This window comes from Nomascus leucogenys, chromosome 12 (assembly GCF_006542625.1).
Source record: "Nomascus leucogenys isolate Asia chromosome 12, Asia_NLE_v1, whole genome shotgun sequence".
NCBI classification, from domain to species: domain Eukaryota; kingdom Metazoa; phylum Chordata; class Mammalia; order Primates; family Hylobatidae; genus Nomascus; species Nomascus leucogenys.
The window spans coordinates 2,242,389-2,308,987 of record NC_044392.1 but is presented as its reverse complement, the minus strand read 5'-3'; the positions used below and the strand labels follow the sequence as shown (position 1 = coordinate 2,308,987).

General features: G+C 47.2%; 1 protein-coding gene across 6 annotated transcripts; it reads right to left on the bottom strand.

Moving 5' to 3' along the window:
* Positions 1-19,267: 19,267 nt before the first annotated feature.
* On the bottom strand, positions 19,268-60,476 carry AZIN2 (antizyme inhibitor 2). 6 transcript variants are annotated; one of them, XM_030823350.1, is made up of 11 exons: positions 60,340-60,476; positions 60,126-60,246; positions 59,273-59,449; positions 57,187-57,360; positions 48,781-48,953; positions 47,438-47,572; positions 46,067-46,232; positions 43,914-44,076; positions 42,605-42,717; positions 21,671-21,885; positions 19,268-19,755 (listed from the first exon to the last, which is right to left on the bottom strand). In XM_030823350.1, the coding sequence occupies exons 3-11, from the start codon at positions 59,375-59,377 to the stop codon at positions 19,617-19,619; spliced, it is 1,383 nt and encodes a 460-aa protein (XP_030679210.1). In that variant the 5' UTR covers positions 59,378-59,449; positions 60,126-60,246; positions 60,340-60,476; the 3' UTR covers positions 19,268-19,616. The 6 variants fall into 6 exon arrangements, with proteins under 6 accessions (XP_030679210.1, XP_030679213.1, XP_030679211.1 ...); XM_030823354.1 differs by lacking the exon at positions 19,268-19,755 and adding an exon at positions 38,763-38,832 and having other exon boundaries at positions 21,861-21,885; XM_030823353.1 differs by lacking the exon at positions 59,273-59,449 and having other exon boundaries at positions 60,340-60,462.
* Between the last annotated feature and the right edge of the window lie 6,123 nt (positions 60,477-66,599).

Here is a 66,599-nt window from a genome sequence, read left to right as displayed (position 1 = left end):
GTTAGAATCAGACATGTGGACCTTTATGATCCCAAGTGGAGAATGATAAGCATATTTTTGGCTTTAATGAATCTGCTTTTGGAATACTCTTCCCCCCACCTGATGCCCTCCTTTTCCTTACTGTTGAAATCTTACTCATCCTTCATGTCCCACTCAAGGTAGGCTGTGTCAGTCATCCAGGTCCAGGAGATTCACTGATCCTGGGCTTTCCAAGAAGGACTCTGGGTGTCCCACTGCCACTAGGCATGAGCATCTCAAGTTGGGGATCCTGTCCTATGGTTTTGCATGCTGGGTGCAGAGAGAATGTCGGAAAATGTTTTCTGGCTGAAACTGGCTAATGTCAAGCTGTAATTGTGAAACTACCCCATCTCCAAGATGGGAGGGAACTTACAGACCAGAGATAACCCCTCCCTGATGATGCTGAGCCCCCAGAGCGACCCTCACTGACCACCCCCCAACACCTAGATTTTGTGCAGGGAGGGCCAGGGAAAAGAGGCAGAGACTAGGAAAGTCATTTGTTTGCTTTTTCAACGAATTATAACATAACTTGTGCTCATTTTAAAAAATTAAAATAAACAGAGTAGAAAGTAGAAATTTTCATTCTCCTTCTTCCTCAGTCCCAGAAGTCAGCAGCTATTAACAGTCAGTGCGAGTCCTGCAGGCATTTTTGCTTACACATAAACAAATGTCATTTTCTTTTACAAAAATATGATCATCCTTCACATACTGTTCATCTTTCTATGTGTTCTGTGGTGTAAGGAGAAGCCCACCCCTTTCCCCTGCCACCTCCCTGGATCCTGGGCTCCTCAGGCTCCTCCAAACGAAATGGTCGGTCAAAAGATTTTCTCATTTAAAATGTGTTGCTTTCCTGGGTCATTTTATTTTCTTGTAACATGCTCATTATAGAAAATTTGGAAAATACAGTCAAGACACAAAGTAAAAAATCATCCATCAGCCACTGTCCACAGATAACTGCTGCTAGCATTTTGATGATTTTGATGATAAGGTTTACAGTCTTTCTTTCCTTTTCTTTTTTTTTTTTTTTTTGAGACAGGATCTTGCTCTGTCACCCAGACTGGAGGAGTGCAGTGGCACGATCACAGTGCCTCAGCCTCCCAAGTAGCTAGGACTATTATTGGACGTGCTAATTTAAAAAGAAATTTTGCAGAGACAGGGTCTTGCTATGTTGCCTAGGCTCATCTTGAACTCCCGGTCTCAAGCGACCTCCCCACTCGGCTTCTTAAAGTGTTGGGATCACAGGCATGAACCACTGCACTTAGCCCAGCCTTTTTTCTATGTGATTGTATTCTACATAAATCAAAACACTTTACCTATTGTTCCATAACCTGTTCTTTTCCACCTAATAAAAGATTGTTATTCCATATTAGTCTACAGCATGAGTTTAGTATGCTGTGTGACCTCAGGGCCCCCTTAGAAGCCTACTTTTCCTGACCCCCATTCTGAGTAGGGAACCCACCGCAGCAGATGCCCAGAACGCTCTTGCTCCAGGGTGTAACCTCTGCATACTGGCTCCCTTTCAGGAATAAAATGCCCTGAGAAGTCCCTGAGCACCTGCCTCCTCCACCTCCCCTGAGCTGAAATCCCAGCACCCCACTGATGGTTATGCAGTCCCCCTGCAACTTCTCCAGCGCCGCCTACCGGTGCAGTAAGTAGAAGCCCGCCCCTTTCCCCTGTCACCTCCCTGGACCCTCCGCTCCTCAGCTCTGCTGCCAACCCAAGACCCAGAGTGGGGAGGATGGAGGTGGGGGCCTCGGTGGTCCTGACTGTGAGGCAAGGGAAGGACTCTGGACTCAAGCTGGGCAAGGGACAGTGCCACTTGCCCTTGTACCATGGCCAGCTTTCCCTCAGAATGATGAGACTGAGGAAGGGCAGGGGCAGGTGGATATCAGAGGTGGGCCAAGGAGGGTGCTGAGCCACTTGAAAGTTTTCTGGTTCCCAAAGCAAATACCCAGCTTCCCAGCCCAAGCCCATACTCTGCCCAAGGAATTTACTAGCCAAATAGTGTGGTTAAGTGTGATGTTGGGCAAGATCCCCCCTCTGGGGATCTCAGTCTTCCTACCAATTATACAAGGGGAAATATAGCCAGGTGGTTTCTAAGCCACTTTCCCAGCTCTGAAACTCTAAAACCCAACTGGAATCCATGTTTTCAAATGCTCTGTTTTCTCTCAAAGTCCCTGTACGCCTCATGATTAGTTGAATCCAATTATAGACCAGGTCTGGTTTGAAATACCATTAACATAATAATTATTATGGGCTGTCCTCTCATTTAATCCTCACAACAATCGTAAGAGGAGATACCATTTTTATCCTCTTTTTACTGATAAGAACACAAGGTCCAGAGAGTTAAGATGACTTTCCGCTTATGTGGCAGAGCTCGGATTTGAACCCAGGGCTGCGTGACTCCCAAACCTGTGCTCCTTATTAGCCTCCAGTCCCCATACTACCCTGTGATGGGTGTAAGGATCATTCTTCCCTTGCTACAGTTAAGGAAACTGAGGCCAGACAGAGGAGATGTTTTCCTCAGGGTCACATAGCAAGCTCATGGCACAGCTGGGTGAATCCAGGCTCTGTGTCTCCCGGCCAACCGTCACTCCCCCACTCCCAGTGAGCACTGGCTGATTTTCTTTCTTCTTTTTTTTTTTTTTTTTTTTTTTTTGGAGACTGAGTCTTGCTCTGTCACCCAGGCTGGAGTGCAGTGATGCGATTTCGGCTCACTGCAACCTCTGCCTCCTGGGTTCAAGCAATTATCCTGCCTCAGCCTCCCAAGCAGCTGGGACTACAAGCACACACAACCACGCCCAGCTAATTTTTGTATTTTTAGTAGAGACAGGGTTTCACCATATTGGTCAGGCTGGTTCGGACTCCTGATCTCTGATCCACCTGCCTCGGCCTCCCAAAGTGCTGGGATTACAGGCGTGAGCCACTGTGCCCAGCCTGGCTGATTTTCATAGACAGTTGTTGGGGAACCAGAAACAGCCCCTGGGGCCAGGCGCAGTGGCTCAGGCCTGTAATCCCAGCACTTTGGGAGGCCAAAGCAGGAGGATCACTTGAGGCCAGGAGTTCAAGACCAGCCTGCCCAACATGGCGAAACCCTGTCTCTACTAAAAATACAAAAAATTAGCTAGATGTGGTTGCGTGCACCTATAGTCCCAGCTACTCGGTAGGCTGAGGCATGAGAATTGCTTGAGCCTGGGAGGCAGAGATTGCAGTGAGCCAAGATTGTGCCACTGCACTCCAGCCTGGGTGATGGAGCAAGGCACTAACAAGAAAGAAAGGAAGAAAGAAAGAAAGACAGACAGAGAGAGAGAGAGAGAAAGAAGGAAGGAAGGAAGGAAGGAAGGAAGAAGAAAGAAAGAAAGAAAAGAAAGAAAGAAGGAAAGAAAGAAAGAAAGAGGAGGAAAGACAGGAAAGGAAGAGAGAGAAAGAAAGAGAGAAAGGAAAAGAAAGAGAAAGGAGGGAAGGAAGGGAGAAAGGGAGGATGGAGGGAGGGAGAGAGGGAAGGAAGGAAGGAAGGAAGGAAGGAAGGAAGGAAGGAAGGAAGGGCTGGCCCCTGGGCTGGAGTCAAATACCCAGAACTGAACAGGGATGGGGGTAGTCAGGAAGAGAAGGCCGTGTTTGTTCAGCCAAGCTTGGGTTCACCTTCCCCAGCTCAGTCTAGACAAGTATTGGCTTTGGGCAAGTCCCAAAGAAAGAAATACATTACCTGCAGGGTGGGGAGGGAGGTCTGGGCCTGGGGACCCCTCACTGTGCTCTTCACTCCCTCACTCCCTCATTCAATCGCTTACCCAACAATTCCTACAGCTTGCTAGGCACTGAGATAGGCAACAACAGCCGCATCCCAGGTCTATATCAAAGAGCAGATGGTGACCAGGCAAACACAGCACATAGGTTGAGGACTCAGGAGAACAAGAGGGGCTCTCAGGAACTCAGAGAAGAGGTTCCTCCTGGAGGAGGTTCTGCTGAAGCTGAGCCCTGCATGCTGAGTAAGCGCTGGGCAAAGTGGTCCAGGAAGGAGGAACAGCATGTGTGAGGGACAGGAGGCTGGCAATGAGGCTGTGTGGCTGAGGATCCAATGTCAGACCAAGGGCAGAGCAATGGGGAGGAAAACAGGACCAAGTCCTGCCATGCCGTGGGCCATCCTGAGGGCAACAGAGAAGCCTTGCTGGGTTGCTGGGAGAATGAAATGAGTCGAAATAATAGTAATGCCTAAGGACAGCTAGTATTTCTTGAGGGACTGCCACGTGCCCGGTGGTCTCTTACTGGGGTGGGCCACATGTCTGGCTCATGGTAAGTGTTCAGAGCCTGCTTGTGGGGAAGACCGTGGATAGCGTGAAGGCCTGGCAGCATGCGGACGGACCTCGGTTGTTTTGGTTTGGCTTTTTTGTTGTTGTTTGTTTGTTTTTGAGACAGAGTCTCACTCTGTCACCCAGGCAGGAGTGCAGTGGCACCATCTCAGCTCACTGCAACCTCGCTTCAAGGTTCAAGTGATTCTCCTGTCTCAGCCTCCCAGGTAGCTGGGATTACAGTCACGTGCCACCATGCCTGGCTAAATTTTTTTTGTATTTTTAGTAGAGATGGGGTTTCACCACATTGGCCAGGCTGGTCTTAAACTCCTGACTCAGGTGATCCACCCACACTGGCTCCCAAAGTGCTGGGATTACAGGCATAAGCCACGGCGCCCAGACCCATGAAGAGTTTTAAGCAGGGAAGGAGGGTGGTCATATTTATGTAGAGTGAACACAGCTGGAGGCATGCAGGGAGCCCAGCGAGAAAGCAGCAAGGCTGGGGAGGCTGAGGCCGGGGGTGGGATGGAAGAGGAAGTAGATGGAAGAAATGAGGAGCCAGGGATTTCTCCTGGGAGCACACGGCTGTTTCAGAGCTGACAACTCATCCTCACTCCCCTATTTCGCGGAGCCCCAGAGAGGGCAGGTGCAGCAAGCTGGCAGCTGCTGTAGGCCAAGAACCCAGAGACCCACATGTACTCCTAGCACCAAGAGAAACTAGAGTTTGATTCCTGCAGTCTCCCATGCCACAGCTTCCCTGGGTAAGCATGTCTGGTGCCAGGGAGATCACTCTCTGTGCAGCAGCCCATCCTACTACTGGATTAGGAGGTCTTTCTTTCCATGGGTCCCCTTGTGTCTATGGTGGTCCTAGCTCTATCTTCTGACCCCCTCCTTTCCACAGGATAGTCCTTTAAAGGCCCTCCATTTACTCGTTTTCCAAAGACTCCTTCCCATTCTTCAACTAAATAAACAGAGGCAGTAGTATTGGATTCTTCTGCTACCTAAGCGCCTTAGCTGACATGGGAAAAGAGGAGTCCACCTGCACTTAATTCTTGGCCCTGCCACTTAACCAGCTGTGTGACCTTAGGCCAGACACTTCACCACAATAGCCTCAGATTTCCCATCTGGAAAATAGGAACAAAAATACCTACCCTTGCTGGGTTGCTGTGAGGACCAAATGAGTCGAAATAATAGTAATGCCTAATGACAGCTAGAATTTATTGAGGGACTGCCACGTGCCAGGTGGTGTCTTACGGGGCTGGGCCACATGCCCGGCCCATGGTAAGTGTTCAGAGCATGCTTGTGGGGAAGCACATGGATAGCATGAAGGCCTGGCAACATGCGGACCTGGGTTCAAATCCTGCCTCTGCCCCTTATAAATGTTTCGGCCTCAGAGAAGCCAGCCTCTGCATGACAGCTTCACCAGCTGGTAAGTGGTAACAGCAGAGGCAGCTCGCCAAGTTGAGTAAGATCAGGCATGTAAAGCATCTGGTGGCATTAGGATCACATCTCTCTCTTTGGGTCCACAAGCAGGTACCCAGCACCGTCTAAGTGCCAAACACTAGGGGAAGAATCATTGGCCACTTGCCCAAGGTCACTCAATCTTTGCCTCCCAGCCTGCTTTTGCTCTGCACCATGCCTCCTCCATGTCATGGGAGCCCAATGTTGTGTGGGCCAAGGCTGCTGAGGGCCAGGAACACAGCCTGCCCTGGGGGAGCAGTCCACTGCCCCTGCCCTGACACCCCATCTCTTTGGCCAGACGTGGGTGGCTTACAAGCTGCAGTGCCCTGATGCCCCATCCCTTCGGCCAGGCATGGGTGGCTTGCAAGCTGCCGTGATCATCATCCCGGCCCTGCTCTCCTCATCCACTCTGCTGGTCATCAGCTGTATCATATGGAAAACGTGCCGCCGGTGGTCCCGGGTCACCTGCCCCAGCCCACCATCCCCATGAGGGGCCCAGGTAAGCCATTCAAGGTCCACGATGACACGGAAGATCCACTGCTCTTTTACTCTTGGTCTTGTTGTGCAAAACACCCAGGTAAGGCCCTATCAGGTCTGCATTGCCCCAAGGTGTGACATCTAAGAGTGACATTAAAAGGAGAAACTCTCCTTCCTCTCTTGAGGCAACAGGGACAATGTGCTTAGCTGGATAAAGCCTCGGAGACACCATGAGCGCTGTCTTTGGCCTCACAGCCTCCCTTGCTCTTGTCTAGGATCTGTCGGATGTTACTCACCAAGCCTTTGGGTCAAGGAAGGTCCATTCTGCTGCCCTGTAACTGTAACTGTAAGTGACTATGGGCCAAGGCTGCCCTCGACCCCACAGTGTCTCTCTCTTGACCCACTGGGCCTGATGGGGCCTCCACAGGGAACCTTACCAAGAAGCACAAAGCCTCCTCCAAGGAGTGCACTCCTGGTTTCACCCCAGCTGAGGTGTGGCTTATCACATTATCCAGGGCTTGCAGCCCTTAGAATTTTCCAATTCTCCTATCTTAAAACATTTCCCCATGCTTTCCTGAAGTATTGGAGTTACAGGAGCTGCCTCTCATGCCGCTAATTTTAAAAGCCCAGAATTTTCACCACTACCCAAGATCTCAGGACATCTAGTCTGACTATGTGTCAACCACGACGTTCATGGTTTCTTCCACTCCTCCAATGACACTCAAGTGCGTGCCATGTGCCAGGAGTGCCAGGTGGTGAGTTTATAACAAATGAGACCCAGAACTAGTAAGCCAGTGGTTAGAAAAGAACAGTGACAACAAAGTATGAGAAGTGCCTGGAGGGGATACAGGGGTCTGTGGGAGCATAGAGAAGGAGCAACTAACCAGTCAGGAGAGGAAGGTTAGGGGGAGCCTCCAAGAAGTGGCATCTGAACTGAGACCAGAAGGATGACTAGGCACTTGCTGGAAGGAGTGAAAGGATAGTCCAGGCAGAGGGAACAGCAAGTACAGTTTAGGGGTTGACAAACTATGGCCCACCTCTTGGTTTTGGAAATGAAGTTTCACTGAAACACAGCCATGTCCAATCACTTATGTATTGTCTCTGGCAGCTTTTGCTCTGCAGGGCAGAATGAAGTAGTTGCAAAAGAAACACTAAGAATTACAAAGCAAAAGAAGTATTGACTATCTGGCCCTTGACAGAAAAGGTTTGCTGACCCCTAGAGATTGGAGAGCTCATGCTGCCTTTTAGGGAACATAGTGGCTTGGAGGGTAAGGGTGGGAAAAAAGTAGTAGGCAGCTCACAGTGCGTTCTTCCCGTAGCCATAGTAGCTGGATCCAGGGTAGATACACCTGATTTAAACCGAGCTGATCAGAGTCTGTCTTCTCAGAAATTGGAATCTGGGATGTCAAATTCAAAAATGGAGCCCAGTCACATTAACACCTGTGAAGCTCTGCTGCGGGGCCCCCTCGAGCCTGCTCCTTGCCCAGACTGCTCAGTCAACCATGCCTTTGACTCAGAAGGCCCTTGCAATCAATTCCTCTAACATTTAATTTTCATTTCCCCTCAAAGTTTCTGTTACTTTCAATGAAAAAAAAAAAACCTTTCATTAACTAAAAGTCACTGAGAGAGATAAAGCTGGTAGGGAATACAGATTTAGTCAGTGAGGTCCAACATAAATATAATGTGAGGTATATTTAATATATAATTTTAAATTTTCTAATAGCCATATTTTGGCTGTTAAATTTTCTGATAGCCAAAATAAGTAAAATATATTATTTAAATTAATTTCACTAATTTAAAAAGAAATGTGTGAAATTAATTTAATTATTTTATTTATTTTAAACATACAAAATGTTATCCAGTGATAATACTAAAATCAATATCCAATATTTAAAAATTATTGAAAAGGTTTACAATCTTTTCTTTTGAACTACATCTTTGAAATCTAGGGTGTATTTTACACTTATAACACATTCAGTTTGGACTAGCCACATTTCAAGTGTCTCATAGCCACAGGAGGCCGGTGGCTAACACAGCAGACAGCACAGATTTAGACCCTCAGAGCCCTGCAGGAGTGGCTAAAAAGTCCTAGCCTCAATCTTACTGTTTCTCTGCAACCAAGTTATGAACACTATGAAGGCAGGGACTTGTGTGTTTACTTGTTTGTCCCCAGTGCCTAGCACAGAGAAAGCACTTAGTAAACATTTGTGGAGAGAATGGCTAGATGAAGAGGAGAATGGTATACCATACACTTTGACAAGTAAATCAAACTCAGGAAAGAGAATTCCCTCCAGCTCTTCCTTGATTCTATTTTTCTGCATTATTTCTTCCCCAGCCCACAGTGGCTGTTTTCTTTGACCAACCTTGAGTCTGCTTTGTTGATCTATCTTGTTGTTGCCAGAAATCTCAAGGAGCCACTTTTAAAACTCATCCCCAGTGACCTGCATGCTGGCAGCTCTAGCAAATACCATCCCCCACATTACCAAACACTGGCACTGCTCTCTCCTCTGCCTTCTCCCTCCTTCCCACATTCAACGCCATTGCCAAATGTCTTCTATTCTTTTTCCAGACATATCTCAAATTCATCTTCTGCTCTTCACCCGCACAGCCACTGCACAATTCAGGTTCTCATTATTACAGAGATGGCCTACAACCACCACCCTCTCCTACTTTCTCTACTTCTGTCTTTGCTTCTAATCCCTCTGTATTCGTTATCTATTGCTGCATAACAAATTACCTTAAAATTAGGTAAAACTTAAAACCACAAATATTACTTATCTCCCTTTCTGAGGGTCAAGAATCTGGGTATGGCTTAACTGGGTCCTCTGGCTTAGGGCCACTCACAGGGCTGCAATCAGGTGTTGGCTGGGGCTGCAGTCATTCTAAGGCTTGCTTGGGGGAGGATCTACTTTCAAGCTCACTCACAGCTGTTAAAAGGCCTCAAGTCCTTGCTGGCCATTGATTAGTCATCTGTTCTTTGACACATAGACCTATCCACAGGGCAGTTCACAAGATGGCTGCTGTGTTCCCTAAGAGCGAGTGAGCACGAGAGCAAGAGAAGATGTTCAAAACAGAAGCCACGGTGAGTTTTTCTAATCAAATCTCAGAAATGACAACCCATCACTTCTAACATATTCTATTCATTAGAATGGAATCAATAAATTCCATCCATACGCAAGAGGAGGAAATCACACCAGGGTGTGAATACTGGGATGTGAAATCATTAAGGACAACTCAGAGACTGCCTACCACATCCTCTTCCTTGCCTCCTAGCGCACCATCTAAAGTGCAAAGCTACGGCCAGGTGCAGTGGTTCATACCTATAATCCCAGCACTTTGGGAGGCCAAGGCGGGTGGATCATCTGAGGTCAGGAGTTTGAGACCAGCCTGACCAACATGGTGAAACCCCATCTCTATTAAAAATACAAAATTAGCCAGGCATGGTGGCTCATGCCTGTAATCCCAACTACTCGGGAGGCTGAGACAGGAGAATCGCTTGAACCCGGGAGGCAGAGGCTGCAGTAAGCCGAGATCGCCCCACTGCACTCCAGCCTGGGCAACAAAAGCAAAGCTCCATCTCAAAATAAATAAATAAATAATGTGCAAAGCTGACCTCCTCTCTCCCCTGATCAGAAATTCTGATGACTTGCTGATACTTCGGAACATCACCCTTTATTGTCCAAAAGATCGCCAGAATGGGTAAATAGTAGAAAAGCAGAGCTTTATCGGTGATATTAGTTTGCAAACCAGGAAGAGAGAATCTCCAGTGTGGACCAAATGTGTTTTCTCTTCGAGGAGGGAAGGAACAGGTTGGGTTTTATGCCTCACAAGGTCCATATTTACACAACAGAGTCATACATATTTAGCAGATGGTGGGGGAAAACTATACATATTTATGAGGGGAGCTGAGTGCATGCACAATGCGTAAACATATATGTAACACTCATCCCATGCTCACTTTGGGGCAGAATTTTAGCATTAAAATGAGGTAGAATTTGACTCTTTATATCAAAAGATGAACCACAGGACCCAAAGACAGTTTGTGTACCGCCTCTATCGGCTAGTGAAACTGGCTTAGGGTCTGCAGTTGCTTATCAGAAGAGAATGTTTGTAAGGCCGGTCCTCTGTCCAATCAGAGTTGTAGTGGTCTTGGGTTGTAAATCAGAGTTAGGAGGGATATGATGAACCCCCAACCCATAGGTAACTTTAACTTTTGTTTCCTTAATCTTAGGGTCTGTCTTAGTTGATAAGGGGGCTTTTTAGATCACTTCTTCGTAATATGCCCCCAATCTCCATTCCATTCTTACCTTCCATCCTATACTCCAGTTCCCAGAAAGAGCTCTGAATCATCAAACTACCATTCCCTTGTACACGCCAGTGCCCTGGTCTGGAATGCTCCCCCTCAACTTCCCCAGACTTTTCTACCTGGCCAACTCCTACTCATTGACCAAGACTTTTGCTTTTGCCACGCCTGTCCTAATCCCGGCCGGCAGCTTTATCTATCCCTAATCAGACCTCCCTTGGTGCCCTGTGCTTTCCACTAACACAGCACTTAACCACACCAAATCACGATTATCTCCACTTGGATATCTGAAAAGATCTCAAATTTAACATGTTCAGGAGTTCATTTCTACTGATTTTTCCATAAGTAGGATTTAGTAGGAGGTGGATCTTGAAGCCATCCTTTCTGACTTCTCCCAGGAGCCTTGCCCCTGGTCTGAGAGACAAGTTATAGAACCTCACCAACTTCATTAAAATTACAAAAATGCCCAGAGAGCAGCCACTTGGTAATAGGATGCTACCAAATAAATACATCTGATGCTTTAAAGGCAATTAGGATCATCACAGGCTTCCTGTAGACACAGGAAGAGGGTGGGGCAGGTATAGTGATTGAGATTCAGATTAGGCAGAGACTTTCCCAACCTGCCTCCACTAGTCGCTATCTGTTCTAGACAAGTTACTTCATGTGTAAGCCTCATATCTCAATTTGTAAATGAAAATAACTTACCTGGTTACTGTGGTTACCATGTGTCAGGTGCTGTTCTGAGTGCTTTAAATATGTTAAATTTTTTGTTCTTTTGGAGACGAGGTCTCACTCTGTTGCCCAAACTGGAGTGCAGTGCCGCAGTCACGGCTCACTGAAGCCTCGACCTCCCAGGCTCAAGCAATCCTCCTCCCACCTCAGCCTCCGGAGTAGCTGGGACCGCAGGTGCTTGCCACCACGCCTGGCTCATTTTTTTTTTTTTTTTTTTTTTTTGGAGAGGCGGGGAGTTTCACTATTTTACCCAGGCTGGTCTTGAACTCCTGGGCTCAAACAATCCTTCCACCCTCGGTTTCTCAAAGTGCTGGGATTACAGGTGTGAGCTACCGTGCCCAGCCTAAATATGTTAAATTTATTTATCTTTAGAATAACGGTATAAGGTAGATACTATTATCCTATTTTACAGAGTCAGAAACTGTGGCAGAGAGTAACTTAGGCCAGGATACCCAGCTAATAACTGGCAGAACCAGGATTCCAACACAGGCAGTGAAGGGTAGGAGTCCTTGTCATAAGACGCACTGCACAGGCCTGGGTCGATTAGTTGAATAATGCGAGTGAAGGCGAGAGCAGAGCCTGGCAAGCAGTAGGCACGCCTGATTATTTTAAAATGTAAAACTCCTTGGCCTAGAGATCAAGAATTATTTCAAAGTCCTTTATATTCTGCGTGAACCCAACAGGTCTTTTCCCTCGCATATGAAATGGATGGTTGAGAAGGACATCAGAGACAAGTCTTAGGTTCGTACAGCCTATCGGTTCTTTTACCCAGATCCTCCTTTTTAAGTAGAAGCGGAAGTAGCTGATGAGCAAATGAGCCCACTTCCGGTGTTACCCCGGGCCTTTTTCCAGCTGAGCAGAGACAAGGTCGCCCTCTTCCCACGCCGCCTCAGTCCCGCGTTGACCCCTTTCCCGTGAGAGCCCCGCCCTCGGCGAAGGTTCGGTTTAACACTGGTGGAGGTTGGAAGACGGAGCTGCACCTCTCCGTCTTTCAACCAATGGACTTCCCTGTTCCTTCTCACTGTTTGGTAAAGTCGGTCCCTCCTCCCAGCCGCCAGAGGGCGCGACATCGCGTGGCTCGAAGCCGAGAGGGCTCTTGAATACGGAAGTGACTTTACGCAACCGGAAGACCGTGGCCTCAAGGGACGGGGGCCGTGAGCCGGGGGTTCCGGTGGCTGGAAGCTGAGCAGTCATGGTTCCGCCAGGCAATCGTTTCCACTTCTGAGAGTCTCATATGCTCAGATGAGAAAACGGAGGCTTTTGGAGGAAGGAGCTTGTCGTATTTACACAGCGAAAAACTCCTCAGACAAGCGCGCTTGCCATACGACTCACCAGGACAAAGGGACGATCCTTGAGGGTGTTTGCTCTCGGCCTGAGGAATCCCTGAGGCAAGTCTCACAGAACTGTGCCCATTCCACAGATGGAGAAAGCGAAACCCGGAGAGGGAAATGCAGCGTACAGGGACTTGCCAGAGTAGGGTTACTAGATTTAGCAAATAAAATGCAGGATGCTCGGTCGAAGTTGAATTTCAGGTACACAACGAGTAATGCTTTAGTATAAGACTGTCCCAAATATTGCAATGAGACACGTATGCTAAAAAATTACTTATTGTTTTTCTGAATTCAAATTTGTCTGGATGTCCTGTATTTTATCTGGCGATCCTACCCCAAGGTCACCTAACTGAGTGGAGAAGCAGAAAGCGCTACTGGGGGGTCCTACATGCCTCCCTGCCTGGGGCTCACCAGTGTATGGAGCTGGCTTATTCCCAAGTGTTATTCTGAGGTTATTTTAAAGGCCCCCAGCTCGTTCCAGTCGATGGTCTTCCTACTGCAGGATCTAGACCCATTCAGGAGCTGACAAAGAGCCACATCCTCCACTCCCATTCAGGGGTACCACACCACCACCACCCAGACTAGTTTATTCAAAAGACACTAAGTATCTGTGGTAAGCACAGTCTTAGGTTCCAGATGAACTAGCAAGTAGGAGAAACACTCCCTGTCTTTGTGGAATCGACAGGATTAGATACTCAGGAAGACAAGTATGTAGAGAGGAAAACTACAGTACGTTGTGATCAGTAGTTCTTTAATAGGGATAAATACAGGATGCATGAAAGCCCAGAGATGGAACCCCTGATCAAGGGATAGAAAGTAAGAGAAAGGAGACACCCAAGCTGAGGCCTGAAAGATTCATTCCTTCATTCAGCAATTATTTCTTGAACATCTACATGAAGGGCAGTATTCTAGGCACTGTGGACCCAGCAATGAACAAAATAAACAAATATTTGCCCTCAGAACTTAATTCTAAGTGAAATGTATATGTTAGAGGGTGATCTGCGGAGGAAAAAGTAAGGCTCTGAAGGGGATTATAGAATGCTGGGGCAGGAATGGAAATGTTACAGTTTTTTTTGTTTGTTTGATTTACAGATGGGGTCTCACAATGTTGCCCAGGCTGGCCTCAAACTCCTGGGCTCAAGTGATCCTCCTGCCTCCGACTCCCAAAGTGCTGGGATTACAGGAATGAGCCGTCACTCCCAGCCTGAAGTGGGTAGTCAGTAAGGCCTCACTTAGAACATTACATTTGAGCAAAGACCTGAAGGGATGCGGGAGAGAGATCTATGCAGAGATTTGGGGTTATAAGTGTGTCTGGCATGTTACAGGAAAAGAAAGGAAAGGGGATGTGATGAACAAGATTCCAATATGATAGCTTTCTAAGGGATTTTCAATGATAATTTTGACCATATGTTTCTCACCTTAAATATGGTCTTTAGAACCTAATCCCTGTAAAATATGACCACTTAAGTTGGTGGGGGCTACTTTGAACAGGATGTTTGGAAAAGGCCTTCTTGAGATGGCAACATTCAAGCTGAGGCCTTTAAGATGAGAATGAGCCAATGCTGGAGTAGCTAAGGCAACAGCAAAGGCGAAGACTTGGAGACAAGAAAGAAGTCAGTAAATGTGAGAAACTGAAATGTGAGAAAAGAGTGGCATGAGATGAGGTGGGAGAGGTGGGCAGGCGTCTCGGGCAATTTAGCTTTTATTGGCATTGCAGTGGGAATCAACTGAAGGGCTTTCAGCAGAGGACTGACAATCAGATCATTTTACTGGTTGAATTTACACAGGCTTAGCTCTTTATCCCAAAGGTGCCAGGAAGAGGGTTTAAAATGGAGCAAAGGGATAAGTGGAACCCCCATCCTCTTGCCTCCCCTTTGTTCCCCTTACAGCTGGAATGAGATGGCTTGGGCAGGTGGGTTTCCTGGGTGAGGGATGACTCCCATCCAGAGAGCCACCATCTCCCTCTGAGCCAGGGTGAACAGAGTTGACAACTTGTGTCTCTGACCTCCTCAAAGTTTCCTGGTTGGATCCCATTACTGGGTATATACCCAAAGGACTATAAATCATGCTGTTATAAAGATACCTGCACACGTATGTTTATTGTGGCACTATTCACAATAGCAAGACTTGGAACCAACCCAAATGTCCATCAGTGATAGACTGGATTAAGAAAATGTGGCACATATACACCATGGAATACTATGCGGCCGTAAAAAAGGATGAGTTCATGTCCTTTGTAGGAACATGGATGAAGCTGGAAACCATCATTCTGAGCAAACTATCGCAAGAACAGAAAACCAACACCTCGTGTTCTCACTCATAGGTGGGAATTGAACAATGATAACACTTGGACACAGGGTGGGGAACATCACACACCAGGGCCTGTCGTGGGGTGGGGGGAAGAGGGAGGGACAGCATTAGGAGATATACCTAATGTAAATGATGAGTTAACGAGTGCAGCACACCAACATGGCACATGTATACATATGTAACAAACCTGCACGTTGTGCACATGTACCCTAGAACTTAAATAAAATAAAAAAAAAGTTTCCCGGCTGGGTCTGCCTTTCCGACTGTGGGCAGAGGTGAAGGAAGCACACGCCACTACCAGCCCTGAAGGTCTCCTCCCTCCACCCCTTTTGAATATACTTTTTTTCTTTTGTTTTTTATTTTGAATACACTTTCAATTAATCTTCCCAAAGATCCTGACGTGCTTCTGCTCCAGGAGCATAGAGGGCTCCCTGCTGCCTCCAGAATTAAGTTCGGACTCCTGGCTTTGTAATTCAAGGTCCTCTGTGACCACGCTGCACTGTGAGCTCCCTGAGAATCAGAGGGACTCACCTCTGCATCACCAACATCTACCACGGGCTCTAGCCACAGTAAGTGCTCACTAAATGCTCAGGAAGTACCTTTCAATCTCACTTACTGAGCACCTAATGACATGGTAAGTCCTGGACTAAGTACTTTATACCCATTTTCTTTTTTTTTTTTTTTTTTTGAGATGGAGACTTGCCTTGTTGCCTAGGCCGGAGTGCAGTGGCAGGATCTCGGCTCAATGCAACCTCCGCCTCCCAGGTTCAAGCAAGTCTCCTGTCTCAGCCTCACAAGTAGCTGAGATTACAGGTGTGTGCCAACATGCCCGGCTAATTTTTTGTATCTTTTTTTTTTTTTTGAGACGGAGTCTCGCACTGTCATCCGGGCTGGAGTGCAGTGGTGTGATCTCAGCTCACTACAACCTCCACCTCCCAGTTCAAGCGATTCTCCTGCTTCAGCCTCCCAAGTAGCCAGGATTACAGGTGCCCACCACCACACTCAGCTAATTTTTTGTATTTTTAGTAGAGACAGGGTTTCACTGTTTTGGCCAGGCTGGTCTCAAATTCCTGACCTCGTGATCCACCCGACTTGGCCTCCCAAAGTGCTAGAATTACAGGCGTGAGCCACTGCTCCTGGCCAATTTTTTATATCTTTAGTAGAGATGGGGTTTCACCATGTTGGCCAGGGTGGTCTCAAACTCATGACCTTGTGATCCACCAGCCTCGGCCTCCCAAAGTGCTAGGATTACAGGCATGAGCCACCACACCCGGCCTTATACTCATTTTCTTATTTAATCTTCACAATAACCCTCTGAGGGAAATATAGTTATCAGCCACATTGTACAAATGAGTAAACAGGCTCAGACAGGTTAAGGGCATGTTTATTCAGACAGATTCAGACATGTTTATTCATTTGCCAATCCAGCATATACTTTTTGAACACCTACTCCATTCTAGGTGATAAGGACACAGCAGTGAAAATAAATCAGGTTTATTCCAAGAGCCTGGAGCTCACATTCTCGAAGGGCTGACAGTTGCCCTTGTGTTATGGAACACATTATGGAGTTACGTTATAGAGTATGTTGAGTGGTGGTAGGTGCTTATGAAGAAAAAGAAAACTAGTTAGGAGAAAAGAGAGAGACTGGGACATGCTATTTTCTAAAGGGTGATCCAGAAGGCTTCACCTAAAGAAAACATTTGCACAGAACCTGAATGAAGTGAGTGGGGCCCACAGATAACCCAGGAAGATCATTCTAGAGAGGGGACAGTAAATGCATGCCCAGTAGTGGAGTGTTTGAAGAACAGAGAGGAGGCCAGTGTGGCCAGGACCCAGTGTGTGAGAGGGAAGTGTGGGAGTCAGAGGGCCAGCTGGCCAAGGACTTTAAATTTCGTTCTTGGTGAAGTGGAATCCCAGGAGGTACGGCATCTGGCTGCTGAGTGGAGGATGGACTGGGGAGGGAAAAGGGTAAGAAGGGGCCAGACCTGAATATGAGAAGACGGAAGCTCAGATCTGTTAACTCCTTGAGGGAGAGAATGAGAGAGAGTGTGCGCGCGCATAGGAGGGGCTTCAGGAGGCACAGGTGGGTTGTAGGGAGGCATTGGGAAGAGGATGTTCCTCAGGTGATGCCCCAGGGAAGGATGGGTCTGTGAGTGGCCAAGAGGAACATCTGGCTTCCAAGGCAGCCAGGAGGCATGAGGAGCCACTGCCGGTGGGTTACTCAGCAGGGAGCTTGGAGGAGGCAGTGCCCATGCAGCCAGGGGTCCGGGAGACCCCTGCTTAGATTCGCCTGCACAAGCCTGAAGCCCCTTACCATTCTCCACATTTCAGGCTTTTTTCTTCTCTTTAGAAAAAGATTGAAATAAGAAACAAAAACAAATAACTGGGAAAAAATGACTATTAACTATTATCCTCAGGTAAGCCACATCAAGTTCTGTGTATGTCTTTCTTGGAAAAGTAAATTTCACATCCTTGCTGCAAATGGAACATGAAGCACTAGAAAGGCTCCAGTGAGAAATCTGTTCAAACTTCATGACGGCCACTGTCATTTCCAAAGCCACAGAATGCCCCCTCAGTGGACCTGCTCAGAAGAGGGAATCAGCTCCACCTGGGTCTCACTGCAGCCAGCCATGAGCTCTCCCCAGGATTCCTGTGCTTTTCACAGCAGATGCCTGGTTCCAGCAGAAAACCTATGTCCCTCCCCCCAAAAGAAGTATGAGTGCTTGGAGATCTGGGATGGAAGCAGTCTCAGAGTCTGATAGATGATTACAGGCATGTTAATACCTGTAAATCGTGGCTTTGGTAGATCACGGGATAGTAGAGTAACCCTTTCTGATTGCCCTGAGTCTCTTGATATCCCAAGCTTTCAGCCTATTTATTGTCAAGATGCCAAAAACTAGATCCCACCTGGAAAAGGGAGACACCCCTTGAGAACACCTGGTTCACTCCAAACCCATGCCACATTGGCTCATGAGATGACCTCAAAGCCACGTGCAGGTCTCAGGACAGGCTGAGATACTGAAGCAGGATGGCCCGGCTTACCCAGAGAGAAGCTCAAGTGAAGACAGAAAACCCATCACAATACAATGTCCAGAATAAGCAAATCCATAGAGATGGAAGGTAGATTTGTGTCATCAGGGACTGGGGACTGGGGAAAATGGAGAGTGACTGCTAATGGGTATGGGATTTCTTTCTAGGGTGATAAATATGTTCTAGAATTAACCGTGGTGATGGTTACACAACTCTGAACACATCAGAAACCACTAACTTCTCCACTTTATTTATTTCTTTCTTTATTTGAGATGGGGTCTCGCTCAGTCGCCCAGGCTGGAGTGCAGTGGTGTGATCTCAGCTCACTGCAACCTCGGCTCACTGCAACCTCCACCTCCCTGTTCAAGCGATTCTCCTGCCTCAGCCTCCTGAGTAGCTGGAATTACAGACACATACCACCACACCCGGCTAATTTTTAGTATTTTTAGTACAGACGGGGTTTTGCCATGTTGGCCAGGCTGGTCTCGAACTCCTGACCTCAGGTGATCACCTGCCTCAGCCTCCCAAAGTGCTGGAATTACAGGTGTGAGCCACCGCACCCAGGCTTCTGCATTTAAAAGGGTGAATTTGATGATTGCCTATGAATTATATCTCAAATCTTTTAACTGCAGCAGAAATATATTTAGAGTCCCCCTTGCAGCCACTGAGGGGGACTCTAAAATCTGAACTCCTTTGCTCAACAGCTCACACACCACAGGGGCATAATTTGGGAACCCGGCAGTGTGAAGGAGCCTTTGTCCTGATAAGCACTGCCAGTCTCGGGGGATGCCAGGGCTGTCAGCACTGGACACAGCAATACTCCGTGGCCAGCCCTGTTCTAACAGGCACTGCCCAAAGAAGCGAAAGCGACCACCAGGTGTTTGCTTTACTCTGACTGCCTTGCCAACCTGCAGGGAGAGCAAGGGGGCAGGGTCCACTCAAAACCTCCGGCACACCCATTTCTTGGCTCTGTATCTTCGGTATGAATTTCCACAGCTGTGTTAAATACTCCATTACCCCTACTCTGGGCCAGGCCTTAGGCTGGGTGTTGGGCTGACACAAAGGCCCTTCACCAGTTATGAGCTACATAACTGCCCATCTCAGTCCCTGACAGCAGCCCCTTCCTTATGGCACCAGGCCTGGAGGCCCGTGAGGAGGCAAGACAGGAGTCAGAGAAGGTGAATGCTAGTGGAGGAGGCACACGCTGCAGCCAGGGCTCAGGACCCAGGCAGAGGGTGTGGGCTCATCAGCGCACGGTGGGGAAATCCTGCCCCAGGCCTAGCCCAGGCTGCTTTGTGAATCGAACTGCCAGATTCCGCTGCAGTTTTTAAAAACCTAAATATTTATTTATTTGCATTATATTTACAAAGGTGGAAAGGAGACCAAAGGAGACCCCAAGAACGCCCCCACACCTGGCTGACCAGGCCCCTTGCACTGCAGAGGAGGCAGACACAGCTGGAAGGGACAGGATTTATGTTGCATACTTGAACTACAGCGAGTGTAAGACTGGTCCTATTTACAGGGCAGAAACATTACAGGTGGAGCGCGGGGATGGCAGGGTGGGCACCAGAGTCCTGGCCAAGGGTACCCTTGCCTGCCATCTTCCCCACCTCTCCCAGACGCATCTCTGAGGCCCCGCTGGGGTTCTCCAGGGGGAACGAGGCCTGCTCACATGATGCTCGCCGGGGTGAAGACAGGGCCCACACACAGGGTGTCTGTGATCTCCCAGCCGCAGGACAGAGGCTTGCACACACCCTCCACGTCATCCTCCTGTTCTGCAGCCATCAGCTGCCTTCGCAGCGCTTCCCTAGGGGTGAGAGAGGGGTGCTGCAAGTAGCCAGCATGGGGCTGGCAGGCCCCTGTACCTGGAGACGCAGCCCCATTGGGCAGAGGGCTCTCACCTCAGCCTAAGCTCAGCTGAGGGCAGGGGCAGGGACAGGTGCTGACCCCTCCCCAACTGCTTCCTACTCCCGTGTGGTCCCCACCCCTCAACAAGGGAAAGAAAGCCACATGTATCGAGCATTTACTACGGGTCAGACATGCCAGGCACTTATCTATTTGTCTTCCCAAAAACCCCATGAGGGAGGCATTACCATCCCTAGTGCATTGATGATGTAATCAATCAGTTCCCCAGAGAGAGAAGTGACCTACCTAAGCTCACATCCCTAGTAGGAAGTAGAACTAGGACTGAACCCAGCTCTCACTCCAGAGCCCACATTCATCCACCCCAGGCTTGGGACTTCAAACAAAATCACATCCCATTTTCTCAAACAATCCCACAAACTGCTTCTCCTCCTACATACCCATGTTGATCAATGGCTCCACCATCAGAGTTGGAAACAGTTGGCAATCTTGTTCCCACACCCAATCGAGCCCTGCTGAGCCCAGCTTCTGAACATCCTCATGTGCCCCGTGGTCTCCATCCCCACGGGTAACACCATTTCAGTCTCCCTGATCTGCTCGTGCCCTCTCCAGACAGTTCTCAGCCAGGGCCCAGGTTCATCTTTCCAAAAAGCAAATCCCTGCCCTTGAGCTGCCAGCCGTTTCCCTTTGCTCTCAGGCCCTGCAAGATCCGGCCCTACCCGCCTCTTCCGCCACACTCCTGGCCACACCAGCCCACACACCTGGGCCATCCACTATGGCCATCTTCTCCGCTCTTACACATGTCCTCTCCCCAGCCTGGACCCATCCTTGTCTCTCTGCCTGCATCATCAACCCTCACCTAATTCCTCCTTAGCCTTCAGGTCTCAGCTTTGGTGACAGTCCTGAGACTGGACACAGCAGAGGAATTGAATGTGCCTGGGCAAACTGCTCCTGCTTTCTGTAGCCCTCTCCCTACCCCCAAAGAGGGACCCTTCACCACTGACTAGCTGTGTGACCTCAGAAGAATGACCTCTCTGTGATAATGCTGACCCCACAGAGTTTTGTGTGGGTGAAATAGTCATACAACGCCCAACATAAGGCCTGATGTCAGGGTTCACTGGATGTGACTCCCCCATCTTGCATGCCTCCTGCCTCACTGGATCCCAGCACTAGGCTGGTGGGGCAGGCAGGGCTACTGTCACGCCTGTTTTCTAGATGGAAAGACCAAGGCTTAGCAAGCAGGCAGACCAAGTCTTTCCTGTGTCACACAGCAGCCACCCAACTGGTCAGCTCTTTCTGCATCTGCCCTTGTCCTCGGTCTACACAGGAACTAGGGTGGTCTTTCCAAAGTGCAAATCAGACCGTGTTATGCCCCTGCTTCAAACTGGCCCGTGCCTCCCACTGCTGTCAAAGCGTGTCACTCGGCCTTCAAGCCCTTCCCAGATCTAGCCCTGCCTCCCTCTCCAGTCACAGCCACTCTCCATGAAAGCCTTGAGTGCACCACACTTGCTCTCCGTTCCTTTCTTCTGGGGAGTCCTACCATCCCCTCCTGTAGTTGCCTCCCACTTCCTCAGGGAGGCCCAGAACTCATGGAGGGCTCTGCACTTCCACCAGGCACAGTATTATCACAAGGGCCTGTCTGCTTCTCTGTGCCTCCCTCAGGGCTGTGAGCTCCTCTAGGAAAGCCCAGCCTCACTTACGGCCACAGCCAGGTGCCAAGCACAGGCCTCACGTGGGACCAGCAGCCAACAGCTACTTGTCAAGTTGGATTACACAGAAGCAGAATCTCAGATCTCAGGTTTCCCTCGTTTCTGCCCAGTTCCTCCCCATACCCCCATTTTCCAGCAGGGCCCTCTTACCAGGCCACCCGGGACATGGCATAGGTGATGTGGCGGGCCTGGGTCCCCCCAAAGGGGGAACCCATGCCCACAGTGTAGGCGCCCATGTTGTCAAAGACCAGCCAGTCCCCTACGTGTAGTTGCGGCAGCCACAGGCCCTCAGCCACGCAGTCACAGCCATCGACCGCCGGGCCCCACAGGCTGCTGCTGTACACGGGCTGCTCCGTGGATGGTTTCTGTAGGAAGAGGGGATGGCCATGCCAGCTCTCCTGGGCATACAACAGCCTTGCCACTCCCTCCCTCCAAAGCCTTCTATGGCTCCCATAGCCAACAGGATCAAGTCTAGATGGGCCTCCTAGCTTAGTATTTAAGGCTATTCCCACTTCTCTGCATTCGTTGCCTCTTACACTCTGAAGTCACGAATGCCTGGTCTTAAATCCAGGTTCCAGCAGTTGTTAGCTGTGTGACCTTGGGCCAAATGCTTAATCTCTCCATGTCTCAGTTCGCTCATTTGTAAAATGGGGATAACAACAGTACCTACCTCGTAAGGTTACTGCAGGGATAAATGAGTTAGTGTATGGAGAGCATGTAGAACAGTGGCCGGCACACGGCGAGGGTGCACGGAAAGTCAGCACAATTGTAACTGTTATTGTTGTGATTGTTGTTGTTACCACCTCTGCACTTTGGTCTTCACTGGCCTCTTTCCAGACTTCGGTATGTCCACACCTCCACACCCTTCCCCGACCCTCAAATCTAGCCACACCTCCACAGCCTTCCCCGGCCCTCAAATCTAGCCTGTCTTCTGAGCCCAGCCCTGGGGCTCCCTCGTCTATGAAGCCCTCCCAGATGTCTTCACTCCATGCCAGGCCCAGCAACAGGAGCCAGCAGTATACAAGGCTAGACTCACCCTCCCTCAGGCCCTCAGTCCAATGATGGACTTCCAACAACAGTCACAGGGGGACCTGGCAGAGGTCACAGAGGACCCCACGAAGTAGACACAATTACTCCCATTTCAGAAAAATTGAGGCTCTGACAGCTTAAATGACTTGCCCAAAGACACAACTACCAATGACATAAAATTTCAGATTTTTTCTTAAATGATTTCCAAATCCAGAAATTTGTAACAGACTCTGGACAACCAAGTTATCGATGCCATTTGCCACAGTGTAGGCAGGGATCCTGCCAGGCAGGTCCTAGAGTCACTGCTGAAATGTGGATGATGACTGTGCCCTCTGAGAGGTCTCTTCTCCCATCACTGCACTTGTTGTGCTCCAGTTACTCCAGTTGCTCTGGGCTCCCCCGGTAAACCCTACTTCCCTTCCCCCACCTCCTATCTTCCCCCACCTCCTACCTTCCCGCACCTCCTACCTTCCCCCACCCCCTACCTTCCCCCACCTCCTACCTTCCCGCACCTCCTACCTTCCCCCACCTCCTACCTTCCCCCACCTCCTACCTTCCCCCGTGCTATTCCCTGAGGCCCCAGATTTGCAAATTCCTATTTCTCCTTTAGATCTCAGCTAAAATGGCTTCAGGGAAGCCTTTCCTAAAGCTCCATGCTCCCTCAAGCTTTGCTTTCATAGTATTTACCATAACTCATAAATATTTGTGAAATACCTGCTCAGGCCTGTCTTCCCTGAAGACCATAAATTCCATGAGCCCAAGGGACGTGTAGATCTTGTCATCCCCATCTCCTCAATGCCTAGCAGGCTGGTATCCATTAGATGCTTATTCGAATAATATTTTTTAAATAAATGAATTAAAGATTGGGGAATATATGAGTGATGAGAAAGAGAAAGAATGACAAAGGGGAGAAAAAGGATATGAATAGAAGCCACCCAAAGGGCATAGACAGAAGCAACAGAGAAGACCAGCAAGAAAAAAGGAAAGGCATTTCAATACCTTAGCCAGAGCAGGAATGAGTAAAATTGAGAAAGAAAAGTCGCAGTTTCCATAAGCAGAAATAATGCTCATATATTTGATAAAAAGTTAATTAATAAGCCATTAATCCCATTAATAAAGAAAAATATGTACATTATGTAAGTTAAGAATGATAGCTATCCAATCTTCAGGAATTCATTCATTCAACAAGTACTTATTGAGCACCTACTAATCGCCAGGCTGTAATCTAGGAGCTGGAGATGCAGCAGTAAACACGCACACAAAATAAAATTCCTGTGGTCATGAAGCTCGCATTCTAAGAAGGGGAGACAAAGGAATACTGTATATCCTTGTTCCTATAACTGAACATTCTTGTTTATAAACTTTTTGTTGATGAATAAAATTAACCTCAAGTGCTCTGAATTATTTCCCTTAGCCCCACTCATTGAAAAACATTAAGGTAATGTTTAAAGATGAGTGGAGGGGATGCTCCATAAATGAATCTACAAGGATCTTTGAGAAAATAAATTTTAAAGATTCTTCCGTGGTAAAGAGAAAAGGCATCCTTGGATTATAAGAAGTTAGCATTCCCTCACTTGTTATTAGTGGTGTAAATTTAAAAAAAAATAGGTGAAAAAAAGATTTTAAAACTTTACATGACATAATGCAAAGCTACGCTTTTACTATTTATGTATCTATTTAACTTTTTTTTGAGACAGAGTCTCACTCTGTCATCCAGGCTGGAGTGCAGTGGTATGATCTCAGCCCACTGCAACCTCTGCCTCCTGGGTTCAAGCGATGCTCTTGTCTCAGCCTCCCGAGTAGCTGAGATTACAGGTGCCCGCCACCAAGCCCAGCTAATTTTTATATTTTTAGTAGATACAGGAGTTTGCCATGTTGGCCAGGCTGGTCTCAAACTCCTGACCTCAGGTGATCTGCCACCTTGGCCTCCCGAAGTACTGAGACTGCAGGTGTGAGCCATCGTGCCCAGCCTTTTTTTTTTTTTAAGGCACCTGTGAAATAAATATTCTAAAAGCCACGGCAACAAGCTTGTAAATCTCAGCTATTTTTACAAGTCTGATAATTGAGTGGAAATGGACAAGCATCTGCAAAAATCCAAGATGCCCAGTCTGCCAGCCACTAGGCCCCTCTGTGAGAGAGGGCAGGAGGTTCCTCATTTACAAAGCATACCGTCACCACTTCATACCTTATCTGGGAGGCAGGTGGCATAATTGCATTCCCATTTTACAGATGAGAAAACTCAGAGAGGGCAGATGACCTGCCCCAGGCTCTAGGGGGAGTTAGTAGAACTCTGGGCAGTCCCAGACAAGGAGCCTCCTGGCTGCACCTAGCTGCCTTCTTCAAAGGCACAAATCTGACAGAGCCACAGAAAAAACAAGGTCAGACATTGAAAAAGGTGCATGGCCTTGATGGAATCCCTAAATAATTCTTCAACTTCTAAAGAATAAATCAATAGGCTGGGCGCGGTGGCTCACGCCTGTAATCCCAGCACTTTAGGAAGCGGATGCGGGCGCATCACTTGAGGTCAGGAGTTCAAGACCAGCCTGGCCAACATGGCGAAACTCTGTCTCTACTAAAAATACAAAAATTAGCTGGGTGTGGTGGTGGGCACCTGTAGTCCCAGCTACTCGGGAGGCTGAGGCAGGAGAATGGCGTGAACCCGGGAGGCAGAGCTTGTGGTGAGCCGAGATCACGCCACTGCACTCCGGCCTGGGCGACAGAGAGAGACTCCTTCTCAAATAAAAAAAAAGAAAAAGAAAAGAAAAAAATAATCATCCAGCCTGGCCAACATGGTGAAGCCCTGCCTCTACTAAAAATACAAAAAACCTAGCTGGGCATGGCGGCAGGTGCCTGTAATCTCAGCTACTCGGGAGGCTGAGACAGGCGAATCATTTGAACCTGGAGGCGGAGGTTGCAGTGAGCTGAGATCGCACCACTGCACTCCAGCCTGGGTGACAGAGCAGGACTCCATCTCAAAAAAAAAAAAAAAAAAAAAAAGAATAAAGCAATTAATTCGTACAAAAATATTTTGAAAGACAAAAATTAGATATAAACAAGGGCAACACATAAAAAGAAAAAAAAACTCTATGGCCAAAATCTCACTTATGAATATACAGGCAAAAACCTGACACGAAATCTTAGCTAACCAAATTCACAGTCATATTCAAAGAATCATCTTCAACAGTTAAATAATTTATCTCTAAAATGAAAGGTGCAGACAACAGGAGAGAAGTCAATCACTGGCCTCATAACACGGAAAATATAGATCTACGGTTCAAGTTTAATTTTCCCAATACATGTCAACATACCATTCAGTAGCCTGTAACATCTATTCTTTATTAAAACTACAGACAAAACAAAACCCCACAATGAAGAGAGACTATTTTAAATAAGGATCTAACTCTGACTTCATTGAGATACACTAAAGTTCAGCCCCATCATTTTCCAAATGGAGAAACTAGAGAAGTAAGGTTCAGAGAGATTAAGTAGCTTGCTTTGCCTAAGGTTACTCAGCTGGTCTATGGCAGAGCCAGGTCTCTAACCCATGTCTTCTGATTCTAAGTCTGAAGCTTTCTGTCATCATTCCTATTTTATATATCATGAGAAATGCTAGCAATAGCTATCAAAAAAAAAAGAAACAAAAACTCATAATACATAGAAGATGAATAAATAAAATATTACACTGCAGATAATGTATTTGCCCACCTGGAAAATCTTAAGGGGGTGGGTGTGGTTACTAGAGGAAATCAATGAATTTTAGAATGCAAGCCAGCATCTCAGCTCAAAAACACAGGGGAAAGTTTTTGCTCACAATAGTAGTGAAAGCATTAAGCTATTACATTCTTGGATGTACTTGGGCCACAGTAATACTTATTCAAATAAAATAATAAAACCAGCTGGGCACGGTGGCTCATGCCTTTAATCCCAACACTTTGGGAGGCCGAGGCAGGTGGATCACGAGGTCAGGAGATCGAGACCATCCTGGCTAACACGGTGAAACCCCATCTCTACTAAAAATACAAAAAATTAGCCAGGCATGGTGGCATGCACCTGCAGTCCCAGCTACTTGGGAGGCTGAGGCCTCCCAAGAGAATTGATTGAGCCCGGGAAGTGGAGATTGCAGTGAGCCAATATTGCACCACTGCACTCCAGCCTAGGCGACAGAGCGAGACTCCGTCTCAAAAAAGTAAATAAATAAAATCTTCATGGAAGAAATAAAAGACACGAAGTTTACATTGGCCTAGCTGGAAAAACTTAGTAAAGCAAAAAAAAAAGAATTCTCCCTAATTTAATAACTAGATTAAATAAACTATTACTGGCCAGGCACCATGGCTCACGCCTGTAATCCCAGCACTTTGAGAGGCCGAGGAGGGTGGATCACGAGGTCAGGAGATTGAGACCAACCTGGCTAACACAGTGAAACTCCGTCTTTACTAAATATACAAAAAATTAGCCAGGCGTAGTGGCCGGCGCCTGTATTCCCAGCTACTCGGGAGGCTGAGGTAGGAGAATGGCGTGAACCCGGGAGGCGGAGCTTGCAATGAGCCGAGATCGTGCCACTGCACTCCAGCCTGGGCAACAGAGTGAGACTCCATCTCAAAAATAAAAAATAAAAATAAAAATAAATAAATAAATAAACTATTACTAATTGAAATCCCCAGGATGTTTTTCTAAACATTACAATGTGATAAAAGAATAAATGTGAGCCTATCAAAGAATAATAATAAAGCAAATGACAAACTCAGTTTTTGCTAAATAATTTATACAGAACATTTATATCATGTCTAAGACATAACAAATGACAATAAAATGAATATCTGTGTACTTACCACCCAGCTGAAGAAAGATAAAATTTCCAATATCTTTGAAACTCCGTATGTGCCCACTCCAATGACGTCCCCTCTTTCCTAACCTCTTCAGAGGTAACCACCATCCTCACTTTCGTGTTCATCATTTTCTTACTTTGTTTTCCTAACCCTAAACAATGTATTGTTTAGTTCTGCACACTTTTGAAATTTATATAAATGAAATTATAGAGTATGTAATCTCTACAAGTTCACAATACACTGCATAGAATTCACTGTACAGAATACACCATAATTTCTGTATCTGCTACCCTGCCAACAAACATTAAGGTCATTTCCAGCGGTTTATATTATAAAGATATATACATTCTGATATATCTCCTCGAACACACATGCCAAGAGTTTCTTTACAATACGGGCCTAGGAACTTGCTGTAAGGTAGGACATACGTATGTTTAAATTTATCTGAATAATGCCTACTTGTTTCCCAAAGTAGTGATACACCACTCCCACCTAGCAGTGCCTAAGGACCCAGCTACGCCATATCCTCACCAACAGTTGGCATTATCATGCTTTTAATGTTTTTCTAATCTACTTGGTATGAAATGGTATCTCATTTTCACTTTTATTTGCATTTCCTTGATACCACTGAGCACCTTTTCATTTTCTCTTCTGTGAATTGCCTGGTAAAGTCTCTTGCCTGTATTTCTGTTGGGTTGCTTTTTTCCTTATTTTCTTGAGATTCTTGTTTGTCTCTATTTCTTACTTAAGAATTCTTCAGGCCGGGCGCAGTGGTTCACGCCTGTAATCCCAGCACTTTGGGAGGCCGAGGCGGGAGGATCACAAGATCAGGAGTTCGAGACCAGCCTGGCCAACATGGTGAAACCCCATCTCTACTAAAAATATATATATAAAAATTAGCCGGGCACAGTGGCTTGTGCCTGTAATCCCAGCTACTCGGGAGGCTGAGGTGGGAGAACTGCTTGGACCTGGGAGGCGGAGGTTGCAGTGAGCCGAGCCACTGCACTCTAGCCTGGGCGACAGGAAAAGACTCCGTCTCAGGAAAAAAAAAAAAAAAAAAGAATTCTTCATATATTTTGTCTACTAATCTCTTATCAATTATATATGTGTTTCAATATTCTTCCCAGTTTGCCTCAGCTGGTCTATTTCTTATGCTGGGATCAAAACTAAACTATTTTAATTACCCTCTGTGTTAGAAGTTATATTATTTCTATTCTTATAGTGGTTACTCTAGATATTTACATTTTAACATCTCAACATGGCATTCAATAGCTGTACCATCTATTCTTGATCAAAACTACAGAAAAATCAAAACAAAACTCCACAATGAAGACAGACCATTTCAATAAGGAACCAACTCTAACTTCGTGGAAATACACTGGAATGGCCTCACTTCAAAACAAGAAGCAACATTAGTAATTAAAGTTCAGCCCCCTCATTTTCCAACTGGAGAAGCTAGAGAAATAAGACTCAGAGAGATTAAGTAACTTGCCTAAGGTTACCCAGCAAGTACATGGTAGCATTCACCTTAGTGGCCTTCACAGCTTAGCCCTGGCCTGCACCTTCCAGCAAGATTCTCCCCCACTCAGCAGCAGGCTGCTTCTGTGCTGCATGGATTGTTGCAGTAGTCACCCTCTGACAATTTTGCCACTGGTAGACTGCTGTTTCTGTGACACTGCAGCCTCTCCTCAAAGGTTGCAATATCAGCCTTGGAGGGAGGAGCCCTCCTCCTCTGTGTTTCTAAGTTCCTCCCTTGTTCACTCTCCCTCAGGACCAGGGGTGGTAGCTGGTTTTACCCCTTTTAGTAATTGTAATTAACCACCTTTAGAGTTAACCATTCTTTATGTTAAAATTTCCCTGTTCAAATTACTAGTGTGGCATCTGTATCCTGATACCGTCTCTTCCTGAAATTATGATTGGACATTACACCTTCTCACTCTATGCACCATTTCCTTAGCCTTTCCTGTTTTATATCTTTTTGTCTCTGTGCTACATTTGGATACTTTGTTCAACTCTATCTTCTCATTCTCTCATTCTCTCTTCTGTTGTCTCTAATATGCTGCTTACCTTGGCCATAATTTCAATTTTCATATTTTTCATTTCTAGTTCTGTTTAATCCTTTTCAAAATCTGCTAAAACATATTTTTATATTCACTTATTCTTTGGTCATATTTTCAATTTCTTATTTCTTCAAACATTGTAAAAGAATGTTAGCACCTGATAATTCCAATATATGAAGTAAATGCTGGTCTGATCTGCTATCTATTGCTTTCGTGGTTCTTCCTCACAATGACTTGTTTCTTTGTATGTTGTGATTTTTGACTGTGAGCTCATGTACTTTGAAACCTTATCTGTGAGAAGCCTAAACTGAAGATTCCTCCTCCAGAGAGAATTTGTTTGCTTCCGCCAGATGAAATTGTTTTGAGACTTAAGGCTTTTCAGACCATAGTTAATATGAATTTGGGCCACAAGCTCAAAAGAAGGCTGGCTTGTGGTTACAAAATCTCAATTTTTTGCTCTCTTCCAATCACTACCAAGATCAAAACAGGGAAGTTTTCTTGCTGCCCTTCTCTGTAGAATGGGCTTTTTTCTCTAGCTGACTCTTACACTAAGGATATACTTCTTTTGGGTTCTCAGCTCTATGTAAGGGCATCCTATTGGATTCTCCATCTTGACTAGGCCCTAGGAACCCACACAGATATCAAAACTGAAGGTCAATGCTACCATGATTCAGCATACACTCCAAAACAAAAATCCAGTTTCAGAATTAGGTTGCCATTTAATACATATTTGGATAATCATTGTTTTGTATGCTTGGGACACACTAATAAACAAAATACACAAAGGTCCTTGTCCTCATGGGGTTTACAGTCTAGCAGGGCGAAGGCAAACAAGTAAATTATATAGTATGTTAGAAAGTAATAAGAACTACAGAAAAAAAAAAAGAACACACAACACCAAAGGCACAATCCATAAAAGAAAGAATTGATAAACTGGACTTTATTAAAATTAAAAATTTCTGCACTGCAAAAGACAATATTCACCAGGCCTGGTGGCTCACACCTGTAATCCCCAGCACTTTGGGAGGTCGAGGCAGGCGGATCACTTGAGGCCAGGAGTTCGAGACCAGCCTGGACAACATGGTGAAACCCCGTCTCTACTAAAAATACAAAAATCAGCCAGGCTTGGTAGTGCATACCTGTAATCCCAGCCACTCAGGAGGCTGCGGCGGGAGAATCGCTTGAGCCTGGGAGGCGAAGGTTGCAGTGAGCCAAGATCTCACCACTGCACTCCAGCCTGGGTGACAGAGCAAGACTCTATCAAAAAAAAAAAAAAAAAAAGAGAAAGGAAGGAAGGAAAGAAAGAAAGAAAGAAAGAAAGAAAGAAAGAAAGAAAGAAAGAAAGAAAGAAAATGTTAAGAGAAGACAAGCCACAGACTGGGAGAAAATAGTTGCAAAAGACACATCTGATAAAGGACTGTTATCTAAAATATATGAAGAACTCTTAAAACTCAAAAATGAGAAAACAAACAACTAAAACTCTGTTTATAATGGTCAAAGGACTTTAACAGATACTTCGCCAAAGAGTATATACAAATGGCAAATAAACATATGTCATCAGGGAAATATAAATTAAAACAACAAATACTACTGCACACTTGCTCAAATGGCCAAAATTTAGAACACTGGTAACACCAAATGCTGGTGTGGATGTGGAGCAACAAGAACTCCCTTTCATTGCTGGTGGGAATGCAAAATGGTACAGCCGCTTTGAAATATCGTTTGGCAATTTTCTACAAAACTAAACACATTCTTCGTATTTTTAGTAGAGACGGGGTTTCACCGTGGTCTCGATTTCCTGACCTCGTGATCCGCCCGCCTCGGCCTCCCAAAGTGCTGGGATTACAAGCATGAGCCACCACGCGGGCGCCTGTAGTCCGAGCTACTCGGGAGGCTGAGGCAGGAGAATGGCGTGAACCCGGGAGGCGGAGCTTGCAGCGAGCCGAGATCGCGCCACTGCACTCCAGCCTGGGTGAGAGCGCGAGACTCCGTCTCAAAAAAAAAAAAACAAAAAAAAAACACACTAAACATATTCTTACCATATGATCCAGCAGTTGTACTCCTTAGTATTTACCCAAAGGAGTTAAAAATGTTTGTCACACAAAAACTTACACATAGATGTTTATAATAGCTTTATTCATAATTGCCAAAACTTGGAAGCAACCAAGATGTCCTTCAGTAGGTGAATGGATAAACTGCTGTACACCCAGATAACGGAATATTATTCAGTGCTAAAAAGAAATGAGCTATCAAGCCATGAAAGGACATGAAGGAAACTTAAGTGCATATTACCAAGTGAAAGAAGTCAGTCTGGGCCATGGTGGTTCACGCCTGTAATCCCAGCACTTTGGGAGGCCAAGGTGGGCGAATCACTTGAGTTCAGGTGTTCGAGACCAGCTTGGCCAACATGGTGAAACCCCATCTCTACTAAAAATACAAAAAGTAGCTGGGCATGGTGGCACATGTCTGTAATCCCAGCTACTCGGGAGGCTGAGGCAGCAGAATCACTTGAACCCAGGAGGCAGAGGCTGCAGTGAGCCAAGATCACACCACTGCACTCCAGCCTGGGCAACAGAGTGAGACCCTGTCTCAAAAAAAAAAAAAAAAAAGTCAATCTGAAAGTCTTTAATCCATTTTGTACATGGTGTGAGATAGCGTCCAATTTTATTCTTCTATATGTGGATATCTAGTTTTCCTAACACCATTTATTGAAGAGACTGTCCTTTCCCATTGTGTGTCCTTGGCACGTTTGTTGAAGATCAATGGACCGTAAATGCATGGATTTATTTCTGGGCTCTCCATTCTATTCCACTGGTCTATATGTTCGTTTTTATGCCAGTACCATGCTGTTTTGCTTACTTTATAGCTTTCTAGTGTATATTTTGAAATCAGATAATGTGATGCCTCCAGCTTTCTTCTTTTTGCCCAAGATACTTTGGCTATTTAGTATCTTTTGTGGTTTTATACAAATCTGAGGTTTTTTTATACTTCTGGGAAAAAGATCATTGGAATTTTGATAGGGACTGCATTGAATCTATGGATCACTTTGGGTAGTATGGACCTTTTAACAGTATTAATTCTTCCAATTCACAAACATGGGATATCTTTCCATTTATTTATGTCCTTTTTTATTTCCTTCATCAGTGTTTTCTAGTTTTCAGTGTACAGATCTCTTACCTCCTTACATTTCCTAAGTAATTTTTTGATGCAATTGCAAATGGGATAGTTTTCTTGATTTCTTTTTCAGATAGTTAGCATATAGAAACATTGTATGTTAATTTTGTGTCTTCTAACTTTTCTGAACTTATTAAGTCTAATAGTTTTTTGGTGAAATCTTTAGAGTTTTTTGTTTTTTTTTTTTTGAGATGGAGTCTGGCTCTGTCACCAGGCTGGAGTGCAGTGGCGCCATCTCAGTTCACTGCAGCCTCCACCTCCCAGGCTCAAATGATTCTTGTGCCTCAGCCTCCTGAGTAGCTGGGATTACAAGCACCCACCACCATGCCCGGCTAATTTTTACATTTTTAGTAGAGACAGGGTTTCACCATGTTGTCCAGGCTGGTCTCGAACTCCTGACCTCAAGTGATCTGCCTGCCTCGGCTCCCAAAGTGCTGGGATTACAGGCGTGAGCCACTGTGCCAGTCTTTTTGTGTGTGTGTGAGATGGAGTCTCACTCTGTTGCCCAGGCTGGAGTGTAGTGGCATGATCTCAGCTCACTGCAACCTCCACCTCCCAGGTTCAAGCAATTCTCATGCCTCAGCCTCCTGAGTAGCTAGGATTACAGGCACACACCTTTACGCCTGGCTAATTTTGTATTTTTAATAGAGACAGGGGTTCACCACATTGGCCAGGGTGGTCTTGAACTCCTGACCTCAAGTGATCCACCAGCCTTGGCCTCCCAAAGTGCTGGGATTACAGGCGTGAGCCACCACACCCAGCCTTAGAGTTTTCTATATATAAGATAATGTCATCTGCAAACAGAGAAAATTTTACATCTCCCTTTCCCATCTGGATGTCTTTTATTTCTTCCTGTTCTCTAATTGCTCTGGCTAGGACTTCTAGTACTACACTAAATAGAAATGGTGAGAGTGAGCATCTTAGTCTTGCTCCTGACCTTAGGATCCTTGTTGAATATAACATTAGCTGTGAGCTTGTCATATATGGCCCTTATCATGTTGAGGTACATTCCTTCCACACCCAATTTGTTGCAAGTTTTTATCATGAAACGATGCTGAATTTTGTCAAATGCTTGTTCCCCGTCTACTGAGATGATCATATGATTTTTACCCTTCATTGTGGTAATATTATAGTATATCACATTGATAAATTCAGATATGTTAAAATATCTTTGCATCCCAGGGATAAATTCCACTTGATCATGGTGTATGATCCTTTTAATGTGCTATTTAATGTGCTATTTAATTTGGATTGCTAGTATTTGCATCGATGTGAACATGGCCTGTAATTTTCTTTTCTTATGGTGTATTTGGCTTTGGTGTTAAGGTAATTGTGGTCTTGTAAAATGAGTTTGGAAGTGTTCCCTCTGCTTCAGTTTTGTGGAAGAGTTTGAGAAGTATTGGTATTAATTCTTTTTTACATGTTTGGTAGAATTCACCAGTAAAGCCATCAGGTCCTGGGCTTTGCTTTATTGGGAGGTTTTTGATTACTGATTCAATCTCCTAACTCACTCTTGGTCTATTCAGATTTTCTGTTTCTTCATGATTGAGGCTTTGTAGGTAGTATGTGTCTAGGAATTTATCCATTTGCCTACGTTATCCAATTTGTTGGTGTATAATTATTCATGCTAGTAGTGGTCTCTTATGATCCTTTGAATTTCTGTGGTATTTTGTAATGTCTCCTCTTTCATTTATAATTTTATTTGAGTCTTCTCTCTTCTTAGTCTAGGGACACACTTGGTAAGTGCTATTGCAATACATTCCAGACAGATTCACACTTTTGAAAGCATAACAAACTAGAATAAAATGGAACAGCAAGTAAGAAAGCCCCATCTTGGCAATAAAAGGAGGATCTCTCTGCATGGACTGGGGTAACTGTCCTGAATTTTGTCCACCAAGATTCTCATAAAACTCGCACGATACTTGCCTCCTCTCAGATCCACCCTATACCAGATTGTATCTTGCAATTGTGAAGTGCTCATACACATTTGTTGAATTGCATCTTTACACACTGATATGGTTTGGCTTTGTGTCCCCACCCAAATCTCATCTTGAATTGTAATCCCCAGATATTGAGGGAGGGGTCTGTTGGGAGGTGATTGGATTATGGGGGGCAGTTCCGCCCATGCTGTTCTTATGACAGTGAGGGAGTTCTCACAAGAGCTGATGGTTTTAAAAGTGTTTGGAAGTTCCCCCTTCACACTTTTCTCTCCTGCGGCCATGTAAGATGTGCTGCTTCCCCTTCTGCTATGATTGTAGGTCTCCTGAGGCCTCCCTAGCCATGCAGAACTGTGTCAATTAAACCTCTTTCCTTTATAAATTACCCACTCTCGGGTATTCCTTTTTGGCAGTGTGAGAACAAACTAATACACACACTAAATATGTATCATTTTAGAGCACTCAATGAACATTTAAAATGTTTCTATATTTAAAAGTCCACCTAACACATCAGTATTTAAAGAAAACCATATGCTCACGATATATAAAATTTTAAAGTGAAAAACAAAGTGCACTATGACACTTTTTTAAAAGTAGAAATCAAAAACAAGATTGGTCTTTCAAAATGTTACAGCATTGTAAATTAGAGCTTTTGGGCTTAGTTCTCTCCCCCGCACCCAGCTCTGATTATTTCCAATATTTTAGAAGTATATTAACGAAAACACCTTTTAATATCAGAGCAGCTAAAATTGGTTAAATCGTGACATTAGTAAACAAAAAGTCTTGCTTATTCTTAGCAAGACTAGACAACCTTTAGGCCGGGCGTGGTGGCTCACGCCTGTAATCCCAGCACTTTGGGAGGCCGAGGCAGGCGGATCACAAGGTCAGGAGATCAAGACCATCCCGTCTAACACAGTGAAACCCCGTCTCTACTAAAAATACAAAAAATTAGCCAGGCGAGGTGGTGGGTGCCTGTAGTCCCAGCTACTCAGGAGGCTGAGGCAGGAGAATGGTGTGAACCCCGGGGGGCGGAGCCTGTAGTGAGCCGAGATCGCGCCACTGCACTCCAGCCTGGGTGACAGTGAGACTCTGTCTCAAAAAAAAAAAAAAAAAAAAAAGACTAGACAACCTTTTAAAACAAAATTATCAGGTCAGGCGTGGGTCTGTAATCTCAAGGTGGGAGGATTGCTTGAACAAAACAAGGAGCTCGAGACCAGCCTGGGCAACATGGCAAAACCCCATCCCTACAAGAAATACAAAAATTAGCCAGGCATAGTGGCATGTGCCAGTAGTCCCAGCTATTCAGAAGCTGGAGTGGGAAGGATGGCTCGAGCCTCGGAGGTGGAGGCTACAGTGAGCATGATTGTGCCACTGCACTCTGGCCAGGGTGACAGAGTGTGACCCTGTCTTAAATAAAATAAAACAAAATAAAATAGTCATTAAACCCAAAAAAAGTAGAAATCAAAGTATGTTTAACAATAGTCACCTCTGAATGGTGGGATTAGTGAATCATTTTATTTTACTATTTGTGTTAAATTTTTTCTAATAAACATTCTATTTCTATAAGACTATATATATATAATAAAGATAATCTATAACAACAGAGCACAAAAGAAAGTAACAGATTTCCTTCCTATTAATTACAACAAACTTAGTTAAAACACAATAGTGTGTCAAAACGTCTATGAAAGAATAACAAAGAATTACAAAACAAAAATAATAAACGACTAGAGTGAAAAAAATATTTGTATCAAACATCATATTAAATACATGCACACATGCATATGCAAGCTCATTTCTATGCACAAGAAAAAACTTCAAGACCTCCCAAATTAAGTGAACAGAGGATATAAAAAGACATTGACATCAAAAGAAATAAAACAATAAACAAAAACGCAATGCTTTCTCCTTGTCAGAGACATAGAAATGAAAGAAACAATGGCCGGGTACAGTGGCTCATGCCTGTAATCAAAGCACTTTGGGAGGCCGAGGCGGGCGGATCACTTGAGGTCAGGAGTTCAAGACCAACCTGACCAACATGGTGAAATGCTGTCTCTACTAAAAATACAGAAATTAGCCAGGTGTAGTGGCGGGCGCCTGTAATCCCAGCTACTTGGGAAGCTGAGGCAGCAGAATCACTTGAACCTGGGAGGCAGAGGTTGCAGTGAGCCAAGACTGCAGCACTGCACTCCAGCCTGGGTGACAGAGTGAGACTCCATCTCAAAAAAAAAAAAAATCTATTTAATTCCAACAGATACTGAACTTACTGTATGCCAAGTTCTGTGCTAGGGAAACAGATATGAACAGATGTGAGACCCTCAAGGGTCTCACAGTTTATTGAATGATTGATTTATCCATTCACATTTCATTCAACAGATATTTAGTGAGCACCTACTATGTGCCAGGCAATGTGTCTGGTGCTGGGAACTCAGAGGAAACTAATTGGACAACGTGGCTGCCCTCATAGAGCCTACCTGCTAATGGAAAAGACAGACTATAGGCAAGTAAACAAAAACAAGATAATTAACAGATTATGACGGGTTGTGAAGAAAATAAGCAGGGTATCAAAATTATCTGACTAGGGTAGGTGAGCCTACTTTAGAGAGGGCAGTCAGGAAAGGCCTCCCTGACGAGGTGACATCTGAGCTGAGACATAAGAAAGAGAATGCAGCAGCTGTCTCAGGGGTGAGTGGAACAGCATTCTGGGCGAGCGAATGCAAAGGCCCTGAGAGCAGAAACAACTTAGGTGTTACAAAAACAGAAAGGAGGGGAATGGGGCTGGAGCAGGTAAGTGGAGCTGAAAACAGGGACAGGAGTGAGGGCAGAGGTGGCTGGGAAGATGGCAAGAGCCTTGCTGCTTGTGGTAAAGAGTCTAGGTTTTATTCTGAGAGCAATGGGAAGCCACAGATGGTGTTAAGCAGAGGAGGGGCATAATCTTTGGGATTTTAAAAGATCATTCTGTCTGCAGCGTGGAAAATGGGTGGTAAGCAGGTAGTAGTATGGGGTGGAAAACCAGTTAACAGTTACTGCAGTAGCTCAAGCAGGAGGCAATGGTGGCTTGCATTAGGGTGGCGACAGAGAAAGAATTAACTGAAACCAAAATGTATTTTGGAACTACACTCAAGAATTGCAGGTGGACTGCATGTGGAAGGAGAGGGAAAGCAAGAATCAAGAATAATGCCAACTTTTTTAGCTTCAGCAGTTGGCTAGTGGCAGTGCTATTTACCAAGAGAAGTTTGGGGTTGGAAATCAAGAGTTCAGTTCTGAACAAGTTAAATTTGAGATGTCTGTGAAATCCCAGTAGGAATGTCAAGCGGGTAGTTGGATGTGCAAGTGTGGAGCTCAGGGGTGTGATCCAGGATGGAGATAGAAATTTGGGAGTGATGATAGTATGGAAGATACAAAGAGCCTCAGTCCGGAAGCATGTACCTAGGAAGTGCATATAGACAGAGAAGATCAAGGACTGAGGCCCAAGACAGTCAACACTTAAAGGGTGAGCAGGAGAAGTGCTAAGGAGACAAGGTGAGAACAGCAGAAGAGTAGCCAAGGCCCAGGATGTTGCCACAGAAGCCAGGAGAGGGGAGCCTGAAAACAGAGGAGGACCAGCTGCTGGGACGGAAGAGCCACATGGAAGAGCCAGCAGCGTGGAAGGGACTTTCAAGAGCATCTTCCGTGGCATCGTGGAACAGGTACCCAACTGGAGAGGCTGGAAGGGCTAAGGGAGCTGAGTGAGCAGGGGCAGTGGGTACAGATCACTCGGTGGAGAAATTCAGACATGAAGGGCAACGCCAACTTACAAAGTCTCCAGAAGAAGTTCCTGGAAACAACGTTTGGCCAGTAAATATACAAAGAGACGTCCGGCTTTGCTAGTGATGAGGGAAATGCAAATCAAGACCCAATGAGATACCATTTTACATCCACTCCACTGGAAAAATGTTTTCAGTCTGGCAATACCCTGTGCTGGGGAAAATGCAGAGCCACCGAGTCCTTACACACTGCTGGTGGGATTGTCAGTACAACACTTCAGAAAATTGTTTGGCATTGTCGCATGAAGCCAAACATTCACATGCCCTATACCCAGCCATTCCACTCCTTGCTCACTCATCAGAGAGAGGGGAACAAGAATTCACAGCGGCAGTATTCACAGTAGCAAAAACCCAAAGACAGTCCAAATGCCTTGAGAGGAGAATGGACAAATAAACTGCAGCATACTCACCAAAAGAGCGCTACACAGCAATGAAATGAATGGACTCTAGAAACATGCAGCAGGGTGAGTGGTTCTTAGACTGTGATATGAAGGGAGAAAAAGCCCAAACAGGTTACATGCATCAAAATACCTTTTTATAAAGCAAAAAAAAAAATACAATAAATTATAAATACACTTGAGGAATAGATTCAGATGTGATAAACCTATACTGAAAAAGAAAGCCAGAGGATGATAACGCATGAGTCAAGATAGTGACGATTTTGCATGGAAGGCAACGTGGGTTAAATGATAAGGATGCTTATTACTCTAAAGGGAGAACAAAGACAAGTTCCCCCATGGAGCATTTTTATTCCAAAGCTGATTCAGACACTATTCAAACCACTAAATCTACCTAATTGCAAAAAAAAATACCAGGCAGAGAAACATGTTCAAAAGCACCAAAGGGAAATTCAGGAAATTCACCAATCAGTAAAATCAAGAATGCAGGAAACTCCACAGGAAAAACAACTCAGTTTAAAATTACCAAAAAAAAAAAACAAAAACAGATTTAAAAAGAGGGTGGGAGCCAGGTACAGCGGTTCGCGCCTGTAATCCCAGCACTTTGGGAGGCCGAGGCAGGTGGATCACTTGAGGTCAGGAGTTCGAGACCAGCCTGGCCAACATGGCGAAACCCCATCTCTACTAAAAATACAAAAATTAGCCAGGCATGGTGGCATGCACCTGTAATCCCAGCTACTCGGGAGGCTGAGGCAGGAGAAAAGCTTGAACCTAGGAGGCAGAGGTTGTAGTGAGCTGAGATCGCACCACTGAACTCCAGCCTAGGTGACAGAGCGAGACTCTGTCTCCAAAAAAAAAAGGGGGAGAGAGAGACATGGCAACCAAATGCACCAAGCAGAACTTCTTTGCCTCCTGATTTCAGCAAATCAATATAAAAACCATTACGAGACAGTTGGGGATAGTCAACACTGATGATGGGGGATACTATGGAATTATTCATTTTTTAATTTAATAATGGAATTGTGATTTTTTAAGTTCCTTATCTTTTAGAAACATACAGTACTAAAATATTTTTTAAAAGCTCCAACAATATTTGCTCTGTACTTTTCTCATACATGGTTGTAGCTTGTATACTAACCACACACACACACACACACACACACACACACACACAACACACACAACACACACACACGTTTCTATCCAACAGGGCTATACTTCCAAAGCACAGACAATTCCTCTGCAGACCTCAGCACAGTGCTTTGAATATTGAGAGTACTGCTTTGAGAGTACTGCATTATTTGCTGAATGTATAAAAATAAAAAACAAAAAGAAACACACAAAAAAGGGCCAAGCAGGCCGGGCACAGTGGCTCACGCTTGTAATCCCAGCACTTTGGGAGGCCGAGGCGGGCGGATCACGAGGTCAGGAGATCGAGACCACGGTGAAACCCCGTCTCTACTAAAAATACAAAAAATTAGCCGGGCTGGTGGCGGGCGCCTGTAGTCCCAGCTACTCGGAGAGGCTGAGGCAAGAGAATGGCGTGAACCCGGGAGGCGGAGCTTGCAGTGAGCCAGATTGCGCCACTGCACTCCAGCCTGGGCGACAGAGAGAGACTCCGTCTCAAAAAAAAAAAGGGCCAAGCACGGTGCAATGATAAGAAGTATAGGATTACGTTTCATACAACTTTTTTTTTTTTTTTTGAGACAGAGTCTTACTCTGTCGCCCAGGCTGGAGTGCAGTGGTGCAATCTCGGCTCACTGCAACCTCCGCCTCCCGGGCTCAGATTACTCTCCTACCTCAGCCCCCCAAGTAGCTGGGATCACAGGTATGTGCCATCATGCCCAGCTAATTTTTGTATTTTTAGTAGAGGCAGGGTTTCACCGTGTTGGCTAGACTGGTCTCATAACTCCTGACCTCAGGTCATCCAACCGCCTCTGCCTCCCAAAGTGCTGAGATTACAGGCTTGAGCCACCACGCCCGGCCTCATACAACTTTGTATACTGAGGTCTAAACACAAAGTCCCTGGGAAGGAAGGGCAGGTATGCAAAGAAAGGTGCCAAAACTATTATACTTGTAAGGGGGAAAGAAGGTGCAGATACCCCCAGCCAGGGTGAATCCCTCTGACACACACTCCCAGCACCACAGGAGTTAACTTATGTATATTGTCATTTATGCAATGTCTGATTCCACCACCAGGCTGTGGGCCCCACTCTGGAGGCGCTCATGTGGCCAGACTGGGAAAGCAGTTAAGAGCCTAAAGGAAGAAACCGCAGCATCGTCCAGAGGAGAAACAGCACAGACCGCAAAGAGAGTCAAACATCCCAGTGCCCAAGTCAGGAATGCCAACTAGAGATCAGCCGAAGCAGAGATCCCGGCGGGGGACGTGGCCGTGGGCTGGCACCGTCATCTCCTCTTCTGAGGAGCCGACGAAGGGAGTGGAGTGGGTGAGAGCCAGCATGCAACAGGAGGACGAGGACTGGAGAGGCAGAGTAACGGGGACTCAGCAGCTGTCCGCTCTGTAACCTGGCTGGCCTGGTCCCTTCTCAGTGCAGTAGGATGTGGGCTACCACAGGAATGCAGGCAATGCTAGTGCATCAGAGTAGAGAGCTCGGCATTCCTCAGCACCTTGGGGAGGCCTACTCCGACCAGCAGATGTAACCACATTTAACCATGCAGTGAGGCTCCATCAAGCACATCCAGGGTGCCTGGGCACCTGGAGGAGGGAGGGAGGGAGAGAGGGGTTCCCTAGGCGGGCACAGGGATAAGGGGCAGGAAGAGCCACAAAGTGGAGTTGATTTTCAAGACCCCTCTGACTGACTTTTGAAAAACTGGATAGGACGGGAGGGGAAAGAAAAACACAATGAGTGCTAGTTAGACACTTCAAGGCATGTAAGGAAAGTTTCTTTCCAGGAAGAGGGGCTGCACAAAGGTCAAGAGATGGCAAGAGGCCAGGCGTGGTGGTTCACGCCTGTAATCCCAGCACTTTGGGAGGCCAAGGTGGGTGGATGATTTGAGGTCAAGAGTTAGAGACCAGCCTGGACAACATGGTTGAAACCCCGCCTCTACTAAAAATACAAAAATTAGCCAGGCATGGTGGCGGGTGCCTATAGTCCCACCTACTTGGGAGGCTGAGGCAGGAGAATCACTTGAACCCAGGAGGTGGAGGTTGCAGTGAGCCGAGATCACGCCACTGCACTCCAGCCTGGGTGACGGAGTAAGACTCCATCTCAAAAAAAAAAAAAAAAAAAAGAGAGAGAGAGAGAGATGGGAACACACAATGGAGAGGGGAAGATACAGTAATGTCCAGTTTTCTTTATCCTCTCAAAGATGCCCATTAAAAGTGCTGGAGGCCCTGGGCTGGGTTCCACAGGCTAGGAGGAACGTTTTATGTATCCCTGTTCCCCTGTTATTACAGAAAAACCCACTGTGTATGAACTGTTTCTACTTCCAGGAACTTACCACAGAGCTGTAACCTCAACATACATTCACAATGCTCAAAAAGAGGAAACCAAATAGCCAACCACTAGAGTTAGATTAGTTAAAATACAAAAGCATGTTGTCAAAGATCAGTTAATGGCATGGAAAGAGCTACACCCCATGTAAATGGAAAAAGCAGGTTACAAAACAATATGATTCCAATGTCATGAAAAAAGTATAGGCATTTTTTAAAATGTGTAATGCTCAGAGTCTTTCTCTGTGTGGTGGGATTGTGGGTGATAACCTTCGTCATCCTTGTTGGCTATTATCGACAATAAATATGTTTGACTTTTTAAAAAGTAGATAAAAACATAACAAATGTTATTGAAATACACACACACAATTGAAAACAGGCCCACGTGGGGTAAGCTCACCTTCTGCAGGATGGGGGTAGGGCAGATGCTGTCAAACAGGACTGAGTTGAAGATCCCGTACACGCCCTCATCAAGGTGGTACACGATGGTCTTGGGGGTGGCACCATTTTCCTCTGCAGAAGGGGAGGGGTCAGGGGCAGCACAAGTAGCAATGTGAGGGGGTGGTAGTGGGGCTGACACAACAGTGGGCTCAGCAAGGAAGCAAAACGGCTGCCCATTCCTCAACCATGAGGCGAGGCCTACAACAAAAGCCATCAGCAGCCATCCTTCCAATGACGTGGGTTCACTGCCGTGTTGGGAACACTCACCCTTGCAGCCAAGCAACCTGCCCAGGACGCACTCCCCTGCTTGCATCTGAGCCCCTAGGTGCCCCAGCAAAGGCAGAAGAGCAGCCCACCCAAACTCAAGACCCCAAAAGGTTAAACCACTTGCTCAGAGGCACATGATAGGGCAGTGGATGAGCCAGAATGAGAAGCCAGGTCTCTTGATTGGATCAGATGGGACAATTCTCCCGGTCTATAAAGGAAGCCAGAAGAATGCCACACACGAACATAGGACATTCTACCTGGAGCCCACCACCCTTCACATGAATTCTCTCCGGGGAAGAGCACACAGTCCTGAGGTTCCCCTGCATGAGGGTCCCAGAGCAGAGGGCAAAGCCTCAAGATCAGAGTCCCTGACACCTGTCACTCACAGGCTGCTATCCCTGACCTATCTGGAAGGGCAGGGAAGAGCACTGATGTCGGTGATGTGGGCCCAGAAGCTCTGAGTCAGCCTAACCTGAACTTGAATCCCTGCACTGCCCCTTATCAGCCATGTGACCTTGGGCTAATGACTCAGCCTCCCCCTGCCTATGTTGTCATCTGTAAAGTGGACTCAAACAAATGTAAGCTGTCATTAATTATTTTCATTATATTATGAGAAGCAGTAGGGTGAGTAGGAGCCTGCATTTTGGAGAGGAGACAGACATGGGATCAAATGCAGGCTCTTACTAGCTACTAAGCAGTTCACTTGTATTCTCTTTGGCTCTCGGTTTCCTCATCTGTAAAATGGGGTCAACAGAGTATCTATTCTCTCTAAGGTTGTTTTGCTCTCAATTCACAAAATATGAACACGCCTAGGAAAAAAGATGCTAAATAAATGTCTTGGGGTGGGGCGACTTGACTGAAAGTTTTCCTAAAGCAAGAACCCATTCATTCTCCAGATTCCCCCATCCTCTGCCACTAGGTCTAAAACTAGATCCTGCTCAGCCAACCACTATCTCCAGCTTCAGGGGAGAACAGGGCTCTGCTGCCCACCTGGCACCTACCCTCCCTGCCAGGCTGGTCCAGCAGAACCTCCTTCTTGGCAATGATGCTGATTGCCACAGTGAAGGCCGAGGTCACGTAGTAGCGCCCCAGCTCAGCAAAGACGTCCACGCCACAGCCCTCTGGGAAGTACAGGTCCAAGGCTGAGTTGATCACGGAAGCAATCTGGTAGGAGGAGAATGGGGAGACAATTATGTGTTTGAAATGTGGGCTTGATGCTGAAGACTTGCTACAGCTCCAAGTCTATTTCTTGAAAGCTGCTTTGATTTCCGGAAGAAGGATTTGGCAGCTGCTAAGGCCCCAGCTGGTAACTGTGGACAGCTGGCCAAGAAGGTAGGAGGGGACAGAGCTGGGTAGAGAGCCTTGTGCTTGTGTAAATCACCCTCCTCCATGGCCCCACAATGGGAAGGAAGTCCTCTTCATATCACACTTGGTACTCAGATTCCAGAAGCCCTGATGTGGATCTTTCTTTCATAAATAACCAGTTTGTTAAATACAGTCGACCCTTGAACAACACAGGTTTGAACTGTGTGGGTCCACTTACGCATGGATTTTCTTCTGCCTCTGCCACCCTGAGACAGCAAGACCAAGCCCTCCTCTTCCTCCTCCTCCTCCACAGCTTTCTCAACTTGAAGACAATGAGGACAAAGACCTTTATGATGATCTACTTCCACTTAATGAATAGTGAATACATTTTCCCTTCCTTGTAATTTTCTTAATAATATTTTATTTCTGGCCAGGCATGGTGGCTCATGCCTGTAATCCCAGAACTTTGGGAGGCTGAGGTGGGCAGATCACTTGAGGTCAGGAGTTCGAGACCAGCCTGGCCAACATGGTGAAACCCCATCTCTACTAAAAATACAAAAAACAGCTGAGCATGGTGGCTTGCACCTGTAATCCTAGCTACTTGGGAGGCTGAGACGTGAGAATCACTTGAACCCAGGAGGCGGAGGTTGCAGTGAGCCAAGATCGTGCCACTGCACTCCCACCTGGGTGATAGAGTGAGACTCTGTCTCAAAAAAAAAAAAATTATTTCCTCTAGCTTACTTTATTGTAAGAATACAGTATATAATACATATCACACATAAAATACCTGTTAATCGGCTGTTTATGTTATCAGTAAGGCTTCTTGTCAACCATAGGCTATAGTAGCTACGTTTTGGGGGAATCAAAAGTTATATGCAGATTTTTGAGTGTGTAGGGGGTCGGTACTCCTGAGCCCTGCGTTGTTCAAGGGTCAACTCTAATACATTTGATTACAGAAAATTCAGAAAATACAGAAAAGGAAAAAGAAGATAAAAGTCACTCCTAATTCTATCACCTAGATGAATCTAATTATTGTTAATCTTTTGGAGTAGTGTCTTTAATTATTTTTTATACAAACGCTATTTTTTATTATAACCATGATAGGTCTCTGTATATGTTTTTGGAACCTGTTTTACTTAATAGACTGTGAATGACCTCCCCACATTAAGTAAGTGTTTTCATCAAAAGAATGTACCATAATTTAACCAAACCTGAGTATTAGATGGACCAGGGAAGTCCACTGGACTTCTGTTATGAACAAAGCTAGAACAGTCATCTTTGAGGCAAATTCTTTGAGACTATCCCAAATTATTTCCGTAAGGTCAATTCCTAGACAGCGGTATTCCCGAAGGAGGCGCCTTCCAAGAAGAGGCGACCTCTAGTGGTTGGAGTGGGAACTGCTAGGACACATTTTTCTTGACTTCACCTCACAGTGTTACAAGGAAAAGGGAATGGAGGAGGAGAATGGACAGGGAGCAGACCAAAGGTTGGTTTTCCTTTCCCTGCCTTCCCACCCATTTCTCATCAGCCCACCTGAGGGTGAAAAGGCCTATCCCGCCCCTTAAAGAGCCTTATGACTTATGTAAATGTGTCCTGGTTATGCCTCCAATTGGCTGGTGAAGTGCAGAACAAGGTTCTGCTTTGGGCTCAGGAAGTGATGTAACCTCTGTGGGCCTTGGTTTGCTCAGCTGTAGCACAGGGTTAATAAGCAGTGAGATCACCCAGGTAAGCACCAAGCGCTGCATGCAGTGCATAGGACCCACGCAGAGTGGTCTCCCTCCGATCATCTAATCCCTCCCTATCCTCCCCCCGGCAGAGCCCAGCACGACACTCCCAGCTCCAGGGTTACCTCTTCAAATCTCACTTTGGCCCCTTTTGTGCCAGGGAAGCCGCCACCAAGGTCCAGAACGTGCATCTTGTGACCCAGCTCAGTGCCCATTTCAAACACGAGCCGGGCATCTGCGATGGACTGAGCATAGACCTGAGGGTCCGGACAGCCACTGCCAATGTGAAAACTGGGAAGAGAGGAAGAGCCTCGGCTGACATGCAGGGCTCCGAGTGCCACCACCTGAGCCCCAGCCAAGTGTGACGTTGGGTGGGCACATGAGACACTGTGCCCATTTTACAGATGCAGTGACTGAGGGCCTGAAATGTTAAATGGGTTGCCAAGGGCCATATGGCAAAGGAGGAGTGGACAGGAGGCGTGATCCAAGGTCTCCTGGCACTTGGTGCTCCTCCCATCCTTCCTTCTGGGATGAGAACCAGGACCCCCAAGTCAACCAGATCTGGCTGTGCCTCCCAGTCAGCAGGGTGGCCTTGGCAGCTTACTCAGCTTTGTTTTAGTTTCCCCACCTATAATGCGGGGACAAGACCCACACCACACAAGGCTGAGAGAATGTGCATGAAGCACTTAGCACAGCACCTGGCACATCCTAAGTACAGAATAAACGAAGCCCTATATTAGGCAGTTCATTGTTCATTAAGTCGTTCATTATTACTCCTTCCATATCCCTGTAAGGAAAGAGGCACACAGCTGGGTGCAGTGGCTCACACCTGTAATCCTAGCACTTTGGGAGGCCAAGGCAAAAGGATTGCTTGAGCCCAAGAGTTTGAGACCAGCCTGAGAAATAAAGTGAGACCCCATCTCCACAACAAATAAAAATTAGTCAGGTGTGGTAACACACGCCTGTGGTTACAGCTACTTGGGAGGCTGAGGCGGGAGAGAGAATTGCTTGAGCCTGGGAGCTCAAGGCTGCAGAAAGCCATGATCATGCCACTGCACTCCAGCCTAGGTGACAGAGTGAGAGCCTATCTCAAAAAAAAAAAAAAGAAAGAAAGAGAGAGAGAGAGAGAGAGAGAGAGAGAGAAAGAAAGAAAGAAAGAAAGAAAGAAAGAAAGAAAGAAAGAAAGAAAGAAAAGAAAAGAGGCCCCTCAAGAGTGTAGCTGCAAAACCTTTGTCCTACAGGCTGGTAAAACTCCCTCAAAGCCCGGTCCCTGGATGGAACTTCCTGGGACAAGACCTTCTGGGGACCCTGGGGTTGGGGAAGGGGCCCTTCCAAACTTGCTTTTCAAGCAGAGGAAATTCTCAAATGGCAGAATTCCAGGCCCAGGGACAGGCCCTACTGGGAGGCCCTGGGGAAGGTCTCATATAGAATTAATTCCTGGGAAAGAGGCAGGGAGCCTGGTGTGGGAGGGGATGGCAGGGGTTCCCAGTGCTCACCTCACACCCACCACCTCCACATGGCTCTTCTTCGCATTTTCAAGCAGGTGTCTGCAGGATTTCAGTGACACTCCAAACTTTAGACTTAGGCGGCTCAGGGAGTGGGAGTCATCGGTAGCAATGCACAGAACCATCCTGATGAGACACGCAGTGCCCCTCTGTTGGACAAACCCTGTCGCCCCACCCCAGCCACATCTCTCAATCAAGGGCTGTGAGCTACATGGCTTAGAGCCACCCAACCCCACAGGCTCCCTGACCCCTCCCTCTCCCTACACAGCCAATCAACCTTCAAGTCCTGTCCAATCCATTCCCTAAATGGACCCATTCCTGCAGCCCCTGCCCTGGTCCAGACCTCACCGACTCTCCTGGGGCAGCTCCAGTCCCTCCAGATCAGTCTCCACAGCAGTCAGAGCTTTCAAACTTGTCATGTATGAGAGGAACCATTTTTAAACAAAGCCTTAAAGAGAGCCCATTAATACTATGGAAGCTGCTTTGGATGGAGTAGAGAGGCCCATCACCTGGCGCCCCCTTCACCCCAAGGCCCCTCCTGGGAAGTCCAAGGTGTCCAGTAATCATGTAAAAGGCACAGACAGAGCAAAACGTCCAGCCCTGACCCCTTCGAAAGTCCATTTGCACCGGGTCCCCGCCCCCGACCAGGATCTCCTTCACCCCCTGCACATAGCACGCGGCAGCCACACTAAGTTTCTGCTTACGCTTGAATGCCCCATGCTGTTTCCAACCTCAGTGCATTTGCTTACGCAGTTCACTATTTATGCCCTCTCCAAATCCTATTCATTCCTCAAGGCCTGCTTCAAATGCCACTTCCTCCGTGGAGCCTTCCTGACCACTCTCTCGACTCTCTCAAGCCTGTGACTTTGGCCTCCATAACACATGGGCCTCACTCTGTCTAGGGTTTTAACCAGTTATTTCTGCCTTTGTTCTAGCTAGACCCTAGCATCCTGGGTTCAGTCTAGGAGTACCTGCCCCAGCCTCCTGCAACTGTGGCTGGGTCCAGGACAGGGTGACCTGCCCCAGCTCCACCCCCTCACCCCACCCCCACCTTCACTCTGAAGGCCAGGCTTCCCACAACCCAGCCTCCCCTCAGCCCAGCCTCCCCACAGCCCAGCCTCCCCACAGCCCAGCCTCCCCTCAGCCCAGCCTCCCCTCAGCCCAGCCTCCCCTCAGCCCAGCCTCCCCACAGCCCAGCCTCCCCTCAGCCCAGCCTCCCCACAGCCCAGCCTCCCCAGCCCAGCCTCCCCTCAGCCCAGCCTCCCCACAGCCCAGCCTCCCCTCAGCCCAGCCTCCCCACAGCCCAGCCTCCCCATGAGTGGTTCTCAGCTTACTTGGCACTGGGGTGGCTCTTTACCACCTTTGCCAGCTCCATCTCATTGTCAAAGCTCAGCAGCCGGATCCCGTGCTTGGCAGCATATTTGATCTGTGCAATTTGCTTACAGGGGTTGGCGCAGATGATCTTACTGGCAGGGACTCCAATTTGCTGGACCAACTCCATCTCTGCCTATAGGGCCCCAAAGGTGGTGGTAAGGAGGCACCAGGGCCTGCTGGCCCATGGAGCCCAAGGAAGCACAGATGAGGGCAAAGTCATAGCTATGCATAGGGAGGCCCATAACAGTGGGCCTTGCTCTAAGACAACAGATACATAGAAACCAGGACTTACATGGATTCACCATTTTTGATAAGCAGGGCTGCCATGTACAGCCATGCAGGTGGTGCACTGAACAATCCTGGGGGGTGGGGAGTTCCCATTCAGAATGAATACAGAGTAGATTTGTATATTTATTACAACTTCCTGGCAGTAAAGCATCTCATTCTAAGAAAATCAGTATACTTATTATAACAATTAAGTGTCTTAAGGAAAGGGTACATTTTCTAATTTACACAAAGGCATTATATGGACTCATGGTAGCCCTGACAACAGGCTTCTGACACATTTTCCTGGCAAATTCAAATGTTTAAATATTACTTGGAAAACAGTAAGGAGGTTCCTCAAAAAAAAACCTAAAAATAGGACAGGGCGCAGTGGCTCACGCCTGTAACCCCAACACTTTGGGAGGCTGAGGTGGGCAGATCACTTGAGGCCAGGAGCTTGAGATCAGCCTGGGAAACATGGCAAAACCCCATCTCTACTAAAAATACAAAAATTAGCCAGGCTTGGTAGTGCATGCCTGTAGTTCCAGCTACTCAGGAGGCTGAGGCAGGAGAATCACTTGAACCCAGGAGGCGGAGGCTGGAGTGAGCCGAGATCGCACCACTGCACTCTAGCCTAGGTGACAGAGCCAGACTCCATCTCAAAAAAATAGAACTACCAACTACCATATGATCCAGCAATCCATACTGGGTATACATCCCAAGGAAAGGAAATCAATATGTAGAAGAGATATCTGCACTCCCATGTTCAGTGCATTATCCACAATCGCCAAGATATGCAAGCCACCTAAGTGTCCATCACAGATGAACAGATAAAGAAAATGTGGTCCACATACACAATGGAATATTATTCAACCTTAAAAATGCAAGAAATCCTGTCATTTACAGCAACATGGATGAGCCTGGAGGTTAAGTGAAATAAGCCAGGCACAGAAAGACAAACATGCATGATCTCACTTATATGTGGAATCTAAAAATGTCAAACTCAGAGAAGCAGCATAGAATGGTGGTTGCCAAGGGCTGGGGTCAATGGCGAGGGGGCAGTGGAAAGAAGTTGGTCAAAGGATACAAAATTTTAGTCAGGAGAATTAAGTTCAAGAGATCTAATATAAATTATGGTGACTATAGTTAATAACAATATATGGTACACTTGGAAATTGCTAAGAGAATAGACCTTAGGGGTTCTCACCACAAAAAAAAGGTAAGTATGTGAGTTAATGGCTAATTAGCTTGTTAACCATTCTACAACGTATACCTATATCAAAACATCATGTTGTACAACATAAATATATACAATTTTTGTCAACTTAATAAATAACAAAAATACTGCTGGTGTATTAGAAAGTCCACCAGACCAAGGGTCTTTTGGACAGAGATCACCCCACTCCAAAGGCCTACCCTGTGCACGGCCCTGTGCAGGGCGTGCTGGCTGTGCTGGCTGTGCTGGCTTAGCCCTGCTCCTCTTGGGGCCTCCTCCTCATCCCCTTTACTCTAGAACATGTGGGCACCTGATTGCTGCATTAATGATACGAACAAATGATGATGATGATGATGATGATGATGATGATGATGATGACAAAGATCATGATGATGATGATGACAGCAACTGTGTTCATTCGGCACCTGCCACAGGCAGGCCCGGAATTAGATGGTTTACATAGAGTGTTAGCATACTTTCTTCTATAAAGAACCAGAGTAAATATTTTAGGCTTTGCGAGCCACACAGTCTCTGTCACAACTTCTCAACTGCCTTTGTAGCACCAGAACAGCCACAGCCAAAGCATAATTGAATGAATGTGGCTGTGGGTCAATAAAACTTCATAAAATTAGGTGGTGGGCTGGATTTGGCCTTCCGTCCGTAGTTTGCCAACCCCTACTTTGGATTCACCCTTTTATTCAGTCCTTGCCAATAACCCATTCAGATGGGTATTAGCTCCATTCTACAGAGAAGGAAACTGATGCTCAGAAGGGCTACGCAGCAAATAGGTGGCAGAACGAACTTTCGAACTCAAGTCTGACTCTCCACAAATAAACAAGAGAAGAGAGAGCCAGTTTTGAAACATGGTGAGAAGCATAAGAGTCATTTTTAGCCTTCCTGATTTTGTAATGAGTCTAATTTTAATTTAGCAACTTTTCAGCACTAGATATTTATAAGCATTATTTCATTTAATCCCAATGACTGTGCTATGAAATATTTACTGGCTACATTTTATGGAGGACAAAATTGAGTTCAGTGAGGTCCACTTGTCTGTGGTGACACAGCCAACCGGTAGCAGAATGGGACACAAAGGTCAAGCTCCAGAGCTGGGCTTGCTGCCACCACAGCTTGCTTCCCAGGGGCAGATGTGGCCTACCCCGAATCTGAGTGGATGTGGACCTGTGTTTTTGTTCCCTGCCTCACCACATGAGGTGAGAGGAAGAAGCAGTGTTAGCACTTTGGGGACCTGTGATTGAGTTTTGATTATAATTTTTTTATTTTTTTAAATAGAGACAGGGTCTCACTACATTGCCCAGGCTGGTTTCGAACTCCTGGGCTCAAGCAGTCCTCCTGCCTTGGCCTCCCAGAGTGCTGGGATTACAGCTGTGAGCCATGGCACTCAGCCTAATTATAAATATTTAAATAAGTGTTGTCATTCATTGAAGGCATATCCTATGCCAGTGACTGCATTAAGTATTTTATATACATTCTCATTTAACCTTACTAATAATCTTATAAGGTAGGGAACAGAGGCTCAGGGAGGCTAAGTGATTTGTCCAAAGTCACACAGCTTCTAAGTGGCACAGATGGGATTCTAACTGTCAAACCTTAGCACACCAGCTCTTAACCTCATTGCTGTAACGGGGAATGCAACCTCAATGCTGCACTGCCGGGTATTTTTGAGCATCTATTGAGTTGCCAGGCTCTGTGATAGGTGTTAATAAAACAAGTGGTGACTAAAGCACATAGGGTCTCTGAGACCATGGAGCTTTCGGGTTGGTGGGGAAGACAGGCAGGGCAGTCCCAAATGAGCGCTGAATAATGACGGAATTACAAGTGGTTAAGAGCTGGGAAGAAAAGGTACATGCCGCAGGAGACCTGGGTGTGAGGGGCAAAGGACAGCCTCAGGGTCAGATATTTAAACTGAGCCCTGCAGGAGGCCTCAGCCAGGCCAAGAGGGAAGGAAAGAATCGAAGAATGTTTCCAGTAGAGGAAGTGGTCTGTGCAGAGGTTCCGAGGCAAGCAGTGCTGAGCACTTCAGCCCGATCAAGGAACAGAGAATGCTGGAGTGGCTCAAGAAGAGCAAGTGAGGACAGTGAGGACAGTGAGGAGAGTGAGGACAGTGAGGACAGTGAGGTCAGTGAGGACAGTGAGGACAGTGAGGACAGTGAGGTCAGAGGGAGGGGGGCAGAGCTGCCAAGGAAACATGTTTTACCCTGCATGTGATGGGAAAGAGTCTAAACGGTTAGGAAGGGAAATGACATGGTCAGATTTGCATTTTAAATACAAGGTCTACATGCCTATCTGGCTACCTGAGGGAGGGCCCAAGGGGATTCTGGGGGAATAGACTGTGGTAGTCAGTGGCTATCACCATCGCCCTGGGGGGATATGACAGAGCCAGCTCCAGAAAAGTGGGGAGATGTGTTCTGGAGGCGGGACTGGCAAGTTGGGTGATAGATTGCGTGTGGTGATGAGGAGGAGGACGTCAGAGGGAACTCCCACACCCAGCAGACTGAGGGGGCCCTTCATGAGGCGGAAGGGGGACATCAGGAGCGCATTTGAACATGCCGGGTTCCAGGCATCTCCTCGTATCAAGTCAACTGGATATATAGGTCTGAGCTGGAGATTCAAATGTAGGAAGCAGTGGCATATTGATGGTATTTAAAGCCATGGGAGGAGATAACCCTTCTGAGAAGGAGGGTTTACAAGACAGGGAGGCCTAGGAATTCAGAAGAATGCTACCGTTTGGAGAGTGGCAGAAGATGGAGAGAGACGGCACCCGGGACCTGCAGAGGTGAGGATGGAGAACGTTTCCAGGGGATGGAGAACAATATGCAGATTAGAAAGCTATTCCTGTAAAGGCAAATCTCGTCTCACAGCGAGACATGTGTCTGGACGGGAAGGAGCTGTCTCAGCTGTAAGAAGAGCCTGATGAGGTGGGGTCGAAGCGATGTTCTCTTTCATCTTATACGCTTCTGAAGCCTTTAAAAATAGGGCCATATGTTACTGTTGAGTCTTTTTTTTTTTTTTTTTTTTTTTTTTTAAAGAATGCACTGCCGGCGGGCGCAGTGGCTCATGCCTGTAGTCCCAGCACTTTGGGAGGCCGAGGCAGGTGGATCATGAGGCCAGGAGTTCAAGACCAGCCTGGCCAACATGGTAAAATCTTGTCTCTACTAAAGAAACAAAAAATTAGCCAGGCATGGTGGTAGGCACCTGTAATCCCAGCTGCTCAGGAGGCTGAGGCAGGAGAATCGCTTGAACCTGGGAGGCAGAGGTTGCAGTGAACTGAGATCACGCCACTGCACTCCAGCCTGGGCAACAGAGCAAGACTCCGTCTCAAAAAATATACATATATATGGCTGGGCACAGTGGCTCATGCCTATAATCCCAGCATTTTGGGAGGCCGAGGCAGGTGGATCACCTGAGGTCGAGAGTTCGAGATCATCCTGACCGACATGGAGAAACCCCATCTCTACTAAAAATACAAAATTAGCCGGGCATTGTGGCGCACGCCTGTAATCCCAGCTACTCGGAAGGCTGAGGCAGAAGAATCACTTGAACCCGGGAGGCAGAGGTTGCGGTGAGCCGAGATTGTGCCACTGCACTCCAGCCTGGGGCAACAAGAGCAAAACTCCGTCTCAAAAAAAAAAAAAAAATGCTATATATCCACCAAAACCATCCTGGTGATCATCTATGGAGACATAAAGCTGATGTCCTAGTTTCTTTTGGGGTGAATGAATCAATGTGTTATTTGCATGTATTGTTAGTTCACAATCCATATTGAATGTAAAGTGCCCACTGGACCCTGCAGATCACTGGGGATGTTGGTAAGAGAAAATTCTTTGGAATAGTGAAAGTGGAGGCTGGGAAGCAATGGCTTAAGGAAGGAGTGCTGCAGGAAAGAAAAAATGGGGGCGGACAGGCGAATGCAGACAACTAAGTTGAGTTTGGTCACGAAAAGAGAGCAAGGGATTGGGCTGGAAGAGGATGTGGTGCCCAGCAAAGGCTTTTTAAGATGGCAGGATGCTGAGGGAGACAGAGAGAGCAAGCGATTGGGACAGGAGAGATGACACAGTGGTCCTCGGGCAGGTGGCTGGGTAGACCAGAGTCCCCGAGCAAGCCATGGCCCTGGCCCCTGTCCAATGCGTGTCTGTCTGCACATCCAGCCCTAGCTCACACCAGGCCCTTGGTCAGTGTCCACCCACTAAGGCACAATGCCGTTAAGCATGGCCACCCACTACAGACGACCAGAAGAGGGCAGCCTTGGCCTTCCAAGAAAAGCTGTAAGTCCGGCAGCCACCTCTCCAGAAGTGCACCAAAGGGTCTGCGTGATACCATCACAGGGAGGGGGCTTAAGTCTCTCCTCGCGCCTGCAGTTGGCTGAGGGCATCCATCACTGGCTGAATCCCAGGTCAGCTATCCTCTCCCCAGCAACCTTGGAAAAAACAGAGTCCAAGGCAACTCAGCAGGACTCAAGCTGCCACCACCCTGGTGCGGAACCTCCATCTCTCATTTCCTTATATGTTAAATGTGTCCTCACCAGGCTACGGTCAGAATCCCCATAAAAAAAAAAAAAAATTACCTCACAGGGCTGTTGCGAGAATAAAATGAGATCATGTACAGAAAACACTTGGCAAAGTGCCTGACACAACAGAAGCACTCGTCAAAGGGCAGATGCTTCTCCAGTCCCCGCTGTCATCAAGGTCTCCGTCAGCCTTAACACCCCACTCTGCCCTTTCTTCTAGAGAACGAAGAGCCTCCCCTTGGGGTTCCTGAAGCAGAAAACTCTAGGCAGTGGGGTTTGGTCCTGTTCTTCACCCTAGACCTCGGGGACTGAAAGGGTCCTGCTCCTTCTCATCCCACGTGGAGGCCCAGGGCACTGCAGGAAGAAGTGGGAAACGAGGACGTCCTGGCTCTGCTACCCACAGATGGCTGACCCCCTGGTTTCCTCAACTGTAGAATGGCAGTCCCTCCCCCTGTGTGCCTCACAGAGCTTCATGGAAGACATGCACAAAACGAGGTGTGCAAAGCATGAACTAACCCAAAGACAAGAGGAAGCACCTCATCTACCATGAAAGGCGTTAACATTCGGTCCCTGCTACAGATTAACCCGTTCGTTCTGACCATCCCAGTCAAGTGCACACCTCTCCCCAGCCTGGAGTCGCCCCAGCTCTGTCATCCTTCCCAGGACTCCAGGAGTCCCTGCTAGAACTCTCCTCGCAACATCCAGCCATATTACGCAACCATTACTAACCACCAAGAAATTAGTGCTAATGACAATATCACAAAGCAGTGCCCACTGGACTTGCTCCCACCTCAGGGCCTTTGCACTTGCTGTTCCTGCTGCCTGAAATGCCCTTTCCCTGGTTATCCACCTGGCTTGATCCCTTGGCTCTTTTGGGTCTGTATTCAAATCTTAGTGTACCATTCCCGGGCCAAACTATCTAAAAGTACAATCCTCTCTCCCAACATTCCTTACTTCCCTTTCCTGTTTTCTCTCTACAGCATTTTCCATCTAAAATACTAATATTTTCATTATTTCATCTGTTGTTTTTTTTTTTTTGTAAACAAGCTCCATGAAGGAAGGGCTTTTGTTGTTTTCTTTTGTTCACTGCCAAATCCCCACCTAGAATAACGCTTGGCCTCAGAAGAGATGCCCAATTAATATTTGCTGAATCAATAAATGAGATACTTTCAAAGCTTGACTTAATTGAAACTTTATAGCTTAAATGCTTTTATCTAGCAAGGACAGAATGGAAATAAACTAAGCATTCAACTCAAGGACAGCAGTCTACCAATTCCGTATTGCCAGCCCTGCCTAGTGACTACCGCATCGTAGGAGTTCAGTAGACACTGAATGACAGGAGATAAGCAAAGTTAATCTAAAGTGGCGCAGTGGCTCACGCCTGTAAACCCAGCACTTTGGGAGGCTGAGGTGGGTGGATCACCTGAGGTCGCGAGTTTGAGATCAGCCTGGCCAACATGCTGAAAGCCTGTCTCTACTGAAAATACAAAAAAATCAGCTGGGTACGGTGATGTGCACCTGTAATCCCATCTACTCGGGAGGCTGAGGGCAGGAGAATCACCTGAACCCGGGAGGTGAAGGTTGCAGTGAGCCAAGATGGCACCACTGCACTCCAGCCTGGGTGACAGAACAAGACACCATCTCAAAAAATGAAAAAAACAAATAAATCTAAAGAGAGCAGGAGGGAATGAAGACAACAGCAGAAATCAAATCAGAAAGAATTGGTGGCAGCCGGGTGCGGTGGCTCACGCTTGTAATCCCAGCACTTTGGGAGGCCGAGGTGGGCGGATCACGAGGTCAGGAGATCGAGACCACGGGGAAACCCCGTCTCTACTAAAAATACAAAAAATTAGCCAGGCGTGGTGGCGGGCGCCTGTAGTCCCAGCTACTCGGAGAGGCTGAGGCAGGAGAATGGCGTGAACCCGGGAGGCGGAGCTTGCAGTGAGCCGAGATTGCGCCACTGCACTCCAGCCTGAGCGACAGAGCGAGACTCTGTCTCAAAAAAAAAAAAAAAAAAAGAAAAGAAAAGAAACCAACAAAATATGGAGATGCTTTTGTTTTGTTTTAATTAGAAGAACATCGTGTATAGCTCTGTGCCAAACAAATTTGCAAATCTCCATTAAAAAGATGAGCTTTCTACCAGGGACATAGAAGATTCCAATCTGAAACTTCAAGGCTGACAAATTCCATGCCGTTTCTCCCTCCCTCATTCCTTGAGACCCCTCCTGAGTGGGTGGTCTTCCCAGAGGGCAAGGACCAACTGCAGGTACCTCTTGCTCCCCAGAGCCCACCTGCACTAGCCTGGCCATGTGTGTGTTCAGTGGGCATGGAGGGTCAGTGCGCCATGGGGGCAGGGCTTACCTTGTTGGCACAGCTAAAGCCCAGCCCCAGCTGGGCCAGAACCTTCAGCACACCTGGGCTGCTGTTGCACTTGACAGCGTAAAAGGGCCGGACTCGTGGCAGGCACTTCAGAAAGCAAAAGTGCTTCCTCACGATGGCACCCAGGTCAGCCACGAAGAAGGCAGCTACCTCGTCCTGAATGACAAGAAGTGGATGAATGTGAGACCCCATCCAGCTCCCACCCTGTGCATGCCATCCATGATCCTTCCGAGTACCTGACCCAGGTTCAGTTCTGGCCACAGAGCTACCCTGCTGTTAAGTTTTCTGGGCCTCCCCAAGCCTACAGGACAGAAGGCAAACTCCTCAGCCTGGCATTCAAGGCTCTGATCTAGCCCCAACCCCTCCCCTCAATGGGGCTAAAACTCCAGCTGTAGGCTGGATCATTTTCCCACCTTCAAACCTTTGTTCCCACCATGCCCTGCAGAATACCCTCCCCACTCCTGTGTCTGGCAAAATCCTTAAAGTTTCACTCAAATGCCACCTTCCCCAAACCAATAAGGCAACTCTGCTTTTAAATGCTCCCACTGCATTTGCATTTGCTTCCAAGGTATCAGAACTGCATATGCATCCCTCTATTCTAGAAAAGGGTAAACTCCAGGCCAGGCGCGGTGGCTCACGCCTGTAATCCTAGCACTTTCGGAGGCCGAGGCGGGCGGATCATGAGGTCAGGAGATCGAGACCATCCTGGCTGACACGGTGAAACCCCGTTTCTACTAAAAGTACAAAAAATGAGCCGGGCGTGGTGGCGGGCGCCTGCAGTCCCAGCTACTCGGGAGGCTGAGGCAGGAGAATGGCCTGAACCCGGGAGGCAGAGCTTGCAGTGAGCCAAGATTGCGCCACTGCACTCCAGCCTGGGCTACAGAGCAAGACTCAATCTCAAAAAAAAGAAAAGAAAAGAAAAGAAAAGGGTAAACTCCCTAAAGGCAGAAGCTATGGCCTACAGCTCACTGCCTTCCAAACACAGGCGCTCGATGAAGCCTTAAGCTAGTCCCGCTGACACTGCAACCTATCCCTATGGACAACTGTTCATTGCAGATGTGCTAAAGGCCAAACATGTATGAGGCTATGGGTGAGACCATATTACTTAAATGTGGAAGGGACCCTTCCAGAGTTCCTTCCCTGGGACTCAGTTTCCCTTTCATGCAACACTTTTTTACTCATGCCCACTTGGTGCCAAACGTTATGCTAAGGGACAGAGATGACCAAACAGTACTGTTGCTCTGAAGGAGCTTGGGTCTGGAAGAAAAGGAACCCCTTAAGTACTTACAAGTCCATTCAGCAGAAGTTAGATGGCAGTTTCTACAAGGTGCAATGCGGGGGCATGGAGAAAGAAAATACAAAATCTGCCTGGGGCGATCAGGAAAAGGCAACACTGATGAGAAGCAAGGAATGACTAGAAAGGGGTAAAGAGGGGAGAGGCTGAGAGAAGGATGCTGCAAGCAGAAGGAACAGCCTGGGCAAAGGCATGGTAATAGGGCACACGGCATCACTGGGAAATGCAAATTGAGTCACTTAGCTCCGAAGGAGCATAATATATACTGTGGGGAAAGCTGGGAATGGGGCTATGGAGGCAGGAAGCTCTGACTTGATCCCGTAGGCAGTGGGGAATTGCCAAATTCTGATTTTCAACAGGACTATGATACCTTTGGAGGGGGTGGCATGAGACAGGGAGCTCAGGGGGCCTTTGGAGAGAGGCAGACTGAACTAGAAAGTGAGGTTCCACATAAGCACACTGGAGGGTTATTTAAGGAGTCAGAATTCACAGAGCTTGGTAATGCCTAGATGTGGGCGGTGAGGGAGAGGGGGCAGCAGGAGAGGAATCCCCCGTTTCTGACCTTGGAGGGCTGGGTAGAAAGGCAACATAGGAGGGGCAGGTTTGGGGGCAAGGACCAAGAATTGGGGATAAATCGAGCCCCTTTCTTGCAAATAGCAAGGATTGCGTACCAAATAAGCGAAAGGATAAGATGAGGGCCCTAGGGACCCTTCCTGAGGAGGCAGCTGATCTGTACAGGGGACCGGGGACCCACCCCCATTCCCAACCCCTCACCGTGGTGGCCTGTGAGGCCCCCAGAGTGAGTTCCTTCAGCAGGTCTCGGGTTCTGAAGCCCTCCTCCACCATCACAAAGTCCGATTCACTCAGGTAGCCAGCCATGCCTTGCAGGAGGAGCTGACGGGCTGGATGGAACCGCTGCTGCAGCCGCCGCCTTAGAAAGTATGCAACACACTGCAGGGCGGGGGGGGGAGACGAAGGGAACGGCTGGGGGCCGGCTCCGCTGCCCCACTCGCCTCCCGCCTCCCGAGGCCAGGGATCCCAATCCCGTCACAACCCGCCCCCAGCACAAGCCCGGGGTTCACTAGGCAAGGGTGGAGAAAGTCAAGAATCCCGGATTTCAGACGGAGACAAGGCACCGTATGCCCAAATGTGACTGCCTCTCCGAGTCAGTTGCCCCATCTGTAAAATGGATGAATTGTTTTGGAGAGCCTTCCCAGTTCTGAAATTCTGGATTTCAGGAAAGAGAGAGAGAGATGGAACAGAAAATCTGAGAAACTTGAGTGGGGAAGTTTCCAGGGCGCCCCCAGTCTTGACCACGCCCACCTAGAGGGTAGCCGGTGGCCACGCCAAGGAGTCTCAGCCTAAGAGCAAGAGCTTAAGTTCGAGTCCGCTCTCTACTGCTTGACCTCGGGTACCCTCTGACCCTTTCGGAGCCGCAGTTTCCCCAATTGTAAATGGGGGCTGGACTGATCCTGACGTGCTAGAATTCTAGGCGTGCCTGGGGGCGCCACGCGGCGGGTGGGGGCCTCAAGCTCCTGGGAGAGAACGGAAGGCCGAGGGTTTTTCTGTCCGAGTGACTCCTACCGAGTGCAGGGCCGAGGTCCCCCCATCCCCCAGGGCCCCTTACCAAGCTCCGTCCTCCTTCGCGGGGGCCAGAGCCAGGCGCGCTGCTAGGGGGGGTCGCCGGTGACCTCGAAACTTGTGCAACACCCCGAGGAGGAGTGGCAGTTGCGGAGCCGAGGCCCCTGCTGACAGGAGGCAGAAGGGGCAGGAGGCCAGGTCAGCACCAGGGCTGAGGGCGTCCGCTCCCCGAGGCTCCCCAGGCCACTTTCCGCACTCGCCTTAAAACGCATTTACACGGCTTCGGCCCATAGGTCTCCCCAGCGAGTGAATCGGATCCTCGGCGCCTCCGCTGTCTCGCTCCCCCGGGCTCGGTCCAGCGGCCTGCGCCCCGCCCGCCCAGCAGCCACCGACACCCGCCCCCCCCCCCACGCCCCGCCTTCCGCCCGCCGTTCCCTTATATAACCCCGCCCAGGCCCCGCCCATAGTGCCGAGGCCCTGCCTCCGCTTGGCCGTAGCCCTGGCAACCGGGTGCCGCCATCCCATTGGTCCATTCCGACATAAAGCGCTCAGCTCTGCTCGCCCGTGCCGCAGTCTTCGCCCCCGGAGGCCTGGTGGTGGCTACCTCACGCTGGGAAATCAGAACTACAGGGCCGCCGCCACGCGGGTGGGACGCTTAGACCCTGCATCTTAGGTCTTAGAGAGTGGGCAGGACCGGGAAGCCTTTTCTGCCTCTGCCTCTGCCTCAACTTACTTCGTGGTCCCGCTCTTGTCTGCAGCAGGAACTGCTCACTCATCTCTTGAAACCCATTTCCAATGACATGTCCTTGTATTGCTTTTGTAATAAAATTCTTTTTATTTAATTGCTTCTTCCAGGCATCTTCCCCGACTCCAACTCAAAACGCATCTAAAATGTCTTCAGAGAACGTTTTTGTGACTTTCCCAGTTCAGGGCAATCCCTCCCTTTATCCCATCCTCTGAACCCGGCAAACTCTTACTCACCTCTCAAGAGAAATGTGTCTCCTTCTCCAAGAAGCTTTCCCGGACTTCCTCAACTCAAAGCATTTCTTATATACCGAAAGCTGCTGCTCACCCATCAAAGTCCTGTATAATGTCACTTCTGTTGAACCTTCCATGACTTGCCTGGCCCCAAGGAACACAGCATTTACTCTGTCTGGACCCCTCACTCATTTGGTTCTTGTTACCCATAGAGTGAGATTCCTGTCGTTATTTTACACTTCTTGTTTGGTTACACTTTGCATCTAGTTTGTGATTTCCCAAGGGCAAGGACTGAATACCCTGCTCAAGTGCCTGATGCTTAGCATAGACAAGAATGCTGAAGAAGATTCAATGGCTGTGTTACTCAAAAGCTGATTCAAAAGTTCATCTGGAAAAGTAAGTGTACAAAAACAGGCAAGACACTCTTTTTGCCCAAGCTGGAGTGCAATGGCACGATCTCAGCTCACTGCAAACTCTGCCTCCTGGGTTCAAGCGATTCTCCTGCCTCAGCCTCCCAAGTAACTGGGATTATAGGTGCATGCCACCACGCACAGCTAATTTTGTATTTTCAGTAGAGATGGGGTTTCACCATGTTGGCCAGGGTGGTCTTGAACTCCTGACCTCTTACTGAATCTACCCGCCTCGGCCTCCCAAAGTGCTGGGATTATAGGCGTGAGCCACCGCGCCCGGCCAAAACTACAGTCTTTAAAACAGTATGGTGCTGGAGCAGGAAGAGACAGTGGTAAAACAGAACAGAGTCTACCACAGTCCCATATACATTGGAGATTGGTACATAATGAAGGCAGCATTTCAAATCAATGAAGCCAAAGGGCTTTTGGTCTACCACATGTCTTCATGTCCCCTGCTAGGCTGTGGGCTTTTTTTTTTTTTTTTCTCTTTTGAGACAAGGACCTCAGCTCACTGCAATCTCCACCTCCCAGGCTCGAGTGATCCTCCAACCTCGGCCTCCCAAGTAGCTGGGACTACAGGTGCATGCCACCATGCCTTGCTGATTTTTGCATTTTTTGTAGAGACAGGGTTTTGCCCTGTTGTCCAGGCTGGTCTCAAACTCCTGAGCTCTAGCAATCTGCCCGCCTCAGCCTCCCAAAGTGCTGGGATTACAGGTGTGAGCTACTGTGCCCAGTGGGCTGTAGACTTTTTTTTAAATCAGAGGCACTTCTTGTCCTGCCTTAGTATCTCCCTAGGACACTCTGCACAATCTAGTTAGAACATGCTCAGTACACAGATGGTGCAGGGCAGGGACCAGAGGCAGAGAGAGCCATTTTCTGCTCCCTACCCAGCTGGGACATATAATTGCTGGGTGTCCTTGGCTGAGTCACCCTAACTGGATCTGGGTCACTTCTGCCTGGCTTGATTTCCCCCTGTGAACTGAAAGGTTTCAGACTGATTTCTCTGGGCCCTTCTGCCTGGAACCGTCTTGTTTTCTACGCATAGGAGTGGCATTTCAGGAGGCAGCTTTATAGGACAGTCATTTTCAGGCCCTTTCTTTGAGATTAGTAGTCATTTGCAACACAGTATGAGAACAAGTATCTACTAATCAGGAAGGGTAGATTAGGACGGCCATGGCAGAAACCTTAAAAGATTAGACTGAGAGGGCCAGGAGCGGTGGCTCACGCCTGTAATCCCAGCCGAGGCAGGAGGATCACGAGGTCAGGAGATCGAGACCATCCTGGCTAACACGGTGATACCCCTATCTCTACTAAAAATACAAAAAAAAAATTAGCCAGGCGCGGTGGCGGGCGCCTGTAGTCCCAGCTACTCGGGAGGCTGGGGCAGGAGAATGGCGTGAACCTGGGAGGTGGAGCTTGCGGTGAGCCGAGATCATGCCACCACACTCCAGCCTGGGTGACAGAGCGAGACTCTGTCTCAAAAAAAAAAAAAAAAATTAGACTGAGAGGAGAGGAGCACCCAAATAACTTTGGCTCTACTTTTAGTTAAATCATTCTCTGAGCTGTCTGCATTTGGATGTCATGGTCTGTGTCTGCCCTACCAGCTTTTTTCATCACCTAGTAGGCACATAATAGGTACATTCAATATGTTTACTGAATGAATCAATAGAGGTAAGAAGAAACAGGCCAGGTGCGGTGGCTCACGCCTGTAATCCCAGCACTTTGGGAGGCCGAGGCGGGCAGATTACGAGGTCAGGAGATAGAGACCATCCTGGATAACACAGTGAAACCCCGTCTCTACTAAAAATACAAAAAAAATAGCTGGGCATGGTGGCAGGCGCCTGTAGTCCCAGCTACTCAGGAGGCTGAGGCAGGAGAATGGCGTGAACCCAGGAGGCAGAGTTTGCAGTGAGCCAAGATTGCGCCACTGCACTCCACCCTGGGCCACAGAGAGAGACTCCGCCTCAAAAAAAAAAAAAGAAGAAGAAACAAACCAGAATCCAGTCTGTCCATTTGGAATCTATCAAGAGTAAGTAATCAGAGCAGAAAAATCTGCACCCTGGACTGAGTACAGATAGGCTGTGGCTTTTCCTTTTTTCCCTGCTTGTTATGTGATGTCACTCAAACTCCATGACAACCCTATGTCACAGGAGCCACATTTGTTCTCATTTTACAGATGAGAAATATAAAGCTTAGAAAAGTTCAGTAACTTGCCCAGGATCACACAGCAAGTAAAGGTAAAGACTGGATTTAAATACAAGCCAATCCTGACCTTTAACCTTTATGCTTGACTGCCAATCAGTGGCTGAGAATTCTGGCCCCAGCTAAACAAAAGTTACACACTCATCCTGCCAGCATCCAACCCAAAAGCTGGTAGCTTCTCTTCTGCTTGTCTCTCATGCTACTGCTGTCTTAGCATCTATGATTGCTGTGCTGAGCCCTCAAGAACGTAGAGCAGAAGCAGGATAAAAATCTTCTGATCTCTAGTCAGAATCATGTCAGCCAAGTCAATCTATTCTTCATAAACCAAGAGTAATCACAATCACAAACGTTGCAATAATAAAAATGCCTTATTAGTACATAGAACTGGAGAGTTTGAAAAATACTTTCCTGTTCATCATTTTATTCAGGCTTCCCAAAATTCCACCAGTATTAATTTCTTAGGGATGCCATAACAAAGTACCAAAAATGAGTGGCTTAAAATAACAGAAATGTATTGTCTCCAGTTATGGAGGCCAGGAGTCTGGAGTCAAGGAGTTGGCAGGGCCATGCTCTCTCTGATGGCTCTAGGAGAGAATCTTTCCTTGCTTCTTCTAGCCTGTGCTGTTAGCTGGCAATCCTTGGCGTTCCTTGGCTCATAATGCATCACTCCAGTAACATGGCCGTCTTCTCCCTGTGTGTCTTCATATGATCTTCCCTCTATATGTGTTTGTCTCTGGGTCCACATTTCCCCTTTTAATAAGGATGCTTATCACATGGGATTAGGGTCCACCCTAATGACCCCATTTAAACTTGATTACCTCTGCAAAGTCCTGTTTCCAAATAAGGTCACATTCTGTGGCACTGGAGGTTAGGACTTAAAAATAACTTTTTACAAGGACACAACTCAACCCATAACACCACCAAACACTTCTTTTTTCATAATTGACCAAAATATAGATCCATGATGACACCTAGTTGTGAGGGAGGTGGGAAGACATAGTCTTTAGTTGGGTATATTGCTGTTCCTCCTACCCCCCAATAAAATAAAAATACTAATGAAGACAAGGAGAGAAGACATTTTGTGGTAACTAGTAGGGAAGATTATTTCTCCCTTTTAAGGATCAGTATACCACTGGGTGCAGCAGCTCATGCCTGTAATCCCAGCACTTTGGGAGGCTGAGGCAGGTGGATCACTTGAGGTCAGGAGTTCAAGACCAGCCTGGCCAATATAGTGAAACTCCATCTTTACTAAAAATACAAAAAAGCAGCCGGGCATGGTGGTGAGCACCTATAATCCCAGGTACTGGGGCGGCTGAGGTGGGAGAATCAATTGAACCCAGGAGGCAGATGTTGCAGTGAGCCAAGATTGCACCACTGCACTCCAGTCTGGGCAACAGAGCAAGACTCCATCTCTAAAAAAAAAATAAAAATAAAAAAATAAAGATCAGCATATCAGCTGCTATGGTTTGAATGTGTCTCTCAAAAACCTTGGGTTGTAATTTAATACCCAATGCAACAGTGTTGGGAGGTAGGGCCTAATGGGAAATGTTTAAGTCATGAGGGCTCCACCACCATAAATGGATTAATGCCAATTATAAAAGGGTTCAAGGCTGTGAGTTCAACCTCTTGCTCTCTCTTGCCCTCTCCACCACCTTCCACCATGAACTTATGCAGCAAGAAGGCCTCCACTAGATGCAGCTCCTCAGTCTTGGACTTCCCAGCCTCCAGAGCCATGAGCCAATTTTCTGTTCATTATAACTTACGCAGACTCAGGTATTCTGTTTCAGCAGCACAAAATGGACTAAGACACCAGTTCAGAATGATTATGGAATTTATTCCATAGGGAGAAGTAGACAGAGAAGTAAACAAACATTTGAGCACCTATTGTGTGACAGACATCATACTGAATGTTTACAAACACATGATTGCATTTAATCTTTAGATAACCCTGTAAGACAGGCATTATTAGCCCCATTTTACAGGTGAGAAAATTGGGATTAAATCCTTTGTCTAAGGTTACCCAGCTAGTGAGTATCAGAGTGGAAACTTCACTCTGGTCTGTCTGACTATGCCAGTGAGATGGGCTCTGAGAATAAGGCATGAAGCTCAGAACAAAGAATGCCAACACCAGGCCAAGAGCAAACAGCGGGAGACCTGAGCAGTGGCTGGAACCCAGGTTCAGACACCAGATAAATTGGCAGAAAGGGCACCAACCCAAAGTCACCGCTGCAAACTCTTTGAAGGCATCAGTGAAATGGAGACCCTGAAGTAACTAGAAACCAGAAACAGAAAAGCAGCCTTAGGACTTTGCAAGGTCAGAGCTACTTGCAAATTAAGGATGGAAATGAATCATAACAGTGGCCACAATCTACTGTGCATCTACTGTGCTCTAGGCACTAACAGCTAAGAACCCTAGAGAGGTTACTATCATGCGGCCTTGTATTAAGATTTATATAACTCTGGGCCAGGCGTGGTGGCTCACGCTTGTAATCCCAGCACTTTGGGAGGCTGAGGCAGGCAGATCACCTGAGGTCACGAGGCTGAGACCATCCTGGCCAACATGGTGAAACCCTGTCTCTACTAAAATACAAAAAATGCTGGGTGCCTGTAATCCCAGCTACTGCGGAGGCTGAGGCAGGGGAATCACTTGAACCTGGGAGGTGGAGGTTGCAGTGAGCCGAGATTGAGCCACTGCACTCCAGCCTGGTGACAGAGCGAGACTCCATCTCAAAAAAATATATATATATAACTTTGACTGGGTGCAGTGGCTCATGCCTGTAATCCCAGCACTTTGGGAGGCAGAGGCAGGCAGATTACTTGAGGTCAGGAGTTCAAGACAAGCCTGGCCAACATGGTGAAACCCCATCTCTACTAAAAATACAAAAAGAATTAGCCAGGTGTTGTGGCACATGCCTGTAATCCCAGCTACT

Coding starts and splice junctions, on each gene's coding strand:
- AZIN2 (XM_030823350.1), bottom strand. CDS start 59,377: ATGGCTGGCTACCTGAGTGAATCGGACTTTGTGATGGTGGAGGAGGGC. Junction 48,954..57,186: donor GCTTTAGCTGTGCCAACAAG/GTAAGCCCTGCC, acceptor GGGGCCCTATAG/GCAGAGATGGAGTTGGTCCA. Junction 47,573..48,780: donor AAGAGCCACCCCAGTGCCAA/GTAAGCTGAGAA, acceptor GTGTCTCATCAG/GATGGTTCTGTGCATTGCTA.